The 62,270-nt window shown below is 43.2% G+C and overlaps 1 non-coding gene and 1 pseudogene across 1 annotated transcript; both read right to left on the bottom strand.

Moving 5' to 3' along the window:
• Positions 1 to 6,314: 6,314 nt before the first annotated feature.
• LOC128124727 (zinc finger protein 331-like) lies at positions 6,315 to 38,405 on the bottom strand (annotated as a pseudogene).
• On the bottom strand, positions 33,595 to 33,757 carry LOC128095885 (U1 spliceosomal RNA). The gene has a single exon (XR_008213478.1). It is a non-coding gene; the product is annotated as a U1 spliceosomal RNA (small nuclear RNA).
• Positions 38,406 to 62,270: the final 23,865 nt, after the last annotated feature.

Consider the following 62,270-nt stretch of genomic DNA (forward strand, 5'->3'; position numbering starts at 1 on the left):
TGGCACTTCCATCATGGAGTCAGCTGTGCTAAGGTGGGGGGGGGGGGGGGCTGTTACAATGTGTGTGAGGTCAAAGGTCAACTTTGTGGAGTCATTCTCCTTTTCCAACTTTCACGGACTGAACTCGGGTCTTTAGGCTTTCGTGGTAACCACTTTATCCCCTGAAACATCTTGTTGGCCCCTATGTATTTTTTTTCCCCCCTCAAGACATTATTACAGTTGAGAATGACCTTGAACTCCTTGTTAGTTTCCACCGAGGCAGCAGCCTGCCTCTGCCAAAGCAGTTGAGTTACGTCGTCGCCTGTCGCCAGGCGCCTTTCCACTGTCCGGCATGCGACATGTGCCCCCCTTGGAAGTGCCTGCTGGGCACAGCTTGCTCTCCGGCCTCTTTATTCCTCTCTTGCCCCTCTTCCTCCTCTTGTTCCTTTCCTGTCCCTCTGTCTGTCTGCCTGCCTCTCTCATGTCCCCACCCAGACTTGGCTTTTTGCTCTTTCACTCCCCCTCTCCTCCCTCAATGAACCTGTTGCACTAACTCTTGTACATGGCGTGTTTGCTCACTGGCATACCGTGGCAGAGCCCGCTGAAAGGTACCCACTTTGCCTTTCTTTTTTTATCCTTTCGTCCCCCATCGTCCTGTTTCCACTTCCCCAAGTGTTGGTATCACAGGTGTGTACCGTGCTCTTTTGTTTGTTTTTGTTTTTCAAGACAGGGTCTCTCTGTGTAGCTCTGGCTGTCCTGGAACTTGTTCTGTAGACCAGGCTGGCCTTGAACTCACAGAGAGCCATCTACCTCTGCCTCCTGAGTGCTGGGCCTAAAGACGTGCACCACCACTCCCTGGCTCCGTGCTCAATATGGCACTGAAGATCAGGCCACGGCTTCAATCAAGCAGGCTAGGTCGAGCCCTCTATCAACTGAGCTCCACCCCGGCCCTCCTTATGCATTTTGATGAAAACATTTAAAATCAGCATTTTACAAATATATAGTACATTGTCCATTTGTCGCATCGTGTATCTGAACTTGGAGGATATATATATAGTACGGTAAGTGAAACAAACCAGGTATAAGCAAGGATGAATTTATTTTTCTGGGTGTGTATGTGCGTACTCATGTGCCATGGCAAAGACATCAGAGGACAGCTTGTGGGAGTGAGTTCTGTCCTACCATGTGTGGCCTTAGGTTCAAACTCAGGTCGTCGGGGGAGTGGCTAAGTGCCTTTCCTAGCTGAGCCATCTCACCGGCTCTGAACTTAATAAAATCAGTCTCATGATGGAGCCTAGGCTGGCCTCGAACTCAGGCAGCCTTCCTGTTTCAGCCTCTTGAGTGCTGATTACAGGGTATGCCACCACACCCAGCTAGATGTACCTTATTTGTTTTTTCAAGACAGGGTTTCGGGTTGGGGATTTAGCTCAGTGGTAGAGCGCTTGCCTAGCAAGCGCAAGGCCCTGGGTTTGATCCTCAGCTCCAAAAAAAAAAAAAAAAAAAAAAGGCAGGGTTTCTCTGTGTAGCTCTGGCTGTCTTGGAACACCCTCTGTAGACCAGGCTGGCCTTGAACTCACAGATCTGCCTTCTGAGTGCTGGGATTAAAGGTATTTGCCACCATGCCTGGCTTTAGATGTACCTTTTCTTTTCTTTTTTTTAGTTTTTCGAGACAGAGTTTCTCCGTGCAGTTTTGGTGTGTGTCCTGGATCTCACTCTGTAGCCCAGGCTGGCCTTGATCTCACAGAGATCCGCCTGGCTCTGCCTCCCAAGTGCTGGGATTAAAGGTGTGTGCCACCATGCCCAGCTTTAGATGTACCTTTCATGCTTAATTTCTATTATGATCCAGAGTCTGGGGCTGGAGAGATGTCTGATCAGTTAAGAACACTGGCTGCTCTTCCAGAGATCCTGAGTTCAATTCCCGGCAACCACATGGTGGCTCACTACCCTGTGTAGTAGGATCTAATGCTCTCTACTGGCATCAAGTTGTACGTGCAGATAGAGCACTCATATACATTAAATAAACAAATAACACTTAAAAACAAAATCCAGAGTCTGTCTAAATATGGTGCCATATACCTGTAACATATTTTAGGTAGAAGGATCACAAGTTTGAGGCCAGCTCAGCCTATATGGTGATGTAGATCATATCAAACAAGCAAAACAAAAACAACATGTAAGTTCTGGAGAGATGGCTCTGCCATTAAATGTGCTGCTCTTGAAGAATACCTGGGTTTGATTCCCAGCATCCACATGGTGTATTGGTGGTCTGTAACTCCAGTTCTAGGAGATTCAGCAACACCCGGCCTTTGCAGGCTCCTGCAAACATGTGGTGTTTGTAAATACACTCAGGCACACACACATAAATAAAGAACCAAAGTATCATATAGAGACTGTTAGACTGGATGAAAACACAGGATTCACTACATGCTTTATCAAAACTTGTACTTTTTTCTGCAGTGATGGGCACTGAAACCAGAGCCTTGTACCTTTTATGTAACTGCTCTATCACTGAGCTGCATTCCCGTGATGATAGTCAACGGAAAGCGGGTTGTGGTGGCGCATGCCTGTCATCTCAGAACTTGGTAGGCTAAGGCAGGAGCATGCCATGAGTTCAAGGCCAGCTTAGACTATATAGTGAGACCCGGTTACAAAAAAGGGCCCAAAGGATAGATGGCTCAGTTGGTAAAGTGCTCGCCGCCCAGGCACGAGGCCCCAAGTTCAGAGCCCCAGCAATTAATTATTGAGACAGGGTCTCACTATGTAGCCCTGGCTGTCCTGGAACTCACTATGACGGACACAAACTCACAGAGACTCACCTGCCTCTGCCTCCCAAGTACTGGGATTAAAGGGCACAGGCCACTATGCTTGGCTGATCCCTAGAATTCATATAAAAGTCAAGCATGTGGGTACAACTGTTAGTCACCCTATGCTGTGTTCTTGTGTCACATTCTCATCTGGACCCTACCCATACTGCCTCTGGGCATGGCCTTCCATTCTCTACCCATACTGCCTCTGTGCCTGTGCATGACCTTCCATTTCTCTACCCATACTGCCTCTGGGCATGGCCTTCCATTCTCTACCCATACTGCCTCTGGGCATGGCCTTCCATTCTCTACCCATACTGCCTCTGTGCATGGCCTTCCATTCCCTACCCATACTGCCTCTGTGCATGGCCTTCCACTTCTCTACCCATACTGCCTCTGTGTGTGGCCTTACATTCCCTACCCATACTGCCTCTGTGCATGGCCTTCTACTCTCTACCCATACTGCCTCTGTGCATGGTCTTCCATTCTCTACCCATACTGCCTCTGTGCATGGCCTTCCATTCTCTACCCATACTGCCTCTGTGCATGGCCTTCCATTCTCTACCCATACTGCCTCTGTGCATGGCCTTCCATTCCCTACCCATACTGCCTCTGTGCATGGCCTTCCATTCCCTACCCATACTGCCTCTGTGCATGGCCTTCCATTCTCTACCCATACTGCCTCTGTGCATGGCCTTCCATTCTCTACCCATACTGCCTCTGTGCATGGCCTTCTACTCTCTACCCATAATGCCTCTGTGCATGGTCTTCCATTTCTCTACCCATACTGCCTCTGTGCATGGTCTTCCATTCTCTACCCATACTGCCTCTGTGCATGGCCTTCCATTCCCTACCCATACTGCCTCTGTGCATGGCCTTCCATTCCCTACCCATACTGCCTCTGTGCATGGCCTTCCATTCTCTACCCATACTGCCTCTGTGCATGGCCTTCCATTCTCTACCCATACTGCCTCTGTGCATGGCCTTCTACTCTCTACCCATAATGCCTCTGTGCATGGTCTTCCATTTCTCTACCCATACTGCCTCTGTGCATGGTCTTCCATTCTCTACCCATACTGCCTCTGTGCATGGCCTTCCATTCTCTACCCATACTGCCTCTGTGCCTGTGCATGACCTTCCATTTCTCTACCCATACTGCCTCTGTGCATGGCCTTCTACTCTCTACCCATAATGCCTCTGTGCATGGTCTTCCATTTCTCTACCCATACTGCCTCTGTGCATGGTCTTCCATTCTCTACCCATACTGCCTCTGTGCATGGCCTTCCATTCCCTACCCATACTGCCTCTGTGCATGGCCTTCCATTCCCTACCCATACTGCCTCTGTGCATGGTATTCTGTTTCTCTACCCATACTGCCTCTGTGCATGGCCTTCTACTCTCTACCCATAATGCCTCTGTGCATGACCTTCCATTCCCTACCCATACTGCCTCTGTGCATGGTCTTCCGTTTCTCTACCCATACTGCCTCTCTGCATGGCCTTCCGTTTCTCAGTGTTCTCTGCACCACGGTCCTCACTTTCTTATTGCTGATTTCTCTGACCCTCCTTCTCTCACTTTTATCCCATCCTGCTTACAAAGCAATGGTGGGGAAGAGAATGCCCACCTCTCTTGGTAGTGGGGAGGGAGTTCTGGGTCCCTTCTGATATTGGCATGATGTATTCAGAAGTGGGCAATAAGGAGCATAGTATCTACAAGGATATTTGAGCATGAAGCCTAGTGCAGGAGGAAGGCTGCTCCTGAAATGTGAGTCTGGCATTGTGAACATGTCTAGAGGACTCAAAATTATTAATTTTTTTGGTTTTTGAGACAGGGTTTCTTTGTGTAGCCCTGGCTGTCCTTGAATTCGCAGAGATTCTCCTGCCTCTGCCTCCCTAGTGCTGGCATTAAAGGTGTGTGCCACCACTGCCCAGAGAAGACTCAAAATTATCAACCTATCATCAATACACATGTAACACAATAATGAAAAACCTTAGATGAGATAGAACACTGATGTAAGTCAAACATATCCCTTTCTTCAACCCTAGATTTTGGATCCTTTACCAAGTTCCACAAGACAGTCCTGGGCCTCAGGTACACCACTGTCCCCTAATGAAGTTCTCGAACTGCATCTAGAATCTTCAAGGGAACTTTGAACATTTGAACCCTTCCCAGATTTATTTATTTATTTATTTTTACCTACCGGCACTTGGCCATTCCATTTTTTTCATTAATTTTTTTCATTTATTTTACACCCCACTTGAAGTTTCCCCTCCCTCCTGTCTCCCTGTTCCTCCCCCCCTACTGCCTCTCCCCCCCCAACTCCTCCTCTGTCTCCACTCAGAAAGGGACAGGCCCCCCCACGGGCATCAACAAAGCATTATTCATTCCTTCTCAGGCTCCGGAAGCTCTAACTCTAGTTCCATACACATTAAGCTCAGTCCCCCTTAGTTCCAGGCTTTCCCCCAATAGTCCTCCCCTCACTCTAGACCCCTCATAAGAAGGCTTAGTTCCCATCTCTGCTCCCCATGCCCCCATAGGACTCCAGGAGTCATGTGGGTCATGGTCCCTTCACCAAGACAAAGAAGTGCTTTCATCTCCCTGCTCCCTGTGGAATGTTCACTGGCTCTATTAACTCCTAAACAGTTCATCTGACCACACAAGTCCAGTCCACATTAACTTTTTAAAATTTTATTTATTATTTTTAATGGATAAATAATTGTGTTACATTTAGTTTTTACCCCCCCCCCCTTTTTTTTTTGGTTTTCAAGACAGGATTTCTCTGTGTAGCTTTGTGCCTTTCCGGGAACTCACTCTGTAGCCCAGGCGGGCCTCGAACTCACAGAGATCCATCTGCCTGTCTCTGCCTCCCGAGTACTGGAATTAAAGGCGTGCACCACCACCGCCCAGCAGTTTTTACTTTGTGTATTACATTTGTAGAGGACACTGTGATGTTTTAATATATGCACACAGTAGAGAATGACTGAACCAGAGTAACATCCATCACACCTCACTTACTTATATGGAAAGATAGTTGACAGATTTTCTCATTGTAATGTTAGGAATTCTGGTGACTCCTGACATCCCATAGTGGTTTTCCTTGGCATTTCCTTGCTGAGGAATGAGGTGGGACACATTTTCATTTACTTATTGGTCACCTGATGATCTCTGACTTGTGTCAACTCTGAGTCTCTGTTGACCTTGGGGATTCCTGATGCCTCTGTGAGTCTGCCAATCAGTGTAAATGAAGTACTGCCCCCATCCTACTCTTGACCTTTGCTCTTTTTTTTCATCAACAGACTGTATTCTGATGAAGCCAAATGATCTTTCCCATTCAGTGTGGTCTGTGCACTAAGTAATCACTGCTTAATCCAAGATGGCAAGAGTCATTCCTTATGCCATCTCTGTAAAGTTCTCACGGAACCCACAGGAGGTTTTCCTGGAATGGCTCATGACAGCAACACGAATGGGTGACCACAAGAACAGTAATAGGCAATATTTAGGGAGTTGACAGTCTCCTGAGACAGTCCCAAGGAGTTTACATGGACCATTTAATTTCCACAGTGATTATCCTTATGTACAGGGAATGTACAGAACAGACATTTTACAAACACAGACAGTCTTGATTTATGGGAGTTTTAGCTTATAGTTTTCAACTTTATGATGGCACAAAAGCTATCCAGACCGTAGCCTTTTCAAATCACAACAGTGGGAAAGTGTGTCCACACAACTACTGATTTTTCAACTTTGCGATGGTGTGAAAGCATAGTCAATGCAACTACTGATTTTTTCAGTTTTGCAAAAGCATGCCTGATAGAATCAATGATGTTGTCAATTCTCCAAAAGCACAGCCAATAAGCAACTGTTTTTTTTTTTCAGCTTTACAATGGCATGATAGTATGCTAAATATAACTGTGCTTTTTCCACTTTATGACAGTGCAAAAATGAAGCCGTATGATCACTTGATTTTTCAACTCTACAATGGCATGAAAATGTATTCAATATAACTACTCATTTTTCAACTCTGTAAAAGTGTACTCAACACAACCACTGATTTTTGAATTTCAAGATGTTGTGAAGGTGTACCAATATAACCATAGATTCTTCAACATCACAATGATGTGAAAACATACCCAATACACCACTGATTTTCACTTTTAACAAATATTCCAAAAATGTTTTTTGAGACAGGGTCATGCTATGTAGGCTAGTCTGGAATCTGGTATGTTGCTCAGGCTAGCCTTGAACTTTCAATCTTCCCATCTCAGCCTCTTGAGATTACAGGCATGTGCTACCATACCTGGCTATTAGTCAAGAAATTATGTGAGATACTCAGTATTTTATTACTGAATAGACTTTGTGTTAGATGCTTTTGCCCAGTATAGGATAAAGGGCATGATCTGAGCACATTTGAGACAGGCTGGGTTAAGCTGTGGTGTTTGGCTGGTAAAGTGTCTTAAGTGCATTTTCAATTGATCTCCTTCAGTGTATGATGGATTTAGCAGGGGTAAGGAGCAGCTTATGAGTGTCTCACAGAGAGCAAAGAGGTGGAATGGTGATGCTAGCTGGTACAGTATATGCCAAGACTAAAGGCTTTGCCATAAATGTCACATGAGCAGGGTTGCCCCCTAGAATGAACCTGAAATGTAATAAAAGGTGGAATGGTATTGGTTGGCTTCTGTGGGTTTACTCAACCAACTTATCCAGTAAAAACACCAATACGGAAAGAATATGATCATTAAGAAAAGTGACTTTTACACTCTCTCAAATTCACTGCTAGTATGCCTTCTGATATTCTACAAACAGGCAAGTGACCATGAAGACTTTCTTAGGATAAATTAATCACCAAGGAAAGAAGGAATGAAGGCCAGAGGCCTTGGTATGCTCTTTGTAGTCAATGTTTTCAATGTGTGTGAGTCTTCTGATGTTCTCTGAGATGGTTTATATTATTGTAAGTCTTTCCACACTCTTTTTTTTTCTTTTTCCAGAGCAGAGGACCGAACCCAGGGCCTTGCGCTTGCTAGACAAGTGCTCTACCACTGAGCTAAATCCCCAACCCCTTTCCACGCTCTTTACACAATTTTTCCATGTGAGTTTTCTCATGCTGTTTAAGCTGGTAGCCGTAGCTAAAGGCCTTCCCACATTATCCTTTACGTTTGTGGGGTTTCTCTCTCTCCTGTGTGAATTCTCTCATGTTTAAAAAGGCTTGATCCATATATAAAGGTCTTCCCACACTCCTTACATTTATAAGGTGTTTCACCAATGTGAATTCTCTCATGTTGGGTGAGGTGATAGCCATAATAAAAGCCCTTACCACATTCTGTACATTTATGGGGCTTCTCACCTGAATGAATTCTTTCATGTTTAATAAGGCTTGAAACCCAGCGAAAGGCCCTCCTACATTCCTTACACTCATGCGGTTTCTCCCCAGTGTGAATCTTCTGGTGCTGAGTGACGTAACTGACTCCAGTGAAGGACTTCCCACACTCTTGGCATTCAAAGGGTTTCTTACCTGTGTGGATTCTCTTATGCTGAATGAGGCTGGAACTACAAATAAAGGCCTTCCCACAGTCTTTACATTCACAGGGCTTATCACCACTGTGAATTCTCTTGTGCTGCATACATTTATAGAGATGACTAAAAGTCTTCCCACAGTCTTTACACTCACAGTCTTTCTCCCCAGTATGAAGCCCTTGATGCCGAGTGAGTTCGTAGCCACATCTAAAGGTTTCCCCACAGTCTTTACATAAGTATGGCTTTTCACCAGTGTGAATTCTCCTATGAACAACAAGCCTCGAACCCCAGCGAAAGGCTTTACCACAGTTGTTACATTCATAAAGCTTCTCTCCAGTGTGAATTTCCTGGTGTTGATTAAGCTGATTCCACCAGCGGAAGGCTTTCTTACAGTCTTTACACTCACAGGGCTTCTCGCCAGTGTGAATTTTCTGATGCTGTCTAAGATGATGCCTGCGACTAAAGGCTTTCCCACATTCCTGACATAAGAAGGAGCTCTCCTTTTGAGGTCTCACTTATGGTATAGGTGTGCTTTCTCTCTCAGTGGTTGCTTTTCTAGCCCTGTCTGTTACATCATTGACATTTTCCTCTTCAGAGCCCTGCGGTTGTTCACACTCACCTTCACCAATCCCGTCAGGGTGAGGAGATATACTTTTGTCACTTGGATTCCTTTTGCAAGAGCTCAGTCCATAAATGCTTCTTCTAATAGCTAAAATGTTCGTCCCTTTTGATAATTTCCTACCTGGAAGAAAAATAAATTTAAGAAAAAATATTTATTTTATTTTATGTGTATGCATATTTTGACTGCATGTCTGTATGTTCACTACATTCATGCCTGCTGTCAGTGGAGGTCAGAAGAAGGCATTGATCCCTTAGAACTGGAGTTACAGATGGTTGTGAGCCGTGATGAGAGTGCTGGGAGCCAAACCAGGGTCTTCTGAAAGAAGAGCAAGTGCTCTGAACTGTTGGGCTGTTTCTCCAGCCCTCATTTGTTTCTTTGAAAGGGAAAATCAGAAGCTAAAACTAACCACAATTCAAAAGCTTCCCCAGCAGCATTGCTATTCTGGGGCCACAGCTTGTTAGTGAGAGAACACAATGGGCACTCATGCTAAAGCCAAATGGGAAAGGACGCTGGCTGTTGCTCTAGAGCTTCTCTGTTAAGAGGGCAGACATGTCTTAAGAGCAAACACGATACAATGTATGCTGTAGGTGGTGAGATGACATACTTGGAAAATCCAAGGAAACTAAACACAGAATTGCTGGCGGCCCAGGGGAGAATACACACTTGGGACCGCATGGGTAAGCCTGCAGGACATTATGTTAAGTGAAATAAGCCAGGAACAGAAAAACAAACACTCCATGTATTAATAGGGAATGTAAAAAAGATCATCCTGCTGGGTAGTGGCGGTGGCGATGCATGCCTTTAATCCCAGCACTTGGGAGGCAGAGGCAGGTAGATCTCTGAGTTTGAGGCCAGCCTGGTCTACAGAGTGAGTTCCAGAACAACCAGTGGGACCTTGATTGCTGTAGTAGAGGGTAGAATCTGGGTATAGTGGTTTCACCTGTAACCCAGACACTTAGAAGACCAAGACATGAGGGTGCCACAACTTTGAGGCTAGCCTGGGTTACATAGTGAGTACCAGGCTGGCCAGGGGAACCTGATTAAAAGAGAAAAAAGTAGAAGGTAGTAGAATACCAGTTCCCCAAAGCTGGTAGGCTAAGGAGTAGGGATTAGGGGAGGTTGGTTAGTAGATAACAAAGTAGCAGATAAAGAGGAAGATTAACTTCTAGTACAGCCACTGTAAAGGAACATAGATTTACAACACTGTTTTTATTTTTAATATCTTAAGTTGCCCAGGCTGGCCTTAAACTTGCGATGTGGTTAAGGCTGACCTTGAAGTCTTGATATCTGTCCCTGTCTCTTAAGTGTTGGTGTTGAAGGAATGTGCCACGCTGCCCAGCTTTCACATATGTCTTTCTTTTTTTTTTTTTTTAAAGATTTATTTATTTATTTATTATGTATACAGTGTTCTGCCTGCACACATCCCTGCAGGCCAGAAGAGGGCACCAGATCTCATTACAGATGGTTGTGAGCCACCATGTGGTTGCTGGGAATTGAACTCAGGACCTTTGGAAGAACAGTCAGTGCTCTTAACCTCTGAGCCATCTCTCCAGCCCTGCTTTCACATATTTCAAGATAATGCTCTTACTACAAAGAAAGGATCAATGCTCTATAATACAGAGATGAAAGAAAAACAATGGTTTTTATATTGATTGGCTGAGTATGTGTATGTGAGACACACACATGTGCTACAGTCCATGAGTGGAGGTCAGAGGACAACCTGGGGCAATTGATCCTGTCCCTTTACCATGTAAGTTCTTGAGATTGAACTTAAAACTGTCAGGCTTGGCAACAAGTGTCTCTACCCACTGAACCATCTTGTCAGCCCCCTGAAGAAAAAATTTATAAGGTCAAAAAATTTAATAGGGTCTTGCTATTTGGCCATACTCCAAGTTTTAAGCTTCTTGCCTCAGTCTCTGAAGCAACGGGATCACAGGTGTGTCTGCCTCAGATTTTCTAGTCAGGAACTGTTAGGTTATAGCCATTGAAAACTGAAAATGAGATTGATAAAGACTTCATAAAAGAGAGAGCTTTAAGGAATAAATAGGAAATCAGATGATTGGGAAAACACCCTATCTCAAACATTTGCTTACCCTTAAGTTAAGTGGAGCAAGATGGCTGCCAGCATGCATGAATTACGGTCAGAATTACGCTTCTGGTTCTGGGGATGGAACCCTGAGCCTTGGGCATGTCAGATGAGGTATATCTTCAGATTCCAGTTCTGGGGAGGAGGGGCAGTGAGATAAACTTTGAATTGTATGTTTATTCTGTAGCTCAAGAACTAACGGTAATCCTCCTGCTTCAGTTTCCCAATGCTGGGATTATATGTGTGAGCTACCATATCCTGTAGTGTGCCACCATGCCTGGCAAATTCAGTTTCTGCCTTCTCTGTGACTAGTTATTTGTACTTGAGTATAACTATTTCTTACACTGACAGAATCATGACTTATAAGCTTGTGAGAATGAACTGTACACATGGACACACTGTGCTTTTAAGAATGCATGGCATGCTGGGTGGTGATGGTGCACACCTTTAATCCCAGCACTCAGGGAGGCAGAGGCAGGCTGATCTCTGTGAGTTCAAGACCAGACTGGTCTACAGAGAGAGTTCCAGGACAGCCAGAGCTACACAGAGAAACCCTGTCTTGAAAAACAAAAGAAAACAAAAAACAAAACAAAAAACCAACAAATAACGAAAAGAAAGAAAGAAACAAACAAACAAAAAGAGTGCACGGCACACAGTAGGTCTAACATTAGTCTTTCTTGGTATTATTTTATTTTGTGACATGGTCCTGATGTGTTGGCCTCAAACTCACAATCTTTCAGCCTTGGCCCCTGGAGTGCTGGGACTGCGGGCATGTGCATCCAACGTCAAATACATGGTTCACAGACTGTAACTTCCCATCTCACTTCAGGTACAATGTGCCGGCAATGGGAATCTCTTCATTTTGGTTTTACACAAATTCCGTGTCTAATTTACTTTCTGTTAAACACAAAGGTGTTTAACTTAACAGCAAATCAGAGCTCTTGATTGAGATGTTTCCCCTTTAGGTGGGTCCTCAAAATCCAAAAGTGAACAGCAATTTGGATGTAAACACAACATCTAAAGACAAGGCTACCTTCCTTGAAGATGGTTATAAATATCCAGAATTCCACTTTACCCCTTGATCATGAGGGAAGAGAGATGATCACAAGGGGGGCCAACCAAAGGGGCCAATGACTGTTGGATGAGAAGATGAAGGCCTGGGGAGTCCACTTCTACACTGATAAGCTCAATGCCTTCTCTGGCAACGGTCTCTTGGAAAATGGTCCTGAGAATCACAGGAGAATGCTGATACTCCCGGGAGCAGAGTCTAGGTTACCTGAAGTATACAGCTTACCTAGAGAGAGCAGGTTACTGTAGTTCTCCAGCATCACATCTCAGTACAGGTCCCTCTGCACAGAGTCCAGACAGGCCCACTCCACCTGAGAGAAGTCTATAGCCACATCAGAGAATGTCACCAAATCCTGAAAACAGAAACCCACATATACCTGATGAGGTGACAGGAAAGACCTTCAGGATGAAGGGGGTGATGGCTGCCACCGTGTTAGCTGAAGATGGAGGGCAGCAAGAACACCATGTTCCAGGCTGAGCACTGCTGTGTTACTACAGAGCCCAAGGCTGTGCAGATAACTATCTGCCAGGGAGAAGATGAAACAACCTTCCTTTTTGTTCACAAGCACAGCAGGTTAGTGCCTGCTTGGTCAATTACCAGTGGGTGCAGGTTCTTATGATATCTTTGCTTTATTACTTAAAATAATTAAGTTCATTGTGATTCTGATTGTGAATGTGGACACACACATGCCATACAATGTGGTGGTCAAGACGACTTGTAGAAGTTGTTCCTTCTGTTTCTTGTGGTTTCTGAGTATCACACTTAGTTTGTCAAGCACTTTGGCAGCAAGTGCCTTTACCTGCTGAGGCATTTCTGGCCATATATATATATATATATTTATGTTTTTTGAGACAGGGTCTTGTCATGTAGCCCAGTCAAAACAAGAAATTCATGATCTTCCTGCCTCAGACTCCCTCCTAGTGCTGAGATTGCAGATGTGCACCACTACATCCAGATGCTTTTTTTTTAAAGGTTCTTTATTTATTTGTGTGCATGTACATGTGTTATTGTGTATGCTCAGGGGACTTGTGGGAGTTGGTTCTCGCTTTTTCCAACTCGGGTTCTGGGGATCAAACTCAGGTCGCCAGGCTTGTCAGCAAGCATCTTACGATGAGCCATCTCGCTCTCTCCCAGGTGCTGCTGTCTCCCTCCCCACTCCAAGCTGGAGCTCAAACCCAGGGCCTTGTAAGTGCTAAGTAAGCACTCGATCATCGAGCTACCTCCCTGGCTCACCTTCTCTCGGAGTTCAGGAGTTCAGGGGATTGAATCTAGGGCATCATGCATGTGAGGCCAGCACTCTATCAGTGAGCTAAATTCTCTGTTCTTCTTCTTCTTCTTCTTTTTTTAAAATTAATTTTATGTATATAGGTATTTTGCCTGTATGAGTCTGTGCCTCACATATATGCCTGGTACTTACAGAGGCCCGAAGAGGCTGTGGAATCCTCTGGAACTGGAGTTACAGATGGCTGTGAGATGCCATGTGGGTGCTGGAAATTGAAGCTGAGTCCTCTAGGAGAGCAGCCAGGGCTCTTAACCACTGAGTCATTTCTCTAGACCCTCTCTCTTTGTTCTTAAGAAAAAAATTTGCTTTTTAAGATCTTTTATATTTTTAAAATTAATTAATTTAAATTATTTAATTAATTTTGTTTTTTCAAGACAGAGGGTTTCTCTGTATAGCTCTAGCTAGCCTGCAACTCACTCTGTAGACCAGGCTGGCCTCAAACTCAGAGATCCACCTGCCTCTTCCTCCTGAGTTCTGGGATTAAAGGCATGTGCCACTATGCCTGGCTTTACAACATTCTTTTTTGGGAGGGTGGGGGTATGTCTCTCTATGTAGTCCTGGCTATCCAGGAACTCGCTATATAGACCAAGATGGCCTCAAGATCTTTTATTTTAGGCTCTGCATATTGGAGTGTTCTGAATGTTCAAGTCACTGAGCAGTCTCCCTTTATAACAACAGAAATATCAAAAAATCTTTTCACATAGACAGGCTAACGAGATTTAAGCCTATTGGAGTCATACACCTGGTTGACTGAGACAACTGTCACTTCTTCCTTTCTCCTGTTCCTGACGCACAGGACACTGGTACCAAATGACTGAGCATTATATGGCGGTCTGGCAGGCCCGTCCAACAACAAAATATATCTCCTGGTTTCTATGGCAAGCACGTGGTTACAACCCTATTCAATACAGTGTCAACTTGAGAAACCTAGCAAAGCTTGTAGGTCAGCATATAGTAAGATGAAGATCACGAGACATATTCCTTCTTACCTACCCAGAACACAAGACCAGTCAGCAGAGATGAACAATGCTTTCTCTTATGGTCCAATGGGACTGGCATGTCCAACTTGTCAGGCCACAGAGAGGCCAATATTTGCACAATTTTGTTCCTTTATTGTTATAATATTGCTCTGCACCGAAAAGAAACTGAGCACACAGGAGACTCTCAATAATTCAGTGATTGAGTAAACAGCTTATATGGGACCATGATTCACTGGCATAGGGAAAATTAGGAGGTAGCTAAGTAGATAAGGCTTGCTTAGCTCTGGGTAATTCATAGCAATGTCCCCATATTTGGCCAGTACTTTATTTTTATCCTTTTTTTTTATTATTAAGAAATTTTCTATTCACTTTACATACCAACCACAGATCCCCCCCTTCCCTCTTCCCATCCCCCCCCCATTTTCCAAGTCAAGGTCTCCCAGGGGGAGTCAGCAGAGCCTGGCACACTCAGCTGATGCAGGTCCAAGCCCCGCTCCCCTGAACCAAGGCTGTGCAAGTTGTCACACCCTAGGCACTGGGCTCCAAAAAGCCTGCCCATGCACCAGGGATGGATCCTGATACCCCTGCCTGGGGGCCCTCCAAACAGTTCAAGCTAAACAACTGTCTCCCATATCCAGAGGGCCTAGTCTAGCCCTATGGGGGCTCCACAGCTATCAGTCCACAGTTCACGGGTTTCCACCAATGTGGCTGCTGACCAGTATATTTTAAGAAGGAAGGAAACACACACTTACACGGGCCTTGGTTCCAGAACTCAAGGCTTTGTCGGCCATCTTGGGGCTTCTTCCACAGTAAACACGAAGTCTGGGAACTACAGGAAAAAGTGAATAATTAAACCAGTGGCAACTGGCTTCTCAAATGACGTCCAGTTTTCACTGCCACATCCCAATCTATACCCAAACACAGTGGGGCACATCTGAGAGAGATCAAGATGCTTCTGGATAAAAATCAAGAACATTACAAAAAGAGGCATTTTACTTTTTTTTTTTTTTGCGGGGGGGGGGGGGGGGGGTTGTCTCGAAGACAGTTCCCTGCTTGGAGTATGTCTGGGAGAAGTATGGGATGCAGTAAAGAATCTGGCCTCGTCTCCAAACATTGGGCCTTTGCCGCCAGATCCCAAGAGACAGTCTCCATCTTACCTGAAGGAGATGCTTTGCTTTGTCTTAGGTGGAGGCCGAGCAGTCTGTAAACACCAACCTGGGGACACAGGGTGAGGGGCTTGGATCACACAGCGACAACAGACCTGGAGACTGAGATGGAGCATGTAGGCCCTCAGTTAATCACGCTAATGTGCTACAACTCCTGCTGTGCTGAATGTCAGAGCTTGAGTGAATGACAATTACTAACCTCCTAGTGTCTGTTTCCTTCCTGCTAAAATTGGAATAGAAAGATTATGAGATGTGGCTGTCCCAAATTTAAGATAATCTATTTAAAGCATGCGGAAATATGAAATGATTAATATCTGTTACTATAAAAGATCAAGAATTTTACACAGCTGCTTATTATTTTTTTCTTTGCTACTTGTTCTTTGTATATGCTAGGTAAGTACCCCATCACTGAGCCACATCTCCAGCCCCATTTAATGTCTGTCTATAGACAGGCTTTCTCTGTATACCCCTGTCTGTTCCAGAACTTGCTCTGTAGACCAGGCTGGCCTCAAACTCAGAGATCTTCCTGCCTCTGCCTCCCCAGTGCTGGGATTAAAGGCGTGCGCCATCACTGGCCCTGTTTATTTTTCTTTGACAGGCTTTCTGTTCCTGACTTGTGACAATCCTCTAGCCTTAGCTTCCCAGACTGTTGGGACTGCAGGCACACACAGCAAGCAGGCTCAGCTTCCCTTCTTGATGCTTAACTGTAGCTAGAGTTTTCCTGCCTGGCCCACAGTCAGGGCAAATCTCTCTCACCTGCCAGTCCCACAGCCTCTCAGACCCGACCAAGTAAACACAGAGACTTATATTGCTTACAAACTGTATGGCCGTGGCAGGCTTCTTGCTAACTGTTCTTACAGCTTAAATTAATCCATTTCCATTAATCTATACCTTGCCACATGGCTCGTGGCTTACCGGCATCTTCACATGCTGTTTGTCATCGTGGCAACTGGCAGTGTCTCTCTGACTCAGCCTTCCACTTCCCAGCTTTATTCTCCTCCTTGTCCCACCTATACTTCCTGCCTGGCCACTGGCCAATCAGTGATTTATTTACCAACCAATCAGCAACACACTTGACATACAGACCATCCCACAGCACTTCCCCCTTTTTTTTCTTTTTCTTTTTCTTTTTTTTTTTTTTTCAAAAAGGAAGGTTTTAATCTTAACAAAGTAAAATTACATATAATTTGGGAATTTGGGCGTAGCTTCTCTTACTACTTCCTGCTGGAGGGGGGCGCTGTATCTTATGCGGACACAAAGAAAATTTTAGAATTATGGAATAGTCCATGAGGCTGTATTGTCTGAGCCAGATGCCTTCAAACCATTCTGGATGTTGGATCATCTGGGCCATGGTGTCATCGGAGACCTTTCAGGTGGTCTTGGCTGGTCAAACCTGATGTATCTTAATCTGGAACAAATCCATAGCCTCTGGCTTTCTGTGGGAACAAAAGCAGAGTCTCCTTTCCAAAGTAACATATCCTTATATCCGAATTTTGAAGTCAAGATATCTTTAAAATATGCATATTGGTTTAACTCAGCTTCCTTTACAATCAAATATCTCTCTGAAGTTAAGAATCCCAAAGATGGGCTGGAGAGATGGCTCAGAGGTTAAGAGCACTGACTGTTCTTCCAGAGGTCCTGAGTTCAATTCCCAGCAACCACATGGTGGCTCACAACCATCTGTAATGAGATCTGGTGCCCTCTTCTGGCTTGCAGGAATACATGCAAACAGAATACTGTAAACATAATAAATAAATAAATCTTTAAAAAAAAAGAATCCCAAAGACAACACAATCCAGATTCTCTGTGTAATATTCATCTTTACGTGGCTTATTTTTTTATATTAATTTTACTGTCTCTTTAAAGACTTTATTTTTTAAAACTATTTGTTTGTATAACTGTATATATCACCTTTTTTGTCTCTTTTAAGTCTACGTATATTTTACACACATTGTAAACTATTACATCTGAATCTGTCTTATTGTGAATCTATTGCTTTAAACTGCAGCAGCTGTGGCTGCTGGCTCCGCCCATCTCAGCTTCCCAACATGGTGGTGGTAGGTTTTCCACCAACTCTGGGAGCTATCGTGGGTCTATGCTTTTATTCAAGCAGTGTATAACCCAGAAACCTCTTTTTTTGTTTTGTACCAGCAAAGGCCAAATCCACCATGCAGCTTAATGTGCCACGTGCAGAGGCCTCATTCCCGCCATACCGCAGGTCGAGCGCGCACACTAGGAACCCACAAGTAGCTCAAACCAGCAGCTGCCCCTCATTTGAGAGAGACAATTAGGAACTGTTTTTAGCTCCGTTTTAGAATCTTTTCTCAGGTTTTAGGTGGAAACTCTTGCCAACACGTTGGACGCCATTTGTAGCTAGAGTTTTCCTGCCTGGCCCACAGTCAGGGCAAATCTCTCTCACCTGCCAGTCCCACAGCCTCTCAGACCCGACCAAGTAAACACAGAGACTTATATTGCTTACAAACTGTATGGCCGTGGCAGGCTTCTTGCTAACTGTTCTTACAGCTTAAATTAATTCATTTCTATAAATCTATACCTTGCCACATGGCTCGTGGCTTACCGGCATCTTCACATGCTGTTTGTCATCGTGGCGGCTGGCAGTGTCTCTCTGACTCAGCCTTCCACTTCTCAGCTTTATTCTCCTTCTTGTCCCGCCTATACTTCCTGCCTGGCCACTGGCCAATCAGTGATTTATTTACCAACCAATCAGCAACACACTTGACATACAGACCATCCCACAGCACTTAACTTTGTGTTTTTTTTTTAAAAGATTTATTTATTTATTATGTACACAGAAGAGGGTGCCAGATCTCATTATGGATGGCTATAAGCCACCATGTGGGTGCTGGGAATTGAACTCAGGACCTCTGGAAGATTAGTCGGTGTTCTTAACCTCTGAGACATCTCTCCAGCCCAAGTTTGTGTTCTTTAAACTGTCTAAATAATTGACATGAATGTCAGATGTTAGAAGGCTGGTTTTCATCATGAAACACTTATATAACTGCATTCCATGAAGAAATGCATCCTCTCCATGAACAGCTAGGGGGCAGAGACATTCTGTGTAAAAAATTCAGCTCAGAGGCTACTACATCCAGGGTTTTTTGTGACAGACCCACAGCTCTGGATTCCATTCACAAACTAAACTTTGGAGTCATTTGTGAATTAATACAAACTTTTAGGAGGATGTGCTGCTCTAGAAACACACGTTTTGAATTTTTCTTTTTCCTTTCTTTCTTTCTTTTTTTTTTTTTTTAAAGAGACAGTTCTTCCAGGTTGGCTTTGAACTCCTGATTCTCCTGCCTCTACCTCGTAAGTGTTGGGATTATAAATCTGCAACATCACAAATGATTTATTTGTATTTTTTGAAGCAGAATTTTACTTTGCAGGCCAGGCTCCATTGTGCTGAGCTTACAGCCATGTACCGCCATGCTCTGCGAAGGTTATTGCCCTTGACCATCCAAAGCTGTTTTCTCTTTGTGAACTTCTTAGCACCCATCACTCTTCCCTTCATATGCATGTTGCTCGTGATTTATAAGTATCCACGCTTATCATTATTCATGTGATGACAAGATAGTATGTACCAACCAATGCTTGGGGTTTTAAGTATGTTAATGCAGTCTATCCTTATAATGACCCAATTTTCAAAAGGTCAAAAACAGGTAGGAGGAACCAATAACAGGTCTGAAATTCTCTCTCATCTTGGTTATGTTTTAATGGATATTATTATTATTGTTTAAGCAGATACACTAAAGCAGGTCACCCCATACTGCTCCAAATGGATACAGTCTGGGTAGGTCACAAGACTGCATACTTCTTTGCAACTGCTCTTGTGATATCTCACGTATTGGTTCCTTTAACACCTGCATTATTTTCAAAATAAAGAAATGCCATCTTTTTTTTTTCCTTCTTAGTATGGGTATCAACACCTCAAAGGACAAATTAAAACCTATAAGGCAAAATTCTCTAATCAAAAAGAGAAACTCACCTTTACCTTTAAGATGCCTGAAAGTCCTTCCTACTGAAGACAGTGTCTTCGATAGTCCTGAAGACCAGGTGGGAATAGACGATGCAAACAGGGCCTCTGCGGAGAACAGGTTAAAACAGAAAACACACCCGAGGCTCAACTACTTTTAGGCTATTGGTAAAACCTTGTGTTGGCTCTGAACTTCCCAGATACTCGAGGACCTGTCTTTCATATTCCTACCTGTAGCATGAGGGATCTTTCCATCCCCACAAAGGGGACAGCAAGGCCACCTATTTCTATCACTTAGGAAGACTACATACAACGCTAACTCCGAAACTGTCCTGACACCTTTGTTTGGTCATTTTACCTAGGGCTCAACTGCGCTCAGACGGTAAAGGCGGAGGACCTACAGGTGTCAGAGTTTCACAACGCACATGCTTTGACTAGCTACTCTTGGCCCCCGTCAAAACCACTAACACCAGTGCCGTCTTCCTTATGGAGCCGTCGGGACAAATGCATGTTAGGCTCACACGTGTTACCTTGATATACCGCAGACCGCGTCGGTGTCCCACGTCAGAAGCAAGGCAGAACTGCCACAAGGGTTCGAGGCTGCAGATGCAGCCCTTCTCTGCAGTGTGTACAGACACGGTGTGTCCCCCCCTCCCCCCGCCCCTGCAGTTTCCCGCCGCATTGTCAAGGCAACAGCTGGCCGTATCTGCGCCAAGCAGAGTGAAAGTGATGCTTACATGCGTGCGTCACGGGAGGGGGTGGGGGCATTCACCTACCCAGGCAACCCAAGCAATCCCAGAGACCTCAACCCAGGACAGTGCGCAAGCGCATGGAGTTCTGGCTGGGTAAGCACGGTGCAATGGAGCAGATACTTTGATTCAAGCGTGCGCTCATACACGTGCGCGCGCACACACACACGTGTCCGCACACACACACGTGTCCGCACACACACACGTGTCCGCGCACACATGCAAACACACACACAGACACACATGCACGTGCACACACGGACGCACACAGAGATAATGCGTACACACGAGCGCATACAGTGGTACACCACCTAGAGGAACACACCCACCCACGTTAGGGTTATCATTGTGATAAAACGCCATGACCAAAGCAACTTGGGGGGAAAAGGGTTTATTTGTCTTACATTTCCACATCACTGCTCATCATAGAAGCAAGTCAGGACAGGAACACAAATGGCAGAAACCTGGAGCCTTGCAAGCGCTAATGCAGAGGCTAGGGGTGGTAGTGCTTACTTGTGGTGATACATTGTGTATCAAATAAAGCTTGCCTGAGGATCAGAGGACAGAGCCAGCCACTAGATTAAACATAGAAGCCAGGCAATGGTGGCACACATCTTTAATCCTAGCACTTCAGAGGCAGAGATCTCTGTGAGTTCAAGGCCACGCTGGGATACATGAGATTGACCCAGTCTAGGAGAGAAGCAGAGCCAGGCAGTGGTGTCACACACCTTTAATCCCAGCACTTGAGATTTCATGCCTTTGCTACCAATATTTGGGAGGCACACACACCTTTAATCCCAGCACTAGGAAGGAAATGATATGTCTGGGTGGAGAAAGGTACATAAGGCTGGAGGAGACAGGAACTAAAGCCTTTTTGGCTGAGAGTGTTTTCAGTTGGAAGCCTTTTGGCTGAGGTCTCAGAGGCTTTGAGTAAGAGGATTTGTGGAGTTTGTGAGGCGAGATATGGCAGTGGCATCTTCCTTTGTCTCTCTGATCTTTCAGCATTTACCCCAATATCTGGCTCTGGGTTTTTTTTTTTTTTTTATTAAAAGATATTTAAGATTCGTGCAAAACTTACTGGCTTTCTCAACGTGGTTTACTTAGCCTGCTCTCCTAGAAGCCCAGGGACGGTACCACCCACAATGGGCTGGGTCCTTCCCCATCCACGGTTAGATAAGAAGATGCTCTACAGGCTTGTCTACAGTTCTACTTTAGGGAAGGTTTCTTTTTTCTCTTTTTTCTTTCTCTCTCTCTCTCTCTCTCTCTTTGAGACAGGGTTTCTTTGTGTAGCTAGCCCTGGCCGTCCTGGAACTCACAGATACTTGCTTGCCTCTGCTTCCTGAGTGCTGAGATTAAAGGCCTATGCCACTACCACCAGGTTGGAAGCATCATTGGCATCCTCCTCCTCATCTTCTTCCTCTTGTCCCCCCTGCCCCCAACAGGGCTTTTCCATGTTTTATTTATTTATTCATTTACTTACTTACTCATTTATTTGAGACAGGGTTCTCTGTGTAGCCCTGGCTTTCCTGGAACTAGCTCTGTAGAACAGCCTGGCCTCAAACTCACACAGATCCCGCCTGCCTTTAGCCTCCCAGAGTGCTGGGATTAAAGGCATGCGCCACCAAAGCTGGCTTAGAGTCATTTTTTTAATTGAGGCTTCATCCTCAGGTGACTTTAGCTTGTGTTAAGTTGGCATAAAACTATTTAGCACAGTGAATATGACCAAAATACATTATATATAAGTATAATGTCCACAAAACCATTATTATGTGTTATTAGTATATATTGAGAAGAAATAAACAATTTAGAGGTCTTATTCTTTATGTATGTTTTAACATACATGGATTCCCCCTCCCCACAAAGACAAGGTTGGCCTGGAATTCAGTATGTAGACCACACCAGCCTCATAGGGATCCATCTGCATCTGCCTTCCAAATACTAAGACTAAAGGGTGAATACGATATATCAGGGCTGGAGAGATGGTTCAATAGTTAAGAGCACTTGCCGCTATTACAGAGGACCTGAGGTCAATTCCTAGCACCCACACAGCAGCCCACAATGGTCCACCACTCCAGTTCAAGAGGATCTGACACTGTCTTCTGAGCTCCTCAGGCACCAGACATGCACTTGGTACAAATACATACATTCTGGCCAAACACTCACTCACATAAAATCAAAAAGTGCCCATGGCTCTTGTAGAGGGGACAGAGTTCCATTCCCAGCACCCATGTCACATTCTGTTCACCAGCTCCTGTAAATCCAGTGTAGAGGTGGGGGATGAGCGTGGGAAGTAAAGCTGATGCTCTCCTCTGGACTCTGGATCAACCTGCACTCATGCAAACATATTGTCCTGCCCCCATAATTAAAGAAAAAGAAACAAAACAAAACAAAAACCAAACCTGTCTGTAACTCTAGTTTCAGGAGATCTGATGCCCTCTTCTGTTCTCCTCCACAGGCATCAAAGATGAAGAAGATGCACAGACATACAATAGGCAGAATATCCATACACATTAAAAAGCAATCTAAAAAAAAAAAAAAAATAGGCAAATAGGTCCCAGAAATGCAATACTACATCACACCAATAGCAGGTGGATGAGATAAAGTTAAGATGACTGTGAGAGGGTAGAATGCTGGTCACTGGGGCCCGGGAGAGGGAAGAGAGCCTTTGCAGCTTCAGTTAGAGAGGAGAAATTCATTCGGAAATCTACTGTGAAAAATGGAGTCCAGCTTATTTGAAAATTGCTGAGTGAAGAGTTTATTGTCCTCACAAATATGATAATGAGTGAGGGGAGGGATAGATTAAAGGTCAACTTGATTTAGTCACTCCAGAACCTATACAAATTTCAAAACATTACTGAATACTATATAATTTTTTGTCCTTTTTTTGTTTGTTTGCTTGATACAAGGTTTCTATGTAGCCTAGATGACAGGGTCTCTCTACCTAGCCGTGACTGTTCTGGAACTCACTATGCAGAGCCAGACTGGTCTTAAACTCAGAGATCCATCTACTTCAAGTGACCTTGAAACTGGCCCCCCCCCACCCCCCATAGACAGAGGTTCTCTGTGTAGCCCTGGCTGTCCTGGAAATCACTCTGTAGACCAGGCTGGCCTCAAACTCAGAGACCTGCCTGCTCTTGCTTCCCAAGTGCTGGGCTGAAAGGTGTGTGCCACTACTACCTGGCTAACTTGAACAATTGATCTTCCTACCTCTGTCTCTGGGGCTCTGGAATTACCAGTGTGGTGGTTTGAATGAGAATGACAACATGGACTCGGTATATTTGCATGCTTAGACATGAGGGAGTGGAAGGGTATGGGAAGGATTAGAAGGTGTGTCCTTGTTGGAGGAGGTGTGTCTTTGATGGTTGGCTTTGAGATTTCAAAAGCCCATGCCAGCCAGGCGGTGGTGGCGCACGCCATTAATCTCAGCACTTGGGAGACAGAGCAATCTCTGAGTTCGAGGACAGCCTGGGCTACAGATTGAGTTCCAGGAAAGGCTCCAAAGCTACAGAGAAAACCTGTCTCAAAAAATCAGAAAAAAAAAAAAAAAAGCCCATGCCAGTCCCAGTCTTAGACTCTGCCTGATGTCTGTGGATCAGGACATAGCTCTCAGCTATTTCTCTAGTACCTTGCCTACGTGCCTGCTATCACACTCCCTGCCATGATAACAGTAGACTAACCCTCTGAAACTGTAAGCCAGCCCCTAATTAAATGTTGTCTTTTATATGTTACCTTGGTCATGGTGTCTCTCCTCAGCAATAGAACACATTTGCCAACTTTTCCCTCCCAGTACTGGGGACTACTGCCAGAACTTTCTGTACTTGAGGCAAATGTCTCTGAGCTATATTCCTAGCCCAATTAATTTTTTAAATTATTAATGAAGCATATATATAATTATTTTATATGCATTGGTGTTTTTCCCTGAATGTGTGTCTATGTGAAAATGTTGGATCTCTTGGAGCTGCAATTACAGATAGCGGGTGCTGGGAATTGAACCCAGGACCTCTGGAAGAGCAGCCAGTCCTCTTAACCACTGAGCCATCTCTCCAGCCCCAAGTACTAACAATATTTTTAAAAAATAATTACAGGCTGTGGAGATGGCTCAGTGTTTAAGAGTGTTTCTGGCTCTTTTGGATTTGATTCCAGGGACCCATGTCAAGTGGCTCACAACTATCTGTACCTCCACGTCTTGGGAATCCAAAGTCCTCTTCTGGTCTCCGTGAAACCATGCAGACATGTGACATAAACACACAGACACACATACATACATAAATAAAAAAGCTATAAATTAAAAAAAAAAATCACGCCGGGCGGTGGTGGCCCATGCCTTTAATCCCAGCACTCGGGAGGCAGAGCCAGGTGGATCTCTGCGAGTTCGAGGCCAGCCTGGATTACCAAGTGAGTTCCAGGAAAGGCGCAAAGCTACACAGAGAAACCCTGTCTCGAAAAACCAAAAAAAAAAAAAAAAAAAAAAAAAAAAAAAAAAATCACAAACACTCATGATTAGGTTAAAAAAACACACACACACACACACACACACACAAAAAAAAACGTAAACGCAATTAACCCCCAGGAAGCATTTTCCTGCACTGTTGGATTCTTAGACAAGCAGAGCCTATGGGAGGATTTGGACAGTTCTCCAAATGAGTCAGGGCATACTCTTTGGGGGAAGGCTGTCAGTGGAATATGTGTTGTGTGCCCCCAACACATCTCTAGGGGAGCAATTACAGGGCAAACTGTTATTAAGGGAGAAAGGAAACAGGTTTACCTCATAAAATGAGATCTTTAATAACAAAATGGCAACATGCCTTAACTTTTACCTTAAGATTGGAAACTTCTATTTTGGGATGCTCCTTTTTCAGCTGGCGTGGCAGGGGGAGGGAAAAGAGGATATAGATGAGACATTAGGGCTTTTCTGGAGCTTAAAAAATGGATTTCAGGGTCTGGAGAGATGGATGAGCAGTTAAGAACACATGTTCCCCTTACAGAGGACTGAGGCTCCATCCCCAGCACCCCCATGTCAGCTTACAACTGTCTAACTCTAGTCCTTAAGATCTAGTGCTCTCTTCCGACGTCTGAGGGCATCAGGCATGCCTGGACCACAGGTGACCTTACTGCATTAGTCAGAGTTCTCTAGAGTAACAGAACTGATAGAATAAATAAATATAACACATGTACATATATTAGAGTGGCTTCCAGGCTGTGGTCCAGCTAGTCCAACAATGGCTGTCTACCAGTGGAAAGTTTAAGAATATAGTAGTTGTTCAGTCCACAAGGCTGGATGTCTCATCTGGTCTTTAGTATATGTTGGATCCCAAAGAAGTGGGCTCTAATGCCAGGGAGGGAATGAACTTGACAGAGACAAGGATGAGCAGACAAAGAGCCAAGACTTCCTTTTTCCATGTTCTTTATGCAGGTTGCCAGCAGAAGGTGTGGCCTAGATTTAAGATTCATCTTCCCACTCAAAAGATTTAGATTTAGGATGGATCTTCCCATCTCTATGATCCAACCAAGAAAAAGTCCCTCATATGTGTATCTAGCTGCTTGGGGTTTAGAAAATTCCAGGTACAGTTAAATTGACAACCAAGAACAGCCATCACACTTATATTTAAGAAAGGGAGAGGCAGGGATGATCAGCAAGACGACTACTAGAGTTCAATCCATGGGTCTCTCTCTCTCTCTCTTTTTTTTTTTTGGTTTTTTGAGACAGGGTTTCTCTCTGTAGTTTTGGTGCCTGTCCTGGATCTCACTCTGTAGCCCAGGCTGGCCTCGAGCTCACAGAGATCCTCCTGGCTCTGCCTCCTGAGTGCTGGGATTAAAGGCGTGCGCCACCACCGCCCAATGGGTCTCTTACAGGGGAAGAGCCAACTCTCCTGAGTTGTCCCCTGACTTCCACACATGCACCGTGGAACACACACAGTCCCATGCTAGTTATTAAAACAAACAAACAAAAAAACCCCAAACAACGACAAAAACAAGAGCCAAGCAAACCTTGAACACACAGCTGTCCAGAGGCAGGAGATAAAAACTACAGAAACAATAGTGTGTCCATCTGGGAGATGACACCCAAACAGGCCGTTGTTCCTTCTACTGCTTCTCATGTCAGGAACTTTGTCAGGAGAGTCTTGAGATGACAGGGGATGGAAAGGCTCATCGGAGTCTTTCTCTTGTCATTTATATAGCCTTCCTGGAGAGTGTGCTTGATTAACCTCTTCTGAGATAAATAAAGCCTGGTCACCCTTCCCTCTCTTTCTTTTTTGTGCTAGGGATGACACAATGGTGCATGCTAAACACAGGCTATGCCACTCACCGAGCAACACCCCATGGCATTAAATGACAGGATTATTATTTCCATGTCCTGACAGGTACCATTGCCTTGCTCAAGTACATACAATACAGCACCCGCACCATTCAAAAGACAATGTGCCTGGTGTCTGCACACAGACACATCGCCCACCAGTCACAAGCTCAGAGTCGCTGGCAGCCCTGCCACCTTGAGTGGTACGGTTATATGTGTGGGCACTGGGACCCTCCAGAGGCATGTGCAACTGAAATAGAATAAGGAAGAAAACAGTAGTTACTGGACACTGGTTTATTTATTTAGCAGTTTACTCAAAGCACTGCTTGTACCACCTATTTGCCAAGCTCGACTCCACTTGCTACCAGGAACAGAGCGACCTGGAGAAAAGGCTGAAACAACAGAAACACCCCCAACAACCAGGGACTGCCTCATGTGCTTCTGTAAAAATCTCTCTTGCATGCCTGCTCCTCCTTGTGGTTTTAGAGTATAAAATGACAATGTAGACTGGACCTGGGATGGAAGCCTTTTAGGAGCTATCCTGGCTTTGGTCTGCCAGTGACATCTCCTTTCTTCCAATCTCGTTGGTGTAGCAGTACTTATTCCAGAAAGATTTCCCAAGACATTTCTGAAAGCCCCAGCGAGATCTCATTCACTAGGTCTCCAGTTGGTCTGGAGAGGCTGCCACTGCCTGGCCTCTCAGCCCATTGATGGTCTCTGGTAGTGGGAAGTTGGAGCCCCCAACAGGATTCCTGGGCCCCCTTCCAGTGGCCAAGGGGACTGTGAGATTCAGAACTGAAGTGGAAGAAGATGAGACTAGGCTGGTTGTCCAGGTAAAGCTCCCTACGGAGATAGGCAGGAGGAACCAGCACGAGTTTGGTCCCTCTGCAGGAGATTGTATCCAAAGCCTTGATGGGATACCGAGATGGCATTGGTCTCCAAGGGAAAGGTAGAATGGTCCCCAGAGAAATGGACTAGGAATTGAAAAGGAATATATAACTTCTGAATGAATGTGTGAATGCTTGTAATGGACCTACAGCCCTGTGGCTATGGGATTTGATTGAATGCCCACCTGCATGCAGTTCAGCTGAGGTTATTTCACCTGAATAGAGGTGACCAAGCACAGGGACATACATGTGGCTCTAGGCAAGACCTCTTAAGTTGCTGTGAGGGTGCTGGCCAGGGGGAGACCTACTTGAGGGAGAAGCTGGTCCTCACTACCCCACCGTATGTACCACACAGGACTAGGCACATATAACTTCCCCAGACCCTGATTAGGAAACTTATCATCATGGGGTCTCCACAGTCCCAGTGTGAGAACCTCACAGTCCTACAAACCATGCTCAACAACTTTTTTTTTCTTCTTCAAGACAGGGTTTCTTTATGTAGTCTTGGCTGTCCTGGAACTTGCTCTGTAGACCAGGCTGGCCTTGAACTCAGAGATCTGCCTGACTGCCTCCTGAGTGCTGGGATTAAAGCTGTGCACCATCGCCATCTGGTGCTCAACAACTTTAAAAGAGAATTTACTGCTGACTATGGAATAAAGATGAAGTCCTTCAAATTAAAGACTCTCTGTAAAATTGATTGGTCTTCTGTTGATGTCAGCTGGCCACCTGAAGGAACTCTAGATTTTACTCTGATTAACAGAGTTGCAGAGATCTGTATGGGACCACCTGGCTACTCAGACCATGCCCTACATATTGATTCATGGTATTCTTTGCCTGAGGCCCTCTGCTATGGTTTTGCTAAAAGATACTGGGGCCTTCCCAGCCCCAGACCATATTGGCTACAAAGATTTTTGAGCCTGAAGACACTAAGGAAACGCCCCTATTAGCTTCCCCAGAGGATGAAATTTTGCCTGTGATGCCACCGCCTTACCAGCTCTAACTGCCTGTACTGCATGGCTCCGAGGTAGTTGAAAGACTATTTGATCCTGCCCCTCCAGTGGCATTCACCTGGACACAATGCTCACCAACCTTGGCAGGCTAGTCAGCTCTGCCAGACTCAACTACATGGGTATGCTCACCAGACTTTGGTTTGCTGGGTTCTTGGGAAGAGCCCTCTCTGATGTGACATTGAGGGAAATACCAGGCCCCTTCCTCATCCAAGAAGACGACAGCTATAGTACCAGGCCCTAAATCTGGGCACACCCTTGCCTGAAGAGGAGGGAGAGTCCTTCCATAATTTCAGAGAAATTATCAGAGACTTTTTCCTCACAGCCAGACTTAAAGGATGAGTTGCTTCCCAATTCAGATATGGAACCTTTTATGGATGGGGGCTGAAGCCTAGAAGAGGAGGAACAGCCCCTTATATCAAGAGACTCAAAGCAACAATATATTGAGAAAGAGGACTGTTTACCCCAGGGGTCAAAGAAGTTAAAAACAAAGACCAAATGCTACAGGTCCTAGAAGCTCTCTGGGCCCCCAGCCGTGGATGAGGTGCACTGCCAGGCTCACACAAAGAGTCAAGGTAGACTGGAAAACCAATTAGCAGATTAGACAGCCAACAGCTGCCCTCTGTGCTGACACAGTCACGCAGTTCCCTCTGTTACCCCTCCGACCCCCCACCAAGGTATGTTTACACTCTTTGTGCTCCTAGAACTCCCCTCACAGAAGCCAGAAGAGAAGGAAGAAGAAGGGGCTGCTGAAAACCTGGAGGGCGGGCTGAGAAACACAGCGAGGAAAATAGCAATTCCTGAGATGACCACTCCCAGCCTAGTCTGGCAAGCTCATGAAACAACCCACTTGGGAAAACTGCCCTACAAGAATTGTCGCTCCCGGCGGTGGTGGCTCAGGCCTTTAATCCCAGCACTCGGGAGGCAGAGCCAGGTGGATCTCTGTGAGTTCAAGGCCAGCCTGGTTTACAAAGTGAGAAACCCTGTCTCGAAAAACCAAAAAAAAAAAAAAAAAAAAAAAAAAAGAATCGTTGCAAAGAAATTTGGTAGTTGCCAACACTGACCCAGCAAGCTAGCAAAGCCTGCCTGCAGTGTGCTCGAAATAATCCAAGCAGGGAACCAAGGCCCACATGCCGACAGAACCAGGGGTCCTTCCTACCCATTTAGACAATTAAAAGTGGACTTTATTGACATTCCACCCAGCAGAGGGGACTGATAACTTGCTGGTTATGGTGTGCACTTTTTTCTCCCCCCAGGCTGGGTAGAAGCCTTTCCTACCCTCACAGAGAATTAACTTGAAACTTGCACACGTGGTATACTACCTTCAACATTCAGGTGAAGTTGAGAGGATGAATAGGACTTTTAAAATGACACTGGCCAGACTGCCAAGAAACAGACCCCTCTGGGCCAAAAACTCTGCCACTTGTACTTACAGTTGAGGGTTTGTTGTGCATGTATATGTGCAGTCACTATCCTTGGAGAGCGTGTCTGGCTATCCACCTCCATTGCTTCCGAAGGACTCTGGGAACCTCCGAGAGTATGGACACACCTGCCCGTAGCAGTTCTTGAAAAACTTGGCTGACACAAGACAAAAAGTGTGTCAAGTTGCAAGTATCAAGCCATGCATATGTCACATTCACACCAAGGCTGCTATGGACCTGAGCCAGGCGTGGACTGTGAGAGCCGAGCTAGACCAGCCTCTGATCTCACGACTTCGGAGTGGCGACAACAACTCTGCCTTCTGATAGTACTTCCTGATTCAGCGGATGTGCATCCACGCACCCCCCACTCAGCCTCTTTGATCCTGTTTAAAAAATTAGTCTGGAGGGCAACCTTGCAAGAATGGTGTCGTGGAAGCTGGGCTACATGCATTACAAATATTTCTGCATACAGCAGTGTAGACATTTATGGTGACAGAGACTCTTCGAGACCCCCCCCCCCCCCCCCCCCCCCGCCCCCGAGCATGCATGTGACCTGTGGTTTTGCAGTTACAGGCATAGCAGCTAAGGTACTTAACGTAGCTGCATGTATGCTACTCCCATAGATGTCAGTGGTACAAATACACCCAGGAGTCATCAATCTCTATGAGAAGCTAGCCGATGCAGAACTATAGACTGCGCATGCGCACCGTCGGGTAAGCACCACCCCGCTCTATCCCCAGCCTTCCTTCTACGTGCACTGTTTGTGCAATCTCTGCACCCTGCCTGTGCAATACAGTGCAAATATACCATAATTTTGTTGCTGGAACCCATTTAGTCTAAGCCTGCAGGTATAGTGGGGAAGGGAGCTTCAGAAAGCATCCCCAGCCTACCATGCACGGCAACTGCTGCGCCCAGGTGCCTCTGGGAAATGAAGTCCAAGGCTTGATCTCTTCACGAGAGGATTTTTTTTTTCCTTCCCCCTTTTCTCTGGGCCACAGGTTTCTCTGTGTAGCCCTGGCTGTCCTGGAACTTGCTCTGTAGATCAGGACAGCCTCAAACTCAGAGATTCGTCTGCCTTTGCCTCTGCCTGTCAAGTGCTGGGATCAGTGGCATGTGCCACCATTGCCCTGTCATTTTTTTCCTTAAAAAATATGTATTTCTTATTTCACGTGCTAAGGTGTTTTGCCCGCATATATTCCTGTGTGAGGATGTCAGATCTCCTGGAACTCTCTACTCTCCATACTGACAATCCTCCTGCCTCAACTTCTTGGGTGCAAACCACCTCACTCCCCACCCCGTTTGCAGTGCCAGGCCAGTGATTATCATCAGGTTCTGGGAAAGAAGCATGTCTCCTACGGTATAAGGTATAAACATGATGTTTGGCTAGTGAAGGGGCTTGCTGCCAAGCCTGACAACACAAATTTGATCCCCTGGACCACATGGTGGAAGGAAAGAACCAATTCCTGCAAAAACAAAACAAAACAAAAACAAACCAAGAAACAAAAACAAAAACCATACACCAAGCAAGACAGAATTCACTGGCAGGGTACAGCGGTTTTCATAAGCTCTCACCTTAGTGTTACCTATAATTGTCATGGATTCCTTTAAAAAAAAAACATATTTATTTATTTGAAAGTTTTTTTTTCCCTGTCCTTGAACTCACAGAGATCCCCCTGCCTCTTCCTCCTGAGTGCTGAGATAAAAGGCATGTGCCACCACTGCCCAGCTACTCAAAAAATTTTAAAAGCAATTAATTTTATGTGCATGTGAACGTGTATATGGGTGTGTGGTGCTCAGAGGAGAGTTTTTGGGAATTGGTTCCTTCCTTCCACCATGTGGGTCCAGGGGATCAAATCTGGGTTGTCCGACTGGCAGCAAAACCCTTCACTAGCTGAACCATCTTGCTGGTCCTGTATTCCTTTTATATACTGTGACTTAGAGCAGGGTTTCTCAACCTTCCTAATACTATGACCCTTTAATACAGTTCCTCATGTATTCACAATTTTACGGTGACTCCCAACCATAAAATTATTTTGCTACTGTTACAAATCATATTGCAAATATCTTTGGAGATAGAGTTTTGTCAAAGGGGTTGTGACCCACAGGCTGAGAACCACTGATTTAGAGTCTTTTATTCATTTCTATGATTAATTAGCAGGACTTAAGACTCCAGAAACACAAGCATGCTTAGATATGTATAGGAAATAAAAGAACGCTTTGGATGGTGATATAATGGGTAATTTTGACTAGCTAGCCTCAGTACCCACCCTAGCCTTTTTTTTTTTTTTTTAAACTTTTTGATATAGAGTCATTTTAAAGTTGTTCTGGCAGGATTTGAACTTGTGATTCTCCTGCTTTGGCTTTCCTTTGGCTGGAAGGAGTGAACTGACTCCTACAAGTTGTCCTCTGACCTCCACATGCGCACCATGTCTGTGCCCATACACATACACACACATAATGAACAAGATAGATATAACAAAAGCGTCCATATCTGGGGGCTGAAGAGATGGCTCAGTGGTTAAGAGTGCTCATTGCTCTTCCAGAGGACCCTGGTTCGATTCTCAGCACCCACATGGTGATTTACGGTTGTCTGTGACTCCAGTTCCAGGGCATCTGACACCCTCACACAGATATATATATATACCGGCAAAACACCAATGAGCATGAAATCAAAACAGATGTCCATATCCATATCCTAGTGTATGAGCCTGGGAACATGGCAAGGAGTTAAGGCCACAGATGGACTAACTTAATAGGCTGCCAGTAGAAAGACAGACAAATCACATACCGTTATCCTGGTGGGCTCAGTGTAATTACAAACAGCATGGACATTAGACTAAGCAATGTTTGAGTGAGACAATGTGAGGGGACAGGCCACGAACTCGCCTTTGATAGCCTGAAAGATACAGAAAGATCGGAGCCACATAACGCTGAAGGCTTCTAGACGAGCGCAAGGCAGGGACAGGACACTTTGCAGAATTTTAAGAGGGCAGCCTTAACGTTTTGGCTTAGTCCAGTGAGACCCACTTCAAACTTCTGAGCTCTGGTACAGCCGATAACAGCCTGTGCTTATACCGTGCAACAGTAAAAAAAAAAAAAAAAGAGACAGAAGACCTACGAATGAACCGTCAGTCGGAGTGAAACACCCTTCCTTTGAACATCCTTTCGCCCCATCTCAGCAAAGCTACCTCTGCAGACTGAGCCAAGACGTGCAGACAGACAGGTGTATTTGGTGTGTATACAAGGCCACCTACCCTCCCCCACAGAATAAGCAACACAGTATAAAGAATGGGAGAGAAATTTTTACCAGCTATCCATTTGACAGAAGAGTGATATCTAGAATAGACAAAGAACTAAACCAAACAAGAAAAGAAAAAGCCAAAAAAAAAAAAAAAAAAAAGCCAGCCAAAGAGCAGAACAGAGAGCTCTCCCAACAAATTACCAATAAACATTTAAGGGTTCATCATCCTTAGCCATCATGGAAATATGAATTGAAGCCATTTTGTGATTCCCTCTTACCTCTGTCAGAGTGGCTAACATGTTGGATACAGTAGTTACAAAAGATCTGATTAAAATGGAATTTCTAAATAATTCTAATTCCTCGAATGATTTTTTAAAGACAGGGTCTCTCCATGTAGTCCTGTCTGGCTTGGAATTCACTTTGTAGACTACCCTAGCATTCAGTTTACACCTGCTTCTGCACCACACTCAGGTCACCTTGATTTTTTTTTTTTTTTAAATAATACAAGGGAGAGTGTGAACTCAGTCCCTCACTACCACAAATTATGCAGTCGAGTTTCCTGCATTTCGGGAAATCGCAGGGGTCAGCACATCTGGAGTGCAATGGAGAAGGTTGCCCTGGAAAAATCACCTTTGTGATCATGGTATCTCTCCTGCCAGGTAAGTATCACCTTGATTTTTGGAGCAGGGTCTCTCACTGGGAACTACACTGGCTGAAGGGACCCTAGCCCACTCGAGCATGTGGCTCTGGCAGGCCTTGTCTTTTTCCCCAGTTCTGTCTGTCTTGCTAAAAACTGTTAGATTACATTCCTAAAGCTAGCCAGCAAGGCCTATTATCTTATTTGGACACTTCCTCCTCCTGAGGCTGACTGTCAAGGTCCAGTTATCAAAGTATTGAAGTCCATCAATCAAAAGCCCCCTTTGGCTCACCTAATTAACATGCCCTGTCAAAATATACCACACATCCTAGCCGATTCTAACATAGGCCTACACTTCTTTCTTCTTTTTCTACAAGGTCATTGACCGCTGTTTTTCTGCCCGAGTCAGAAAGCAGCCACTTTTAACTTTTCCTCCCCGCTTAATGAAGGATCTCTCTGTGAAAACAGGTGTTTGGATGTGGTTTGTGCCTAATCCGGGGTCAGAGAGGGAACGGGTCTCCTTTAAGCCCCAACCTTGTAGGTTTAAGGTATAAAATTAGAATGCAAACTGGATCTGAGATCAAAGTCTTTCAGGAGCTATCCTGGCTTCAGTCCACCCGTGACATCTCTTCTCTTCCACCGTCATTAATGTCAGAGTGCTTATTCCTGAAAGATTCCACATCATTGCTCCTACCTTGCCCACATTGTGACAGCATGCAAGTATTTTAGACGGCACCATCTCTCTTGGCCACATTTTTCTGTAAGGGAAGAAGAGGAAAAAGAAGAGTGCACAGGACGATTTGAAAAATTTCCAAGCGATTCAGATACTCTTATTCACAGGCTTGCCGTGGTGACGGATCTGCACATGCGCAACACATGTACTACGCATGCGCACAGTCCCAATGCCAGATAAATTCACCTCTAAGGTTGGCGACTACTCCATAAACCTGTTTCTGCTTACCCACAAACTGTCCTGCGTATGTGCAAACACTGTGACTAAGAGGCACATCGTGTGAAAATATTTCTCAGTTTGCCCCCTAACTTTTCTAGGAAAGACCAGCATGCAGCCATGGAAACCGGGGTATAACTCCCCAGCATGCATTTCACAGCAACAGCTGATGCCTCTGGGAAATGAAATCTAAGAGTGTTTGACGCCACCGCCGTTTGTCCCAGGTTTGAAACCTAACAAAGAGGTGCTTGGGTCCTGTACTGGGGGTGGGTGGTGGTGGTGGTGTACAGGTCTTCTTTATTTTTTTGGATGAATAGGGGTTGGTTTGATATCAACTTTGTATGGGTGTTTTGTATGTATGTACATCTGCACCCTTTGATGTCTGAAGAGGTCTGGGACTGGAGTTATGGACAGCTGTGAGCCTTTACGTGGGTGATGGAAATCGAACCCATGTCCTGTGCAAAAGCAGCAAGACTTTTAACAGAGATCTCTCTAACCCCCCAGCCCCAACAGATTTTATTTTTTCCAGACAGGGTGTCTCTGTGTAGCCCTGGCTGTCCTGGAACTCACTCTGTAGACCAGGCTAGCCTTAAACTTAACAAAATCCGTCTGTCTCTGCCTTCCCAGTACTGGGATTAAAGGTGTGCACCACTAAGCTCAGCCTCATTTTATTTTTATTCTTTTGAGACAAGGTTTCACCCTGTAGGTCTTGTTGCCTTGTACTGGCAAGCTTCTTGCTTCAGCCTCCTGGTTGCCAGGATCACAGGAGGGCATCTTCACCCCAAGTTTGGAGTGTCTGACTAGGTTGTAAGGCTCTCTCCATGACTGAGTCTGCACTGAGCACAATACCAGGCTTTCCCCCTAAACCATGGTTTATTTAATTTTCCTTTCTTTTCTTCTCCTCTCTCTCTCTCTCTCTCTCTCTCTCTCTCTCTCTCTCTCTCTCTCTCTCTCTCTCTCTCTCTCTCCCTCCCTCCCTTTCTCCTTCCCTATTTTGGAGACAGTTTCTCTGTGTCACAAACATTCCTCCTCCTCCTCCTCCTCCTTCTTGTTTTTTTTTTTTTTTTTTTTTTTTTGAGACAGAGTTTCTCTGTTTAACAGTCCTGGCTGTCCTGGAACCCTCTTTGGACACCAGGCTGGCCTTGGATTCACAGAGATACACTGGCCTCTGCCTCCCGAATGCTGAGGTTGAAGGTATGGACCACCAAGCCAGGCAAGTGAGATGCTTTCAGTTCAAGTAATTTGTGCTTCACTTTTATATGTAAATGTACAGGTAATAATATACACAGCATAATTTTCTCTTGTGATTTTTTTTTAAAAACTAAGACAGTTGAAAATTCACATCTCGTTGTAAGACATACAACAGAGAGATAATGGTATGCCCTTACTTGAGTTATTTCAATGGAGCCTTCTTGTAAAACCATAGTATATCACACCGAGGTCAGTGGCATCAATACAACCATTGCTGTTGTGTAAATTTTCCAGAGAATAACTTTGAATATGAAATCTTACTGCTGGTAACTAAATAAGTCTGTGTATGTAAAAGCGTAGTCGACAGTCACTACATTAGCTGAGAAAATGAATTATGACATGACAGATTATAAGCCTGGAGAGACAGCTCAGCAAGTGACAGCAGGTACATGCCCCCAAGTCCAAGTTTGATATTCACGATCCAAGTGGTAGGAGGAGAGAATTTATTCTGAAAGTTGTCCTCTGACCTCCACCAGTTCCCAATGTCAGGCTCACACACATAAACACACTAAATAAGTAAATGTAATTTTAAGAAGTCTATATATAATTGGCGTGCTGATATCTTAGTGGAATTAAGACTCTATGCTGTGGTTTGACTTTCAGAAGGTGTGTCTGAGCCATGGGCTACTTAAACTATTTCCTTACTGGGAAAGACAGGATAAAAATTACAAAAACATCAGTGTCCACCACTCCCACCCCCACCTTTTTGGGAGGGATGCACAGGCTCTCTGTGGACTCAAGTGGAGCTTGTCTACATACGCTGTCTCGTTGTATTTTGTAGGGAGTGGAATCAAGTCCTGATGCAAGCATTCTATCGCACACTCACATGCACAATGTGTCTCAAAATCATAAAGTAAAATAGGCAAATATGTTGAATATTCCTAATTGAAATATGCAAATCTCCAAATGCTCCAGATTTTTTTAGTATGCAGATGTCAAAATGGAAATCTACCCAACTATCTCCAAGTCTGAAAAATCCCAAATGCAGACAGGTTGTTCCTAAGCCTTTTAAGTCAGGTGGTGGTGGCACAAGTCTTTGATCCCAGCACTCTGGAGGCAGATGTTGGAGGATCTCTGTCAGTTCGAGGCCAGCCTGGTGTACAGAGTGAGTTCCAGGACAGCCAAGACTACACAGAGAAACCCTGTCTCGAGGAACAAAATACAAAACCAAACAGACAAACAAAGGGATAGTTAAACTGCACGGAGTAAATTAATATAAATTAGCCGTTATTGTTGAGATCAGTAACATGATACATTCTGTAATTCTTTTATTCTGAAGAGAGGGTCTCCTGTATCCCAGGCTGTCCTTCAACTTGCTATCAAGTAGTCAAGGACAACCTTGAAATAGTGCTGTGATAAATACGGCAACATAGGTCACTCCTCCCATCCGCAACCCTACAGTCCCAGTGAATTCACGAGAAATAGCAGAAAAATCCCTGCAGAGGAGCATCCAACAAATACTTCACCTCAGAAACTGTGGAGGCCACTGAAAACGAAGTCAGCACAGGCAGGAGGGACCTGAGCGCTGCGACAACAGAGTGCTATGTGGTGTCCTGGAACAGACAGAGAATGATAGAGAAACACTATGGAAAATGGCGTAAGTGGGTGAGCTTTGTGTGTGCATTATGTGCACATGTGTGGTACATGCAAGTGCTTTTACCGTCACAGCCATAACCTCAGCTTATGGATTTTCTTTTTTCTTCCCCCCCACCCCCCAGCTCAGGACTGAACCCTGGGCCTTGCACTTGCTAGGCAAGCGCTCTACCACTGAGCTAAATCCCCAACCCCTATGGATTTTAATTAAAGATATATTAAGACAGGATCATTATCACTCAGTTCCTGTCATATTCCCTAGCCACTGCTAAATTACCCTTGCTCAGTAAATAACGCCCTAATTAAATGCAATGAGCCTTCCCTCCGAACAAAGTTCCACAAAACAAAACAAAACAAAATAAAACAAAACAAAACGACATGAAAATAGCTGAGGGGACTTGTCAGAAAGGAGGGGGATAAGAGGAAAATGGGGCAAATATGATCAATATTTACTAAATTGTAAAAGAACAAATACATGATTAAAAAGATTGGCTTATTAACAAGCGCCTCCTGCTTGTCTATTAATAGAGAAAACTGGGTGCAGCATGTTTAAGAGCTTTCTGGGCTATCACTGCCATTTTTCTACCGAGCTGTCACATCCCTCTGAGTCACGAACAAGTACCCTGTAGTTGGAAGAGGAAGTAAAAGGAAACAGAACTAACACTCACCTGTATTCACTTAAGAAGCCTGCTGACACCTGCTGAGATGGTACTGGGACATAATTCATAGTTAAGGAGACACAGCCAAACCAGAGTCCACGTGCGTACACTTTATAGTTGCTCACTACAGAGATGCTCACACAGCCTGACCCCATTTTCCCCACAGAGAGAGCTCACATCAAGCAACAAGACACAATCCCAGGTGAGAGTGTACCAGTTATCCAGGTACTCACAGCACAGACGTCCATCCTGGGAAGCGGTAGGGACTCATCATTCAGTTTGCGTCTCATATGCCTCCAGGCTGCTCCAGTCCATTTTCTTTCTTTCTTTTTTTTTTTTTTTTTTTGAGATAGAGTTTCACGGATCCCATCTCTCCAGGAGTTCATCTTGCTTGGTTTTTTTCTTTCAAGATCCTCTCCTTTACATAGAGTCCCCGCGGAAGACCGTTCCAGATTTCATCTGAGGACTGAACAATTTTCCGTCCAGAGACCGCTTTCCTCTCCTGTTCCCGGCACCAGACCCTGCGGCATGGTTTTAGATAAACCCTGATGGCTGCCAGGTAGGACCTGTTTTTTTTTTAAAAAAAAAAAATGTGCCTCCCAGAATGCAACGCTGCACGTTCTGCACTACGCACTGCCCCAGAGACCTCTGGGAGATGTTGTCCGAAGTGCAGGAGTTGGCTGTAAATGAGCCCATCATTCTTTTGAACATTTTATTCTTTGAGAATTTCATACTTGTGTACAACGTATTTGACCGCATACGCTCCCAGCTCTTCATTCCACCCACGCCAATTCTTTCCCAGCATGCAAATTGGGCCCAATGGCACTGCCTAGATGCCTCTGGGAAATGTACACGTTGTGGGCATGTGCAGTCGGGCAAGCGTGAATGAAGTTATTTTGTTATGGTGTTTAACTGCCTCGTTTATTTCGTGATGTTGTATCATATGAATTACATTTATGTTTGGAGGGACTCTGGCCAGCTCCAGCATGGTGAGCATGGGTCTGGCAGGCCCTGCCTTACTCCTTCACCTCCTCTACCTTGCTAACAACCATTAGATTACATTTCTAAGGCCTGCCAACTAAGGTCCGTTCCCTTAATTGGCCACTTCCTATCCCTGAGGCTGACTACCAATGTCTGGCTATCAAATATTGAGGTTCAGCAATCAGAAGCCCCCTTTGGCTCACCTAATTAACATGTCCAATTAAAACTAAACACCTCATTCTACCCTTATAAACTGCCATTTCCCCATGTGCCATGTCTGTCTCCTCTCTATCCAGTGGCAGCCCTTTGTCCCCGTGGGACAAATACCCCTTCTCCCCCATCCTCTATCTCCTGCCTTTGTCTCTTATTCCCTGTCCTTTGTCCCTCTGGGGCAAATAAATCTCCTTTGTGCTGAGAACTTGGTCTTGGGGGTCCTGCCAATACTTTCCCTTTCAATATTTATTTTATTTTGAGGCAATTGTTTCACTGATTTCTTCCAAAGCTAGTTTGCCATCGGTATTGTTACAGGGAGCTCACCAGAGATGACTGTTTGGGGTGGAGGCTCCACCTCAACCCCTGGCACCCTGGCAGCCCTATACCCGAAGAGTCTGGAATGTACTGGTGGAAGATCCACCTCAATTCCCCTCCCCATCTCTTTTTTCCTAAACCCGCCCCTGCAAAGCCTGCCAAACATAGCTCCTCCCCCAGAGAGGCTCAAGACCACTCCCACAGGGTATATAAGCCGCATCCCAGAAAACAGACATGTGGTTTTCTGCTCTCTCATCCTGTCTCCTCTCTGCGGGGCCGGGGAATCACCTGGAAATGCTTTACCCATTAGGGCCTTTTCCTAATTTGGTCTGATTTAGTTTGCTGCGTGGGCGGAGAGGCCTATCAGGGTGCAAAAAAACTTTTCAATGACCACTTGGACACAGTGTATAGCCAATTGAAAGTCTTTATTCCAGTGTATCACAGATCACACTCAAGTGTTCCAGTGCCCTAGTGTAGCCCCAAGTATCTGGAACACTTTTTTTCCCCCAATACATCCCAACCATAGTTTCCCCTTCCTCCATCACTCCTATTTTCCCTTACTCCTCCTCCTCTCTTCCCCAGATCTACTCCTCCATTTATCTTCTGAAAAGGGGAAGTCCTCCCAGGGATATCCACAGAACACAGCATAACAAGCTGCAATAAGAACAGGCACACATCCTCATATCAAGGCTGGGTGAGGAAAAGGGTCCCAAGAGCAGACAAAAGAGTCAGAGATACCTCCATTCCACTGTTAGGGGTCCTATAAAAACATCAAACTAGCAACCATATTTTATATACAGAGGACCTACGCAGACCCATGAAGGCTCTGAGATTGCCACTTAAGTCTCCATGAGCCCCTATGAGCCCTGCTTAGTTGACTCTGTGGACCATGATCTCCTGGTGTTCTCGACCCCTCTGGCTCTTACAATTCTTCCTCCCCCTCTTCCATGGGGTTCCCTGAGCTCCAAGGGGAGGGACCCATTGGAGAGCTCTGATTTGGGCTCCCTCTCACCTAATGTCTCGCTGTGAGTTTCTGCATCTACAACCATCAGCTGCTGGTGGTAGCTAGCATCTTTGATGATGATTGGGCTAGGCTCTGATTTATGAGTATATAAGATACCATTAGGAATCATTTTGTTGATTCTTTTCCATAAGTCTCTGGGCTATCCAGCCTCTGATTTCTGATCATCCGGGCATGTGCTCCCTCTCAGGTTGGCCTCAAATTAGACCTGTCATTGGTTGGACACTCCCGAAAGTTCTGTGTCTTCACTGCCCCAGTACATCTTTCAGGTGGGACAGATTATAGGTTGAAAGTTTTGTGGCTGGGTTGGTGTCCCATTCCTACCTCTGGAAGCCTTTCCTGGTTACAGAGGATGAGCAGTTCAGGCTGCAAATCCTCCATTACTAGGAGTCCTTGCTAGGATCACCCTCATAGAATCCTGAGTTTTTACTCGACTAGGATTCCACCAGTAAATCCTAAATGTCCCCCAGTTCCAGTCATCTCTCCCAGTATTCTGTCCCTCCAATACCCTGCCTGATCACTCTTGTTCCCATCCCCAGTCACCTCCAGTCCACCTGCAAAATCTATTGGATTTCCCCCTTTCCAGGGAGTTCTATGCATCTCCCTTAGAGTCCTCCTTGTTACTTAGCCTCTGGGTCTGTGGACTGATTATCACTGACTTAACAGTTAATATCAACTTATGAGTGAGTACATACCATGTTTGTCTTTCTGGGTCTGGGTTACCTCACTCAGGATTTTTTTTTTCTAGTTCCATCCATTTACCTGAAAATTTCACGATGTCATCTTTTTCTAACAGCTGAAAAATACTCTGTTGTATACTCAGTTTTCTGAAAAACTGCCATATTGATTTCCATAGTGGTTGTATAAGTTTGCACTCCCACCAGCAATGGAGGAGTGTTCCCCTTGCTCCAAATACTTGTCAGCATGAGCTGTCACTTGTGTTATTGATCTTAGCCATTCTGACAGGTGTACGATGGAATCTCAAAGTCATTTTGATTTGCAATTAATTCCCTGTGGCTAAGGATATTGAATATTTCTTTAAGTGTTTCTCAGCCATTTTGGTTTCCTCTGTTGAGAATCTCTGTTTAGATTTGTACCTCATCTTTTCATTTGATTATTTGGTTTGTTGATGTCTAGTTTCTTCAGTTCTTTATATATTTTGGATATTAGCTCTCTATCTCATGTGGAGTTGATGAAAATCTTTTCCCATTCTATAGGTTGTCATTTTGTCCTATTTACAGTGTCCTTTGCCTTTTCAGTTTCATGAGGTCCCATCTATTAATTGTTGTTCTTAGTGTTTGTGCTATGGGTCAGAAAACAGGGTTTTAGAAGGCAGAAACCACATCCTGGTATCTTGCTTGGCAGCTGCAGGGGGTGGGGATTTTCAGAAGTAAGCAGCTTAAGCAAGCAGTTTTAACAGAAGCTAAAACAAGTGGTTAGCAGAGACAAGTGGAGCTTGTTAGTAGACAAGTGAAGCTTCCATACAAACAGGCAGCTAATTTAAGTGGTAAGCTAGGTGGAGGGAGTTCCCTACAAACAGGCAGTTTTTTTTTTTTTAAAAAATTTATTTATTATGTATACAGTGTCCTGCCTGGATGTATGCCTTCACACCAGAAGAGGGTACCAGATGTCATTATAGATGGTTGTGAGCCACCATGTGGTTGCTGGGAATTGAACTCAGGACCTCTGGAAGAACCGTTACTGCTCTTAACCTCTGAGCCATCTCCCCAGCCCCTAAACAGGCAGTTTTAAACAAAAGCCCATTTAAGGTAGCTAGGCCATCCTGACCTTTGGTTCCTAGAATAGAGTTGGTAGTTTTTCATGGCATTCTCCATCAAGGAGATTAGATTCTAATTAAACCTGGGATGGCCTCAGCAAGAATACGAGATGGAGGAACCTCTGAACTCTCTTGTCCCATCATATTCCTCACTGGTTTTATGTGTATGAGTCAAATCACGGACTCTTCCTGTGATAGAGGGGCATAGTTGGTCCTAAGGACCAGTAGTTTATTGGAGTTTATTCTCTGATGTAATTGGTCATGCAGTTGAGGAGGCAGGGTCCCACTGTTAGCCTGATCAGGATAAGAATAGAATGGTCTGGCTAATGTTGACAGTAACATGGTCAGCTATAGGGACTAGTTGAACAGAGACTGATACCATTGATCTCATGCTTGCCTCCTTTCTTCCCTTTCTTTGAGGTTTTCTCTGACCATGGCAAGATTTTTTCCTAATTACACCCGATTGGTTGGCATAAAAAAAGCAGGCTTCTCCTAAAGCCACACCTAAGCCTCCTTGTTTTGTCAAGAGAAGATGTAAGCCTCTTGGATTTTTGCAGAACAACTTCTGCTCAGGAGTCTACTTGCTTCTCTAGTGTGGGTATGGAATCTTCTAATATCCCTAAGTTCTGGTCCACTTGTTCACTTAATTCTCTAAAGTTTTGATCACTGACTATGAAGGCCAATGTTCCTGTGGCTGTTGCCCTCCCAGTACTGGCTCCAGCCAGGAGCAGAAGAAGAATAGGTACAGCTTGATTTTCCTGTTGCTACCTGTGGTCCATGTCAAAGTGTACTCTTCCTTCTGCCCTGTTATATAAGTACACCTGGAGCAGGAAGTGCACTAGGCCACAAAGGGACTTAGTGTTTTGGAATGCTTCTGAGGAGGCACTTAATGAAACCTTTTATGCATGTCCCCAAGTGGTCTCAGGGGCCACAAAATATTGCTGCTGCTGAGAAGAATTCACCTGGAGACTGGAATAGCAAGCATAAGAGTAAAGTGAGGCTTCTCAAAAACGCTGGACACCAGGCAGGTTCCAGCTCTAAGTAGGTCCCCTAGTGTTAGCGTAGGCTGTTCCCAGTTACAGTTGTTTTCATTTGCTGGTGTATGCATGGTCTTGTTGGTACCTACCATGTATAGTAAGGGGATCGAGGGTTTAGGCACAGCCAACAGTCCTGACCAATTCCTGCCTGACAGGGATTAAGCAAACAGTGAACCTTGTCAAGGACAGACAACATAGAAGAAGGATCCCTAGCCCCAATGCTAGTGGTGACTAGGGCAGTAGTGCTTTTGGCACTGGTTGGCCCAAACTCATGGGAGGGAGTGATGGTTAGGATTGGGTCTTTCCCCTTGGGATGAGTAGGAGGTCCCTGTTAGGACCAACCAGTCTGGGGCCCAGGGAGGTGGCCTCTTCTGAGTGATAAACTTATTCCCTGGGTCTCTTTTGGTACCTATGGTAGTTTGAATGTAATTAGCCCCCATAATCTCATAGGGAGTGGCACTATTAGGTGTGGCTTGTTGGAGTGGGCATGGCCTTGTTGGAGGAAGTGTGTCACTGTAGGGGCAGGCTTTGAGGTTTCCTATGCTCAGGATACCGCCCAGTGTATCAGTTGACTTCCTGTTACCCGCAAGATGTAGCACTCTCAGTTCCAGCACACTACCATGTGCCCCATCATGATGATATAATGGACTGAACTTCTGAAACTGTGAGCCACCCCAATGAAATGTTTTCTTTATAAGAGTTACCATAGACATGGTGTGTCTTCACAGCAATAAAAACCCTAACTAAGACAGAAGTATAAAAGATTCTTATTTCCCAGGTTGTTCTAGTGTCATGTGGGACATAGTCATCCTTATGCTGTCTCCAATTTCTCTGTCTTACGGTTATAGGATTACAGTTCCCTACCATGCAATGTTGTATTAGTTAGAGTTCTGTAGAGTAACAGAACTTAGAGAATGACTCTCTCTCTCTCTCTCTCTCTCTCTCTCTCTCTCTCTCTCTCTATATATATATATATATATATATATATATATATGTATATATACACACATACACATATATGTATACATATGGGATATATATATATATATATACATATATGGATTTATTAGAGTGACTTATAGACTGTGGTTCAGCTAAGGCAACAGTGGTTGGCCATGAATGGCAAGTCCAAGAATCCAGTAGTTGAGGCTGAATGTCTTAGCTGATCTTCAGTATGTATTGGAATCCCAAAGAAGTAGGCACTAATGCCTGTGAAGGAATGGACTTGCTAGCAACTGAGAGCAAGCAGGCAAAGAGCAAAAAGCCTCCTTCTTCATTCTCCTTATATAGGCTTCATAGAGAAGGTGTCACCCAGATTAGAGGCATGTCTTTTCCCAGCTCAAAAGATCTGGATTAAAGGCATGTCTTCCTACCTCAAAGATCTGGATTAGAAGTGAATCTTCCTACTTCACATTAAGTGAAAATCCCTCACAGGTATGCCATCCGTTTTTGGGTTTTAGTTGATTCCAGATGTAGACAGGTTGGCAAACATGAGTAGCCATCACTAGTGTTTAGGAGGGATCCCCCCTTTCTATGTTGTCATCATGCTTCCAGGAAGCCTCAGTTTCACAACCCCACTTGGCACAATAGAAATTCCCCCCATTACCTGGCCTCCGATAGTGTGGGGACCCATTCATGGGACATGCATTGAGCTAGATTTTCTGTATCTCTCTTAAAAGATAGCTCTTCACAACCATCCCTTCTGAAGTTTAAGCAAGTTCCAAAAGTGGGCACGAAAGAACAAAGGTCTGCATGAAACTGGTGTTGTTCATCAGTAGCTAGATTGACTACCACCTTCCCTGTGTCTATTATTTTTAATTTGCATGTCCAGATAGGGGGATGGTGAGGATTATAGGCTCTTATCCCTTTATAGAGAGGAAGGAAAAGAATGAACATAATGTTCTGGGTTAATGATCTCTGGTCAGTCTTTCCTTTTCCTCTTTTATAGTTTATTTTCTCATAGAAAACATCCTGATTACATTTCCCATCCCCTCTACTCCTCTCAGTTCCTCTACTCAACTCCTCCCCTCCAGATCCATTCCATTTCTGTCTCTCATTAGAAAAGAACAGACTTCTAAGAGATAACAACCAAACATGACAAAATAATACATAATATGACAAAGCAAAACCATCACATTGAGGCTGAACAAGGCAACTCAACAGAAGGAAAAGAGCCCCAAGATCAGGCCCAAAAGTCATAGACCCACTTGTTCACACATGCAGAAGTCCCATAAAAATACTAAGCTGAAAGACCTGAAGACATGGAAGACCTTTGCTCGTTGCTTCAGTTTCTGTGACTTCATAGGAGCTTTGCTCAGTTTGTTCAGAGGGCCTTGGTCTTCTCTTCTGGGGTCCTCTATTCCTTCTGGCTCTTACACTCTTTCTGCCTTCTCTGTCATGGGGTTCCCTGAGTTCTGAAGGGGGAGATTTGGTAGAGATATCCCATTTAGAACTGTATGTTTCAATCTCTCTCTCTCTCTCTCTCTCTCTCTCTCTCTCTCTCTCTCTCTCTCTCATGTCTGGCTGTGGGTCTCTGCATCTGTTCCCATAGGAAGCTTCTCTGATGATGACTGAATAAGGCATTGATCTATAAGTATAGCAGAACAGGTGTCATTTTATTGATTTTTTTTTAAAGACCTGTAGTATCTGGTTTTGCTCTAGGTTTCTGGGCTATCTAGTCTCTGGTTCCTGGTTATCCAAGCAGAGTTGGGTATGTGTTCCTTCTTGTGTCAAATCGGACATTGGTTGGCTACTTCAATAAGTTCATTACCACCATTGTCCTAGCATATATTTCAGGCGGGACAGATTGTAGGTCAAAGATAAATGGCCGGGTTGACGTTGATATTTCTCTTTTGGTAGCCTGCAGAGTACCTTCCAACACCAAAGACACTAGAATGTAGAGATGAAGGCTCCATGTAGGCACTAGCCCAATTTCTTCATGTTCAATGAGTTGTGTGGGTGTTGTCCTCAGCAGTGGGAGCACACTCTCAGTTTGCGGAGAGCAACCTATTTTCTTGGCAACAGGCCTGAGTTGTTTGAGGACCCCCTTGGCCAAAAACTCATCTGAATGCAACCCAGTCCCTCTACTGGAAGCCTCATATAATAATAAGAGATTGCCAGGCCAGCTGGGACTCTGTCTCCCCCATTATTAGGAGACCTCATTAGGATTACCTTCATATATTGTAGGAAGTCTTCAGTGCACTAGGTTTTTATACCGTCCCCCAACTGCTCCTCAATTCCAGCTGTCTCTCCCCAGATCCCCCCCAACTCCATTTCTCTTCACTCTCCCCACCCGATTCCCCATTCCTGTCCCCCAACTCCCAGTCCACCCATAAAATCTATTCTATTTCTCCTCCATCACAGAAAGATTCATGTATTCCCCACAGTCCCTTCTTCTATACCTAACCTCTCTGAGTCTGTGTATTATAGGTTGGTTATCATTTATCTAATGGCTAATACCCATACATAAGTGAATACATACCATATTTATTGTACTGGGCCTAGGTTACCTCACTCAAGGTGTCCCCCCCCCAGTTCTATCCATTTTCCTGCAAATTTCATGATGTCATTTTTTTTTGAGACAAGGTCTCTCTGTGTATCTCTGGCAGTCCTAGAACTTGCTCTGTAGACCAGAGTGGCCTCGAACTCACAGAGAATCACCTGCCTCTGCCTCCAGAGTGCTGGGATTAAAGTCATGCACCACCATTGTCCAGCTGATGATGTAATTTTTAAACAGCTGAGTAACACTCTATTGTGCAAATTTACCACATATTCTCTCATATGGAACACATACACACATAGGACATGAACTCAGAAGGCAGCTACTTGTGCTGAGAAAGAAAATAAACAATAAAATGAGTGGCAAATGTGGGAAGTAAAGGGACAATCACCAGTAAAGTACACTGGCACACACATATGAAAATGCCACAATAAATTCCATTATTTTAAAAACTAATTTAAAAATTTAAATCACTAATTTAAAAACTAACAATAATTAATAGAAAGAAAGCATTAGTCCTGAGTGCTGTGGTCTGTACAGATTCAGTTTTGAAACATGAATTTTCTCATTTTCATATGAACATCTACTCCCATCACATCAATCTATATCCACACTATAGACATTCTTAGGCAGCTCATCACAGAACCAGGGGGCCATGCATGTATTAAATGTTGATTTTTAAATATTCCACAAGATCCAGAGAACACCAGCCCTGTGTACTTCATCTCTAGCACTAAATAACATCTACCATCCTCCACACCAAGTAAATGCTCTATGTTTGTGCTGTTTGCTTTATGGTCCATATCATCTAAAGGTGTTTCCTCAGCCCACACTCATCAATGAGCTCTCCCACTGGCAATACATATTCTAGAATGCAGCCAAAATTATATGAGCATGACAATGGAATAAGAACAGCTTACACATTGAACACAGGCTTTATCCCAGTTACTAATGGGTTCTAAGCTACTGAACACAGTGCTGCTTTGGAGTCACTACTGGGTTCTAATATAACCAGAAATGAATAGATAATGAAGGATAAAGTTGAAGAAATAGGTCATCAGAAGGAACTGACTTCAGAAAAGCAGTTCATGTTTCATAACTCAAATATTAAGCTTAATTTCTCATAGATAATGATGGTCTGGGCATTTCTACACACAGTATAAGCCAAGGAATTTCTAGATTTGAACTGATTATTGGAGCTTCACACAATGGAGAGCAGGGATACTGGTTGGTTATATGGTCTGTGTGACTGATGTAGCATGGGCCATACTGCTCATGCTCTATGAATGGTGGATACCATACACATGAGACTGAGGCTCTCTGATTTGTACTTGGGAATAGAACACACAGTGTGTCCACATGAACTCTGACTGTCATGGGTCGTTTCAATTCTTTACCTTCACATCTAACTGTCGATCTTCTGATACATTCTGTGGAGATCATTCCTAATGCTGTTCAAACAAATAACTCATTGACACTGTCCTGGGACCAATCTGCCCAACATTGCTTTCTCCCATGGGCCTCAATACCCAGGGATATGTGGTGATGTCACAGGACCTGAGGCTGAGATGTCCTTGGATATATTTTCCAACCCATGATTTTACCTCTGCTGTGGACATCAGCTGCAGAGCCCTAGGTCAGAGAGCGCTTGACATTTCTCCAGGGTAGTGGAGCCATCTGGAGATCAAGGCATCTCATCCACATAAGTGATCTCTCCAGTAGACAGCAGACATAAAAGCAGATGTGTATACATGGTTATCCATTTGATAAACTGTTCTGCATCCACAGACCACACTACCGGCTTAGAGATTTGGAAGCAGGACCTGATGCTCACTCTGCATTTCTTCTTCTGGATCCTGAACATCCCCCTCCTCATGTGCAACTTCATTCACCCCAAGTGCTTTTGGAGAATGAAGCAGAATGAAGACAAGCATGGAGAGGTGGTGACAGGTTGTGTCTTTTACCTTATTGCAGTGCAGAGCAGTGAAGTGAAGGTGGGCTTGAAAGAGTATTTCAACTTTATCCTGGATGTGCTGTAAGTGTGTTTGTATTTTTCATGTAAATGTCATGATATATAAGGCAGGATAAAGGTGTGAATGGGTAGAGCAATGCTTGGAAGCATCTGTGCTTTTCTCCCAACCTCATCACCTAGAACCGATACAAAATATGTCTTGATTTTTAATAATCACTGTTTTCCCACTATTAAGCTGTGAGACTTTTAAAATTTTCTTCTAGTTAGCTTCCATTCATCAGGCTGAAAGCCAAGTTAAAAACAGCATTGTTTACTTTGATCTATCACAGGTAGCCTTTCTTTTCACAGGTGCCATTGTGAGGTAGACAGTGGTGTCCTAAGAGAAGAAACTCGAGACTACTACAATGAGTTCAGTAGTCACAAGGCTCATTCAATTCTCTTCCAGAGTCTGCTAATGTCACATGTATCAGTGTGTGACTCCTAGTGCAGAGGCAGGGTCTCTAATATTTGTGCCACTCCTCACTGGTGAGAGTATCCATGTAACCATTTCGTTCAGCTTTCAGATACTCTGCATGTGATCACTCCATACCTCTGAAGCTGTGATGAGAAGGATGTATGAGATCTGTCTACTGTCAGGTACTTGGGTGTGTCCTTTGTCCTCCCTCACTTGAACACATGCACAGTCACAGGCTTTTAGGGGTTGCAAAGGTCAAGTCTGTCTCTATCTTCAAAGTCAAAGAGGAATGTCTGCATTTCAAATGTTGTGTTTTCATCCAGAAAAAGCTAGGATATCACTTAGAGTGGTGACTGCTTACTCCCCTTCTCACTTGTTAGAGTGACAGGTGCTGCCTGTGGTAGCTGTATATGTTTGAGAACTGGGGTGGAGACACTGGGTCATCTCTGCTACTGTAAATGATGTGTGTGTCTGATGTTTTAAGTCTAAATATTTTATTCTCTGATACTTACATTTACCTCTAATCTTCTTTTTCTTGTTTCTTTTTTTGTTAAGGAATTTTTTTAAATTAATTTTACATACTAACCATGTATTCCCTCTCTTCCCTCCTCTCACCCCTCCAGCTTTCTCCCCTCCCCAAACCACTATTCATTCCCTCTTCCAATAAGGTGTCCTCCATGGGGAATCAGCAGAGCCTGGTACATTCAGTAGAGGCAGGCCCAAGGCCCTCTCCCTGCAACAAGGCAGTGAAAGGTGTCCCATAATATATAGTGTGCTCCAAAAAGAAACCTCCTGCACCAGGGATGGATCTTCATCCTACTGCCAGGGGGGCCATTAATCAGATCATCACACAACTGTCTGCCTTATGCAGAGAGCCTAGTCCAGTCTCATGGAGGCTCCACAGCTTTTGGGCAAAGTTCATGAGGTCCCACTAGTTTGGTTTGGTGTTCTCTGTAGGTTTCTCTATCATGATCTTGATGCCCCTTGCTCATAGAATCTCTCTTCTCTCTCTTTGATTGAAGCCCTGGAGATTGGCCTGGTGCTTGGCTGTGGATCTCTGCAAGTGCTTTCATTAGTTACTGGATGAATGCTCTATGATGACTGATATGATATTCACTGATGTGATCACTGGGGTAAGCCAGTTCAGGCACCCTCTCCACTATTGCTAGTAGTCTAAGCTGGGGCATTCTTGTGGAATCCTGGGAACTTCCCTAGTACTCAGTTTCTAGCTATCCCCATGATGTCTCCCTTTATGATGGTATCTCTTTCATTGCTCTCCCACTCCTTCCCAATTCCAGTTCAACCATCCAGTTCCCTTATGTTCTCTCAATTAAGTTTTTAAAGGAAACGTTTTCACAATATTGAGTATTGCAATATATATATATATATACACACACACACACACGTGTGTGTGTGTGAGTGTGTGTGTGTAAGATTTTCCCATCTACTAATGATATATTCAGTTTCTTCATTATTTTGAATTTTCATTATTGATGTCCCTCAAGTTTTTATTAAGTTTATTTTACCATATTTCTGAGGCAATAGTGAACTCGGTTTCTTTAGTTTCTTTCTCAGCAAATGTGTTCTTCATATGTAGGGAAGCAACTGAGTTTTGTGGTAATTTTGTATTTTGTCATTTTGATGTAAATAAGTTTCTGTGGAGTGTTTAGGATCTCTAATATGGAAGCCTGTTGTTGGTTTCTCTTTTGTTCTTTGGTAAGAAAAGAGGTTGAATTTTTGTCCCAAGTATTTTTTGCATCTAGCAGATGACACTGTGATTCATTGCTTAAACCATTTATGTAATACATTACATTTATAGATTTCCTTATCCTGATCCATTGTTGCATCTCTGGAAAGAAGCCTATGATCATTGTGAATGATTTAATCTAGGTGTACTTTAATTGGTTTTAAAAGTACTATATTAAGAATCGACAAATAGCTGGTCATGATGGAGCATGTTGTAATCTTAGCACTCTGGAGGCAGACACAAGCAGTCTCTAGTGATTTCAAGACCAACCTTGTCTACATTGTGAATTACAGGATAGCCAGGGAGACATAACTGACCCTGTCTCAAAAAGATATGAGTGTTTTATTAAATGATCATATGTTTTGTTTTGTATAAATCTTGTTTGCACATCAGAACGACACTGCCTTCATATCTATATTTAGATAGTACTTCATCCATTTCTGTTGAATGGACTAATTTAATAGCTCAATAGCATTGGTGTTAGTTGTTGGAAGATTTATTTGTATCTAGTAGTGACTACTACTAGTCTGGTGGGTTTTTAGTTGGAAGATGATTTTTTATTACTGTGTCAATCTCAATCATTAGAGTAGATTTGCTTAAGGTGTTTGCCATATCTTGGTTTAATTTTTCTAACAGATACCAGCTGTTGGATGTTCTGTATGTCAAATGTGTTTCTCTGATTGGTTAGTAAATAAAAAATTGATTGGCCAGAGGCCAGGCAGAAAGTATAGGTGGGACAAGCAGATAGGAAAATTCTGCAAAGTGGAAGGCTGAGGCAGAGAGACACTGCCAGCTGCCACCATGACAAGTGAGATGTAAGATACCGGTAAGCCACGAGCCACGTGGCAAGGTATAGATTAATAAAAATGGGTTAATTTAAGACATAAAAACAGATAACAAGAAGCCTGCCATAGCCATACAGTTTGTAAACAGTATAGGTCTCTGTGTGTTTACTTGGTGGGGTCTGAGCGGCTATGGGACTGACGGATGTAGATGTATCCAACCTTCTTATTAAATAAGAAACGCAGAACCAATGCAAAGAAGAAAGCCAAGAGGTCAGAGCTAAGAGCTAAAACCTTACCCTTCCTCCTGCGGTGGTCCTACCTCTCCGAACCAGAGCTACCCCTGTGTTAAAGTCTTTATAGAGAGTTCCTGTCCTGCCTTCTCATTGGTTGTAAACCCAACCACATGACCGCCTCCTCACGGCCTGTCTGTATAGGCCTCCAGGTTTTCCATGATTGGTATTAAGATTAAAGGCATGTGTATCCAATAATGGCTGTATCCCTGAACACACAGAGACTTATCTAGCTCTGCCTACCAAGTGCTGGAATTACAAGCGTACGCCACCACTGCCCTGCTTTCCTATGGCTTGCTAATAGCTCTGACCCCTGGGCAACTTTATTTATTAACATATAAATAACATTTTAATACAAATAAAATATCACCATATTTCCCCTTTTCTATTTTAATAAAAAGGAAAAAAAAAGAAAAAGCTTATAACTAATATAAGGAAAACTATATACAAAAGTACAATAACTATATACAATATATACAAGTAATAAATACCTAAACAATGTCTAGTCCATTTGTATTTGACAAATTCAGAGAAAATAATTTCATTATCTATCCTATTTTGGTAAGTCCAAAATATATCCTAATTAATCTTCAACTATAACTAACTAACCTTAAACTATAACTAACTAATCTTCAACTCCCTCAGAGACCCAAGAAGGAAATAATATTAGCTAACAAAAATAAAAACAGGAAGTGCATGCAAGCAACTTCCAAAAAATTTGTGAGTTGACAGAAACAGCCAGCTGTCTGAACAGTCACCTGAGGTTTCTCCGCAGTGCTGGGGCATCATCTTCAGCCTATAGGCTTAGCATATCTGACAGACTCATTTGTGAAGTAGGATGTACACAAGGTCAACAGTTCAACCTCACATTGAGTGAGAGCAGTCCATGTACCAGAAACACCTGAATTCCACTAGTGTCATGTCATGATTCAGGATTTTAAATTCTGGAAATTGTTGATGGTTTTTTAATTCAGCTGTCCATTCTTCTTGGCTGTGTATATATGGCTTCATCTCAGCATCCCATTCTTCTCCACATCCCTCTATCAAATGCCAGTCTACTATTGAGAGGCGTGAGCTTAGTTACTCTTCAAGAATAACTGTTTCAGCTGCTGTTCCATTGCACATCAGAGGCCATCGGCCCACTGCCTGTTCAGCTGCCTTCGAAGAAAAGGGCACTGTACCTTTTCCGAATTGCGAAGGCCACTTCAGGGATGGTGCCATATTGTCCTGGCCTCTGAAGATGCCTTTTGATAAAGCCATAACCACACTTGTTTTGGCAAGAATCAGTAGTCCTTTGTTTTATGTCCTGTCTGTCCATTTTGTCCTGTTGATTCGAGGATACTTTGTTGTCCAGTGGCTAACTTTTGCCACAATGAAAGTTAACTCCATATGCAGTTTCTTCAATGCCCATATTTTCTCTGAAGTAGATTGGTACTGCCAGGAGCCGACATGTCTCATAGTCATAACAAAAAAGAAAAATTTTCTAAGTTATTAAAACATTTTAAATGCCATATTCTGTAGATCTCTGAAGGGTTTGAAGATAACCTATCTATCTAAAATATATCTACTCAATCTTGAAAACATACCTAATATAACTACAAGTTCTATTATAATGTCTAACTACTAACTTTCATTTCTTTATATCCTAATAGTTGGTAATAACATTCAAGGATCAGAAAATTGCATTACATTGTTAGATGAACGGTACAATTAGAAAAATATATATAACATTTTCTAACAATATCAATTTCAATATATATAATTTGTATACAATATAAAACAATCCAATCCAATGTAAAGTATTTACATTTTTCTTTTCTTTCTTTTTTTTTAATAAGAACCTTAAATCTAATCTCCTTTGCTTAGCCTTTTTCCTAACCCTTGACAACAACTTGTAACCAAAACCCCTAATCAATGAAAATTATCCCAGACCCAAAACCCATTAAAAGACCAAAGAAACCAACCGCCCCACACCACCTCTTTGGGAATGTGGGTGTCGTATTCTTGAAATTGCTTCCTGCTGGGTATGGGCGAAGGTATCTTTATCCTGAAAGAAAAATTTTAGGTTAATTGTCAAATTCTAGGAAAGGTAAATATATCCTTCGTTATCCAGTCTGTGTATAATGCCAAAATTCAGGGTTTATCTCAAATCCTTATTCAAGTAGTCTTTGAGACTGGATCATCTCAGCTAGCTCTCTCAAAATTGCTCTGAGCACTTTGTAGTTCAAAGCTGATCTGTAGATGATGTTTGTCAGCTTAGTGATGTTATTATTGTCCACGTGGAATTGTTGTTGTTGTGGGGCCCCATCTTCTTCCTGGAGACTTCAGTTGATGTTAGGCCTGACCGTGATTTCCTGCAAAAAACTGATAAGAGACTCGAACACAAAGACATATATATGCAACTTTTTAGAATTAGTTAGTACTCTATATGACCATTTATATCTTAACAAAGTTTAAAATGTATATATATCTATATATATTAATCTTGTAAATTTTGATATAAAATTCATACTTTAAGAAAAGTTTAAAGAATCAGAATAGAATCAAAGAGTTGAGATTAGTAATAGAATAGTCCCTTAATTAATTTGGCTTTTCTCCTGTCCCATAGCAGAAGATGGCTCTTTTCTTCTGGCATGATACAGGGAGTTTGCATTTTCCTTTTCACAACATGCTTGAGTTTAAAGAAGGAGAGAGCCATTCTCCAACTCCAAAGTCAGCTTTAAATTTTAATTGAACTGGGACTATTAGAAGTTAAATAGTGTTAAATCTTTAAAGAAAAGCAGAAACAAACATTTAGGAAGACATAAAATTTTTTTTAGATAACATACCCATACGCCATTTCACTCTGTTTCTTAGGATAGACGATTTGTCCCTTTTCTTCAGTTGTCTCATTTGTCCAGTGTTCTTCAGATTCCTTAATCTTCATTCTCCTAAAAGACAAAAACAAAAACCTTTCCCCAAGGTTTTTTGGGAATGTTCCTTTTTGACAAGTTATCTGATTAAATGAAAAGGCATGTGTTACTGGTGTAAGTTAGTTTAAATTGGATGTTTATGATAGTTGATGAACTATCACCTCCTCTAATTAAGAGGTCTCTCTTGTTCAAATCGAACCTTTATCAATTTTGATGGTACCCACAGCTTATCTTCTCCTGTAGAAATAAAAGCAAAACCTCATCCCCAATGTAACACATATCCTGGTTTCCATTCTGAGGTCAGCACATCCTTAAAGTATATAGGTTGATTTAATTCTGTAGTTTTTTCTATTATCCAATGTCTCTCTGCAGCTGTTGTTCCTTTCTCATTGGCATTGAGAAAATTCAAAGTTAATAGAGCATTATGTAGTCTATTTCTGGGGGTTTTTGTTACTCCTTTTTGTTTATTTAGCATATCCTTTAGGGTTCTGTTTGATCTTTCTATAACTGCTTGACCTGTAGGATTATGTGGTATACCTGTAACATGGTTTATATTATAATGCAAAAAACTGTTTCATTTTAACAGAGACATATGATGGAGCATTATCAGTTTTGATTTGTGCAGGTATACCCATAATGGCCATAACTTCTAGCAAATGAGTGATTACAGAATCAGCTTTTTCAGAACTCAAAGCAGTTGCCCATTGAAATCCTGAATAAGTATCGATAGTGTGGTGTACATATTTCAGTTTTCCAAATTCTGCAAAGTGAAACACGTCCATCTGCCAGATTTCATTCCTCTGAGTACCCTTTGGGTTACATCCTGCTGGTAATGGTGTTTGATTGTAGAAGGAACAAGTAGGACATTTCTTTACTATTTCTTTGGCTTGTTGCCAGGTTATGGAAAAATCCTTTTTTAAACCTTTACTATTTACATGATGTTTTTTATGAAATTCTGAGGCCTCCAGCATGTTTCCTATCAATAATTTATCAATCTCATCATTGCCTTGTGCTAGAGGGCCTGGCAGACCAGTATGGGATCGGATGTGAGTTATATATAAAGGATGACTCCTTTTTCTGATTGTATCTTGTAATTGACTAAATAATGAAGTTAATTCTGAAGCATCAGGGATAAATTCTGCAGTCTCAATATGTAATACTACTCTTTCAGCATACTGAGAGTCAGTTACTATATTGAGAGGTTCTGAAAAATCCATTAATACCAACAGAGTAGCATACAATTCTGATTTTTGAACTGAATTATAAGGACTTTGAACCACTTTATTTAAATTTTCTGATTTGTAACCTGCCTTTCCTTGTTTGTTGGCATCTGTATAAAATGCGCGAACTCCAGATATGGGTTTTTTCCTCACAATTCGAGGCAAGATCCAATCAGCTCTCTTTATAAGATGAATTCTATTGCTTTTGGGATATTTGCTGTTAATTTCTCCCAAAAAATTACTACAAGCTTTTTGCCAAGCTTCATTTTCTATCCATAATTTTTCAATGTCCTCCTTAATTAAAGGTATGACAATTTCGGCTGGGTCTATTCCTGCTAATTGACGAAGTCTCAATTTTCCTTTCCAAATCAATTCAGAGATTTTTTCCACATAAGTTTTTAATTTTTTATTTGGTTTATTTGGTAAAAATATCCATTCCAATATAATATCTTCCCTTTGCATTAATATTCCTGTTGGGGAATGCCTAGAAGGTAAAATAACCAAAATGCATTCCAGCTTTGGATCAATATGATCTACGTGCCCTTCATGTACTTTCTTTTCTACCAAGGCCAATTCTTTCTCAGCTTCAGGTGATAATTCTCTTGGACTATTTAAGTCTTTATCACCTTCTAAGGTTTTAAACAAATTACTCAGTTCATCATTTTTTACCCCAACAATAGTTCTTAGATGAGAAATGTCTCCAAATAATCTTTGAAAGTCATTAAGAGTCTGTAGTCGATCTCTCCTAATTTGCACCTTTTGAGGTCTAATTTTTTGAAGTTCTATTTTATATCCTAAATAATTAATAGAATCTCGTCTTTGTACCTTTTCTGAAGCATTTTGTAATCCCCAGCAAGGCAAAATTTTCTTTACTTTTTCAAACATTCTTTCTAAAGTATCTGCATTTGAATCAGCTAATAAAATGTCATCCATATAATGATAAATTATAGATTTAGAAAATTTTTTTTTTTTTTTTGGTTTTTCGAGACAGGGTTTCTCCGTGTAGCTTTGAGCCTTTCCTGGGACTCACTTGGTAGCCCAGGCTGGCCTCGAACTCACAGAGATCCGCCTGGCTCTGCCTGCCGAGTGCTGGGATTCAAGGCGTGCGCCACCACCGCCTGGCCAGATTTAGGAAATTTTTTACGTACCACTTCTAATGGCTGTTTTACAAAATATTGGCACAAAGTTGGGCTATTCAACATTCCCTGTGGGAGAACCCTCCATTGAAATCTTTTAACCGGTTGAGAATTATTATAAGTAGGCACTGTGAAAGCAAATCTTTCTCTGTCTTTTTCTTGTAAGGGTATTGAAAAGAAACAGTCTTTTAAATCAATAACTATGAGAGGCCATCCTTTTGGTAACAGAGTAGGCAAAGGAATTCCAGATTGTAAAGAGCCCATTGGCTGAATTACTTTGTTAATTCCTCTAAGGTCTGCTACCATTCTCCTTTTACCAGATTTTTTTTTTATAACAAATACAGGAGAATTCCAAGGGCTGGTTGATTCTTCAATATGATGAGCATTTAACTGTTCTTCCACCAGCTCTTGTTTGTAGCAGTTGCAAGTAGCTCCAGCTGCGGGTCAGTCAGGCCTGGGCCCAAGCTAGGCAGCCGGGCCGCCCAGGCCGGAAACCGAACCTGCCGCCAAGCCAAGCCAAGCGGTTTTTAATGAATTCTTGTCACGTTGGGCGCCAAATGTAGATGTATCCAATCTTCTTATTAAATAAGAAACACAGAACCAATGCAAAGAAGAAAGCCAAGAGGTCAGAGCTAAGAGCTACAACCTTACCCTTCCTCCTGCAGTGGTCCTACCTCTCCGAACCAGAGCTACCCCTGTGTTATAGTCTTTATATAGAGTTCCTGTCCTGCCTTCTCATTGGTTGTAAACCCAACCACATGACCGCCTCCTCATGGCCTGTCTGTATAGGCCTCCAGGTTTTCCATGATTGGTATTAAGATTAAAGGCTTGTGTATCCAATAATGGCTGTATCCCTGAACACACAGAGACTTACCCAGCTCTGCCTACCAAGTGCTGGAATTACAAGTGTACGCCACCACTGCCCTGCTTTCCCATGGCTTGCTAATAGCTCTGACCCCCGGGCAACTTTATTTATTAACATACAAATAACATTTTAATACAAATAAAATATCACCATAGACGGATGACAGAGATTTGTCCTGACTATGGGCCAGGCAAAAAAACCTCCAGCTACAGATACCTTAAGAAAATGCAACAAGAATGTCATTCAAACAATTCTCAGAAATTGAAAGGAAAGTAATAGAAACAATGATATTTTAAAAACTCAGTATGTCCCTGACACCAAAACCAGATAAGGCATCATCAAAACATAATAAAGGAAAAGGCAATTATAGGCAAAGATTACTGATGTACTTAAACCAAATATTCTCGAGAAAATACATACAATCCAAATTCAAGTATGTATCAGCAAGATCCACTGTGGACTAGGTAGCTTTATTTCAGGGTTGGAAAGATGGTTTATCATAAAAACTCAGTGAATGTCACAGATAGCTTTAATAGACAAGGCAGACATGACATGATCATCTCAACAGATGCAGAAAAGGCATCTGACAATCTACAGTATCCCTGAAACATTATGGATAGAAGGATAATGTCTCAATGGGATGAAGTCTGCACAGGACAAACCCATGTCCAGCTTTATATCAAATGGAGGATATCTGAGAACCTTCCCTAAAAACACCAAAGGAGGGAAGCCACTCATTCACATATTACAAAAGTAAGTCTTGTTCATATTCTGCTAAAACAATAAGCCCAGAAAAAAAACTGAATGAATCAAGAAAAGAAGTCAAACATTTTCACCAGTAGATAGTATGAACTTGTACATGAGGTGGTCAACACTCCCTGAGTGTGTCTTAGACCTAAAGTATACAATCAGGAATAGAGGAGAATACAAAATCAAGATACAAAATATCATTTTTGTGTACAAGGAATGATGATACTGAGAAAGAAGTCAAGAAAGCAACCACAGTTACAATAGCTTCCCACAATAAAATACCTGAGAAAAATGCAACCAAGGAACTCAAGGGTCTTCATGGTGAAGATTTTGTAACTGTAAGGAAAGAAAGAGAAGACAATGGAAGATGAAACTATCTGACATATTGATGGGTTTGCACAATCAATGTGTACATTAATACTTGGTTACATTACCAAAATAATCTAAGATTCTATGCAATCTCCATCAAAATTCCATTGAAACATAACTAAAAAACAGCCAAATCAAAGCAAAATTTCCCATAAAAATCAGACTCCAGATAGACTAAGCAAAGGTGAAGAAAGGAAACAATGCTGGAGTTATCACAATGCGTGTGTCCCAGTTATAACCTAGGGCAATAGTAACAGTGGACCACAGTGCTAACTCCATATTATATAAATATTTCAAGAAAGCAAAATGGGAAACTCATAATTCAATTCCATGAGAATAGTCACCTGGGCTTTGACAATTTTTTCAGCAACAACCAGTGTAGAAGATTCAGTCTCCTCAACAAATATTTATAGGAAACTGAACATTAAGGATTAGTATCTCAAATGTATAAGAACATCAAGCAAATAATAGCCAAATTAAAAATGGGGTAAAGAATTAATCAGTGGGATCTCAGAAGATTAAACACAAATATCTGAACAACACTTAAAGAAAACATTCTTAGCCGTCACAGAAATGCAAATAAATACTCCTTTGAAAATTTCCTTACATCAGTCAGAATGGCCAAGATCAATAAAACAAATGACAGCACATGCTGGTGAGGATTCCAGGAGTGGGGAACATTATCGATTGCTTGTTCTGGTAAAAAACATGTGCAGCCACTATGGACACCAGTGTGACAATTCCTCATGAGGTTGTGAATCTATCTCCTTCAAGATCCAGCGATATTATCCTTGGGCACATACTCAAAGTATTCTGCATCTTGCTACACAGACACTTGTTTATCATTTTCACTCTTGTTTTATTTATATTTGTTGGAAATTGTAAGCATCCTAGAACCTCATCAACTGAGGAATGGATAATGATATCATAGCACATTTGACTATGAGATTTTTTTTTTCAGTTGTAATAATTTTTTAAAGGAATTCCTGAACAATGCCAGAGGGCCACCTATGGGGGTATTTTATTTGTACTAAAATGTTATTTGTATGTTAATAAATAAAGTTTTCCGGGGGTTAGAGCTATTAGCAAGCCATAGGAAAGCCAGGCGGTGGTGGCGCATGCCTTTAATCCCAGCACTTGGTAGGCAGAGCTAGGTAAGTCTCTGTGTGTTCAGGGATACAGCCAGCATTGGATACACATGCCTTTAATCTCAATACCAACCATAGAAGACTTGGAGGTCTATACAGACAGGCAGTGATGAGGGGGTCATGTGGTTGGGTTTACAACCAATGAGAAGGCAGAACAGAAAGTCTATATAAAGACTTTAACACAGGAAGCAGCTCTCTTTCAGAGAGGTAGGACCACCGCAGGAGGAAGGGTAAGGTTTTAGCTCTTAGCTCTGACCTCTTGGCTTTCTTCTTTGTATTGGTTCTGTGTTTCTTATTTAATAAGATGGTTGGTTACATCTACACCCACCATCAGACACTGTTCTGTGTTTGGGGAATCCTACTGGAGAGACAGAGAGAGAGAGAGAGAGAGAGAGAGAGAGAGAGAGCAAGGAGCGTACGATGCAGAGTGATCAAGGACATCACAAAAAAACACACAGAAACATCTAACCTGGGATCACAGGGGCTCACAGAGACTGAACCAACAACAGGGAGCCTTCATGGTAGTGACAGTTGTGTAGCTTTGTCTTCTTGTGGGACCCCTAACAGTGCGAACAGGGCCTATCTCTGACACTTTTGCTGGCATTGGGACCCTACTATTTATCCTGGGCTGCCTTCACAAGGGGATGTGCTTAGTCTTCCTGATACTTGATATGGCATAATTTGTTGATAACCATTGGAGGCCTGACCCTTTCTGAATAGAAAAGTAGGAGGAGTGGATGGGGGAGGGGAAGAATTGAGGTGGGGGAATGGCTTGGATGAGAGGAAGGAGGGGAAACTGTGGTCAGGATATAAAATAATAAATAATTATTTGTAAACTGCTACTTGGAAGGTTCCTAAAGTATTTACATGTGTAAAGGAAGTCTGAATGGAATCACTAAATAAAGGGGGGAACAGTGCCCCAGCTAGACATTTTCTGCACCAAATATTTATCTAATGCCAGGAACAGGTTACATATCTTGTTGAGTCATTACCCAAATGGGATCCATGGAAACTACCAAACATCATTGGCTGTTCTCAAGGCTATGGGTTACTCTACACAAGTTTCTATTAAGGTTTTATTGCAGAAGACACTACTTAATATTTCAATGAACATGGAGAAGTCAAGCTAGTGCTCTCTAAAGCCTTCACCACCACTGACTTGCATTCATGGTACTGGAAGGTATTCTGCATTCTACTAGAGGAGAATTGTAACCACCAATCCAGCTACAGACTTTGTGTTCTACAGTGATGACCTGCCTGTATGATACATAAGTACAATAATGGCATAAATTCTAGGGGTTTAACCAACCAATGTCTGACTGGAAAAGTCCACTCCATGAAATGGAACTCGACCTGACATGGATAAATATTCCCAGAACCTCAGAGTATACATGTCAAAGACATAGGGGGAAGTCTAGTACTATTATTTTGTTTAAGGAACACAGCAATAAATTGAATTCTAATGATATTCTGCTATACCATTGATCAGTGCATCACTCAACTCTTATCAGAGAAGATGGTTCTTGTAGTAGATGGGAACTAACCCAAAAATCCACAACTGAACAGAGTACAGAGAGTGAGGAACTTTGGAGCACATTGT

Source organism: Peromyscus californicus, unplaced genomic scaffold (assembly GCF_007827085.1).
Source record: "Peromyscus californicus insignis strain IS unplaced genomic scaffold, ASM782708v3 Scaffold_4__1_contigs__length_199733344, whole genome shotgun sequence".
NCBI classification, from domain to species: Eukaryota; Metazoa; Chordata; class Mammalia; order Rodentia; family Cricetidae; genus Peromyscus; species Peromyscus californicus.